Source organism: Spinacia oleracea, chromosome 3, assembly GCF_020520425.1.
Source record: "Spinacia oleracea cultivar Varoflay chromosome 3, BTI_SOV_V1, whole genome shotgun sequence".
In the NCBI taxonomy this organism is placed as follows: Eukaryota; Viridiplantae; Streptophyta; class Magnoliopsida; order Caryophyllales; family Amaranthaceae; genus Spinacia; species Spinacia oleracea.
Window position 1 is genome coordinate 68,350,966 of NC_079489.1, and position 72,089 is coordinate 68,423,054.

Sequence of the window (72,089 nt, forward strand, 5' to 3'; positions counted from 1 at the left end):
ACCAAGCCGGCGCAAATACTACCCATAGAAGCCTATCATAAACTACGTGCCATATTATTATTTTGCCTCATGATGTAATGTTAGTTATGTGTAGCGAATTATGTGATTGTGTGTGACAAATAATGCTAGAAAACCTACGACCTTAAAAGTTGCCCAAACATTCATAAACCAATTGGCCGAAGAGTTATACCAAAATACGTGTTCCGTAAACCCGGACGATCGCCTCAAAAATAAGCGACGCTCGGGGTGGCCCGTAACGAATCCCACAACGCTGCACAACGCGTAAAGGACGTTATTAGGCAAGCACGCAAAATTAAGTCGCATATACAAAAAAATATACGCGAACAGAATACGAGTACCAGTCAGGGACGCATTTTCAGCGCCCCTGGTTGGGCGCCAAACATTCTCACGCCCACCGCTGGGCGCTGAAGTTGCTGCCTGGCCTTTTGGTCATGCACAGCAGCCTCGGTGCCCGTGCATAAAAAAAATACGTAGCAGTAAAAGAAAATTCGTGAAAATTGCTGCAAGGGCGTACGAAAAGGCACTCAATTCCAAGAACGACTTATAAAATAAACAAATCTTTGTGTCGTCATTAGGCCTCCTATGACGACAATGTTCGGCACCAAAACCGAGCATGCTAATTAAATGATCTTGAATGTCACATGGGCGAAGTATTCAAAAAATAATGTTCAAATAGAGTCTTCAAAGAAAAATAATGTTCGAATAAAAAATAAATCCGAGTCTAGACTAGGCTATGCCAAAGTATAATCTAAATCCTAAGTCTTAGTTGTCTTATCCATAGAATCGGTCCTAATGCTTGGTGTCGTTCTGCAAGTTAAAAGGTTAAACCATATTGAGTCTCCCTTCCTAACATTTAAATCAATAAGCACCCATATGTAATTGTCATCCCTTGCTAAGAATCTACGGCCTCAATACTCTCTCTCACCAATAAAAAGAATATATTATGGTATTTGCAAAATGGAAACAGTCACATTCTGAAAATCATTCATCCATAGTCGCACAACCCCCAAAGTGAGCCTAAGGTGTCAATACCATTGGCAACAAAAAAATTAATGGCCTCAAGGCTTAGGATCACATTGGGTCACGACTATCATAGTCCTCTCGAGTCACTCGCTCCTTGAAATACTACTAAGTACGGACTAAAAGATTTTCCATGAATGCAACATAACCAACCATGAAAATACCCAAGTCGGCATGCCGTAAGGCTAGCATTGGGGTAAAGCAATACACACTAAGAGGGAAGCCGCACTAATGATTCTAGTCTTGCAAAAATGAAAATTCGATCTCCCCAACCAACTACCTTGCCAACATTAAGCAGAATGGTGCATGACAAATGAACATCCAAGGGTTAAAATCTAAAGTGTCAACCAACGAAAGTTATGGTCCAATTAGCCTAAGTCTGAGAGTCGCTTGGTCAAGTATTATAGGCTTACGCCACGTCATTATTTTGAGTCTAGGCCACCTCTTTGTATTCATACACGGGTTATAATCAGAAAGATTAATGAAAGTTCGAGTCTAAATCACAACTTCCAATTAAATCCCAGAAACTGGAGTCTGAAAAGAAACAAAAAATTATTTTCGATGTAATTCTTTCGTTAAATTTCAATAAAGTAAAAACAACATTTTGAATCTACGCTATTTGCACATTTTTTAAAAAAAACGACTAAATACGCTTGCAAAGTAAGACAATTTAAAGGTCCACCCTAGGCCTACTAAAGCTAAAGGTCCACCCTAGACCTACTAAAGTTAAAGGTCCACTATAGGCCTACCAAACGAGGCTCACTCAGTCTCGCCTCGTGACTCAAAGACCACAACCATCTACCTTTTAGCCCAAATAAAAAAAAAATTGAAGGATTTATGTTGGGGAGATATCCCATGCAAAAAGAAAAAATAGAAAGAGAAAAGGGAGAGCGAAAAGAGCGAGCCATGAAATACTTAGCCCGTACCTCCCAAAGTGCGAAATTTACCCAAGTAAACGAAGGAAAAGAATTGAGTCAACCAATCCAAATCATGCCACAAAAACTACATAAAGTTCTACGATGTCTACCCTTTCCAATCCTTAAGTTATTAGACGCCTTCGCTCTGGGGCCCCTGTTCAACTCATTTAACCCATCCATGTTCTCATTGCCATAACCCAAGAAACCATTAGCTCGACTCTTGTTCTTGAGCTTGTTATCAACTGCAAACCACGTACGGCCATTGACACGTGCGTCATACCCATTATTTCCAAAGCCCAAACCTGCTCTTACATCACCATTAGCATAATGACCATATAACTTGTTTGCATACATCTTGTTGATATACCCTTGAGTCGTCCCCATGCTACTCATTGGCCTTGGTTGATGTAAACTCATGACACTAGCTTGAGGCTGCAAATTATGAGTCATAGCAGATGTAATCCTCATGCTTGACTAATACTTATACAAATTATCCTATCTCATTCAATCCATCTTTCAAACCGTCTTGAGTCACGAATAAAAAAAAAAAGACAAATGAAAAGTACAAAAAAAAATAATAAATAATAAAAAAGCAAACTTTGCAAAGCTCCTTTAAAAGTTCATCTAAAAAGAAAAAGAAGCATTTAGCGCACCAAAAAAGATTCGCCTAGAAATCATTATCAGCGTCCACAGCTGGGCGCCGAAATCTTTAACGCCCCAGCCTGGGCGCTGAATCTCTCTGCTTGCCAAATTTTGTCTAGAAGTGCTCGTCATTTTATCCGCACATACACGGAACAATAACGAACACTTGGAGGGGTACAACACGTATTCAGATATACGTACCAAAAAACACATGAAAAGATTTTTGTGCAAATACATGTACTTAAAAAAATAAAACAAAATTTTGGCTTACGGCAAAGCAGCAGATTAAAGTAATAATGAACTTCACTTATCTCATCCTATTTCAAACATTACGATTCCACCTCAGAACGTACTTGTTTAAAATCGGCATTCTAAGAAACCATTTTCTAGGCTAAGAACTACGCAAGACCTGATTCCAAATTAAATCTATTAAAGGCGGGTACGTAGGCAATCCATGATTCGGTCCAACCAATTTGCAAAAATGTTAGAGCCTATAAAATAACAAGAATAAGAAATAGAGTCCCTTATCGAAATTTAATTACTTGCAACCCAAGTCGAAAGAAAAATTTAAGTCAAAGGAAGAATCCAAGTCATCAAGATGCCAAAACGAGCACACATCGAAAAATAATAAGGGCACGTACCCTTGCCAGAAGGAGCACTCACACTCCTAGGCACTTAGCCAAGACTCAAAAGATCGCTTTGCCTCAATTGAATGGGGGCTAGCGCAAGCGTCCATGACCTCTAAAGTACTCGACTTGACCCTCCCTAAAGCGAACTAACTCACTTAAAAACCTTCTTTCACCACTAGACATAGTCGTTCACTTAAAGACCTTCTTTCACCACTAGACACAGTCATGATCGCCAACAAGTAGTAAAGGCAGTAAGCTTGCAATAAAGAGGATTGTTCTACGGCATCGCCCCATCGTTCCTTCGAACTCAGGGCACCCGTTCATGGTAATTCAAATGCTTGCGAATCCCCTTTGGAAAAAATTAGACATTGTCAATAGGACTTGGCACTTAACCAAGGCTCACCCTACTCAGACATATGACACGGGCATCTAAAATCGAAATCTAAAAGCATCATTAATGGGAAGACATAATAGCAACTGGGGGCTAAAAATTGAAATGAAAGAGCTAGGGAAAGAACTAAGTATACCTTGACCTTTTGTGCAGACATACACCAAGTAAATCTAAGTCAATTTGAAAATGGTTTATATTCCCGCAATTCTGGAAAAGATGGCCCTAAAAGCCTAAAGCATATGCCAAACGGGCACAAGTATATCTTGACGCCTGCACCCTGGCTTCCAGCAAATCCTTAGACAGCATTCCAAAAATCGTAACAGTATTTTGATTCACTCATGTAATCCTGTACGAACCCTTCTATAAGTCAACTTACTTAGGACACCTCGGATTGTACACAGTAGGACTCGGATCTCAAATAATTTTCAAAAAAAAAACTTCTTCGAACATAATAAAGTGTCGTTGGTTTAAGCTAAGTATGCGTTTATCTCGATGTTGCAAGTGAGTCAAAAAAATTTCTAAATATGATTATGGGTAAAGAAAGGCACCTAGCTTTTGGTCAAGGCACACTTCAACATGTGACTACCTTGACCATGGCAATGTCGCACAATACGACATTTACAAGAGAAGTAGCAAATCACTACTCGAACATACCTCGCACTAAACGAGTATGGTTGATCAAACTATTCATGATCCATGTCACCATGAACGCATAAAAACGTATGCCAAGCATTATAGCACCAAGCCAATCCCGTAGCTACAATTGGGGGCTTGAGAAAAACACTCTAAAAATGCTCGAAATGACGATTTTATCGCAAATTCTCTACGCTAATGCTATACACACGTCATAGGGGCACAATCCTAAGGTTTGATCGTGTAAAACGAACCTTAGAATGGCTACAACCCCTCCCAAATTCTAAGCACTACTTAGAACATATAAAGTCACCCCACTAACAAAGGTAACTGAGAATCGCGAGTCACCAAAACTCCGATCAAACTACTGCACATAACGCTCGCCCTACAAGCGGTCGTTACACAGTCTACGTCGTTCCAAAGCAAAAGCGAAAGAAAAATCAAGGATATATAAGAAAATAAAAAGAAAGAAACATCTATGAATCCTCGCATCGAACGAAGTAATAAGCCCTGCACACCCACGCAGAAGGTGCTACACTTGTTCGAGCACCTGAACGAGGCGTGATGAAGTACTCCAATGCAAAAAATAATAATGATATCCCAACACCTGGAGAAATGTTCTAATACATGCGGTTAGGCCACACAAGCCTACGTCGCACCATAAGTTCAACCATCCCACGGTACAAGTCTAAAAAAAAAGAGCAAGGCATATTGCACTAATGCGGGCACGACCAAGAGCATGTGTAAAAGAGGCAAAGACTACTTATCGCCCAAATTCAAAATACAAGCCACACGACTTCTACAATTTAAGGTAGCAAAAGGGATAGCTCGCACCTACACGAGCGGAACCCTAAGGAATCTTTCTCGAAAGAACCTACAAAAATCGTACGCCAAAAGGAAGCATCCCAACATGCATACTTGGGGGCTCCAAGCTACAAAACGATCATAGCAAAATAATAAAATATAAAAAAAAAAAAAAAAAAAGGTCTTAAAGCAAATGTTTGAACAATCAAAAAGGGCACGATGCTTGAGCCCACTTCATGAATGGGCCTGAACCCTATCAAGCCTCTAAGCAAATTATTCAAAATCAGTCATTGCTCAAAAAAAATGATTCAAGTGAACTGATTAATGGACCGCACGCAACGGCCATCCTATGAACGCTCGTTCGCACATACATGTTGTTCTAAATATCGAACATTCACGAACGCGTCCAAAAGAAAAAATATATACAAGAGCGATCAAAATCTTACGCCTCAAGGTATGTTCCTCGGGCCATATAGACTCGCCCAACTATTGCAATAACTGCACGCCTTAAGAGTGACAGTCCCTTTAAATAATCGCCCAAAAACGACAAACACCGTAGTCCACCAATCGGCTACGATTTCTCGAGAAATAATTGTTATTTACCAATCAACGGTGATCTCAAATGAACGGTTCGTTCCAAAAATAGAATCTCTAGACGAAAAGAAAAAAAAGAAAACGAACGAACAAGAAACCACGCCAGAAATCATTTTCAGCGCCCAGCGCTGGGCGCCGAAATCTTTAACGCCCAGGCATGGGCGCCGAAAATGATCCCAGACACAAAAAGGCCCCTGACTTCTATAGGGCCCTGCCGTATCCATTCGACTCAAAAATCGCCGATTTCTTTACTGAAAGTCGCACCTCACGGCTTTGTTAGGAGTAGCACACCACTATAAAGGTCGCTCGCACATACGAGCACGATCCCAAACATGATTAAAGGGCGTTATAAAATACGTACCTCTCTTGGCAAGAAATGACCATCAAGCACGAATGCTTGGGGGCTCGGAAGAAGATATAAACTTCAGTGGAGAGTATGCGAAGTTAAAATCATATCCCCGGACTATGATATACACAGTCCCATGTTTGGATAATCTCAAAGGAAAAAACGGATTTCGACCTCAGAGTAAAGGTCACCGTACATGGTCCTCTGATCAAAGACCAAGTGGTGGCAAAATCGAGCCGTAAAGACTAGCTCAAAACCACAAAAGAAGATGACCACAAGACAAGGGTCCGTCTAAACCCGTTGTCAACCCACATTCAGGTTGCAACTAAATCCGAGCATCCCTCGAAAGAATTCGCTCCTGCAAGAATGATTAAGAAAAGAAATTCTCAAAAGAAATCACGATGAACAACAGAAATAGGAACTTGCCCATCTTCAGCGGGCAAGATCACGCCACGAACCACGCGAGTCCCAAATCGAAAAAAACAAATTCAGGGACGTCCACCCTCAGCGGACAGGGCTCGCCCACCTTCAGCGGGCGGGGTCTGCGTCACTAGCCGCGCAGGTCCTCAGATTTCGAAAAAAAATCTTCAAAACAAAAAAACAGGCTCGCCATCTTCAGCCGGCGGGGTCTACGTCACAAACCACGTAGGTCCTTATTTTCGAAAAAAACAACAAACAAATTTCAAAATAGATTCGTCCACTTCTATCGGACGGGGTGTCCACCCTCAACGGACAGGCTCGCCATCTTTAGCCGGCGGGGTCTACGTCACAAACCTCGTAGGTCCTTATTTTCAAAAGAAAACAAACGAACTTCAAAACAGACTCGTCCACTTCTATCGGACGGGGTGTCCACCCTTAGCGGACAGGCTCTCCATCTTTAGCCGGCGGGGTCTACGTCACAAACCGCGTAGGTCCTTATTTTCAAAAAAAACAAACAAACTTCAAAACAGATTCGTCCACTTCTATCGGACAGGGCATCCACCCTTAGCGGACAGGCTCGCCATCTTTAGCCGGCGGGGTCTGCGCCACTAAACGCGCAGGTCCTTAGTCACTGCAGCGATAACTTTTTCTGGTTTTCCCTTTTCCAAAAATTAAAGGATTGGTTTTCCGTTTTTTCCAAAAAAGAGCGATGTGCTGGATTTTCCTTCGTTTTACGCCCTATGAAAACAAGGGGGTTTTCTCGTTTAGCTAACCCTGAAAATGAGAATCTTTAAAAATATTTTACCTCGTGATTGGGCTTGGCCGGGCCCAATTACACTTTATAGCTTTGATTTCGAAAACATCTGTAGCTACTTCCAATGACAAAGTGAGGGAGTTTCTACGCATCTTTAGATACTTCCAATGACAAAGTGAGGGAGTTTCTATACTATCCGTTGACAAATCCCAATGACACGTGAAGGATATGTCGACACTTCAAGTGATGACCCTTAAGTCAAATGTTATCACTAGGGGGCTCGTGAGACCCTCGCAAAACGAGTCACATACACTGTGGCTTGTGTGACGCACTCCGTCCAGTACTTTGACCATCGTCTCGTCCCGAAACTCAGTCAAAGTGGGGGCTAACTGTAGACACCTACTTTTGTCCCCATTCCCGAAAGGAAAGGTTCGATGATGAGAACATAAATCTCCACTTGGAAACGCATCTCCTATAAAATAACGAATCTCGATCACCCTTTTCATTTCACCCGAACCTGCTATTTATAGAAACCTGCTAAAAATAGTAACTACCATAATAGGTAGTTGTTAAAAGTGGCAAGTCATAAAAGATAGAAACCTGTCAGAATTAGGTGTTGCACTCCAACATAAATCCTAAAAGCGATAGAATTTGCAAGAGGAATCCTATTCCTAGTATAATTCAAAAATAAGAGTTACGTATTGATTAAAATCCAAATGAACCTAGAGTTTGTAACGGGCCCAGACACATTCCGTCATAAAGTTAATACGCACTAAAAGACTCGGATAAGTCTCAAACACTCCGGATTCTAAGAGTCCAAATCTGAAAAAGAACTCGGCCAAACCATCATTTTCAACGCCCAGCCCTGGGCGCTGAAATTGCCTGGATCCCATTTTCAACGGCCAGAGCTGGGCGCCGAAATCTTCGGCGCCCAGCCCTGGGCGCTGAAATTACCTGGATAACGTATTCTCTCCTAATTCTTCTTGGATTAGAGCTCTAAAATTCTATCTTTCCACGAACTCTTCCCTATAAATACAGCCCCAAATTCGACGTGAAAAGGACACACAACACACAATTCATATTCAAAGTATTGACTCCAACCCCTAAGCCTAAGCCTCACGCTGCGAAATTGATCCCGCGTTCTGTCGCAATCGATCCAAAAGTCGAACAGAACGTATCCTGTCCCTTGTAGCTGAAGAATTAAGCCCGGAAACTTGAGATTCGTTAAATAAAAGGAGAAATAGCAAAGACAAAGTGGTTAGTTTTCTGAGAACCGTGACGCACCTCTCAAGGGTGCGTCGTAATGTGTCCCTTTGCATGATTTAATCGCTTTCCTCGCCCTTTTATAAAACTGTTAAACTATTAAATCTGATTGTTCTATCACGCCTAATAAAGATAATATCTTGGGAAATTGAACTATCATGCTAGGTCCCTTAAATCAATCTAAACAAGATAATCACGTTCGATCTAGTACTATGTGTTGCATATTGTTAAAATCAATTCAGATTAGTTTAATAGTTAACGCATGTCCCTTCAATTATTTATGCTGAGCTAGTAAGGATATCCTGCCTCTGGAGTTATCGAAGAGCGAGTACTCCTCTCGGTAGTTACAGTCCCCCGAACCCTCAATCTCTACCTTGCGGGTGTACGTTGAGAGATCCCCACACCAGGGATCACAAGGGAATCTGCCGTCGTGGTCAAACATAATTGCACTCCCTTTATGTCACGATAACCGGGTTTTGTCAGTTTTTCTCGTTGTCGTTAAAAACTGAATGGCGACTCCTATATTAATAGTCAATTGGGTGTAAACTCACAGGAAATCCAATTACACTTGATTTGACAAAAAGAAACGTCACGCCCACGAGGGACGAGGTCACGCATTAGCCTCGTGCTTTTTCGACCCCCTCACAATTTAGTTGAAATTATTAAAATTAAAATCGAAAATTAAGAAGTAAATAATCGAATAATTAATTAATTAATTTGAGTAAATGAAGAATTTTCTGAAAATTATTAAATAAATAATTAAATCTGGATAATTAAATAAAAAACAAATTTGAAATTTCCACGAAAATTCAGAAGAAAAAAAAAAAGAAATTCGAAAATTAATTCGAATTAAATTCGAATTTAATACTATTTTGGAAGAATTTTATACCGAATAAATAAAAATTTGTATTTTCAACTTAATTCCAAATAAACTTAAATAGTTGGTATTTGACTTTTCAAAATATTGAGTACTCTAATAATAATTTAACTTTAGGAAAACAAATTTCAAAACGGCCTAAAGTTCCGCAAAACCACTAAAATAGTATGAATGAATATTAAGTAGCTTTTAAATCGTGGCTTAAGGAATTGCCACCTTGCATTATTATTTAATGCAAAGCAACTCTTAAACTAGAGCTCTGATACCACTTTGTAACACCCTAATAATTCTTTGCCTTTATAAAACCATTTTCCAACTTAAATAAAGGAATTACTAATGTATTACCGCCACCGTGATAACAGTTAAGGCTATTACCAGAATCACAGAGCGGAAATAACTAACTTTCAAAACATTAAATAGTAGTTAATGGCCTCCATACAAATTGGAACCATAACGGCCCAAAACCAAAATATTTAAGTAAACAAAATCCATTAACTAGCAGTTCAAATAGTTTAAGTAGTCTAGACTAATAAAATTATAGAGTTTAACAATTCAGGAGAAAAACAACGCTCATTCAACATCCCTATTATAGATAACTTTTCCAGCAGTTATCTCTACAAACATGTTATTTAAAATCTACTCCTCAACAATGCAAATGCAATGGTGGATCATCATAGGGTCATTAAGGCAAAGGCCATGACCAAAAGATATGAAGCACGAAGTCAGCAAAAGCTGAGTATGAACAAGCTAGAATGAAATCCTAGTCTAACATGCTTCACTCACAATAAATGATGCACATGAAAAATCCATATAAATAAACAATTAATCATGGAGACAAGACTCGACTCTTGACACATAGATTAATTAAGAATAAGCTTCGAAGGGGCCCAAAAGAAATATCCATAAAAGGAAGGGTGTTGGGAGCCCACCAAACACCAAAATATAAAAAGTAAACCACTTGTCGGACCATACCGACGGAATTCAAGAGCACAAAAGGAATGAAACAACGTCTTGTATCATTAATAGGAATACAAGTTTTCCGGCAAGACTCCCCCCATTGTTCATACTCAAGGTATATACGTTCCAATAGTTCTGAAACTTGTTCTGGTTGTACTTTACGTTTATTAATATTTCTAACCAAGTGAACTCAAGACACAACGCAAGGCATATAACAATAAGCAACCAAACAACACTCCCTTTTTAATCCATTACCACATGTGATCAAACATGCAAGACTCAAGTGATATTTCTCCCATTGTTCCTTCTCAATATACTATTGAGATAACCCGACATGCCCATTAACATGCGGGTGGTGCACTAGGCACGAAAAATCCTTAGTTCACTTCACATAGAATTCCCAAACATACCCTACAAACGGGGTAGAATATATGGTGCAATGAGGCACGAATACTTGGCTAAAAGTAGGCTAGACATTACGTACAATAGCAACAAAAAATCCATTGCATGTGAAACAACCCATACATGCATGTAATACTTGAACAACATGCTTGATATTAAATTCAACGATCATAATTAATCACAACATGCTTGTTCAACAAAACCATAGTTCCACAATAATCTAAACATGGTTGTTCACCACATCAAACATGAAACAATAATATTTGTTTTTTTGGTGTTAGCACCCGGTTCACCCTTAGGGCTAATCCGGATTCGGGGCGAGTTCTGGGTGGCTAGGTTCCAGTCCATAATAAAACATGTTCGTTCATAACATCAAACATTGATCCATAATAATCTAAGTCACATGAATTACAATACTATAATATCACATGAATCCTCATGAAAATGTTGGTCACCCTAGACATGTACGTACCTTGAATACCTAAGTACGGGGGCCACTTGGTGAATCCAGGCTTTAGATTAGAAATCACCTCCTATCATTAAAATAATGAAATTTAATTATTATTCATGTTCATTAAATTTCCAGAAACTTTATTCACTTTTAAAAACACTTGAATTGATCATTCGTTTATTAATAAAGTAATAGTCTCAATCGATCAATTAAAACCCTAGCATGAAATTAATTTATTTTCGTGCATAAAACCATTAAAAATCGAGTTTTTAAGTCTTTATAATATTCTGAAAAATATAATTGATTATCATAATTAAAATAGTCTCTAATTATGCTAATCAATTAGTCATTAGGCTTAAATTAAAACCCTAACCCTAAATCCCCATTAAAATCACTTTAAAACATCAAACATCAACACTTTATTTAATATTTCAAATCTGAAAATTACAATACTCCGATTCAAAACATCCTTCCAAAATCCGTATAAATCCTCAAAATTCGATGTTCATAATCGATCCCAGCAATTTAATCAATCAAAAATCAATATTAATAATAAAAATCCATAATTTTAAAATACGTAATTGAAATAGAATAGATTAGGAAGAAGTGAATTATACTAACCCGGCCTTTAGCTTGGTACGATCACGAATTGAATGTGACCGGGCGTAAAAAGGATCAAAATACGGAACACGGTGCGCGACACACAAACACGAGCGCTTGCATGTGTGCGGGTGTGCGACGCGAGCAACAACGAGGCAGCAGGGGTTGTGCGTTGCGTCGAGAGAGACAGGGAGTGCACGAGTGTGCTACTGTGTGAGGGAGCAACAACGAGCACGGGCTCGTGGGCACTGGACGTCGAGGGCACGAACGAAGGCAGCAGCGAGCAAGGCTCGGTTGTGTTGTGGGAGGATGAGGGCGACGAAAGGGAGAGGAGTGGGCGTGTGTGCGAGGGGCGCAGCACGCGGGGCGAGGCACGAGTGTGCAGCGACGAGACCAGCAGCTAGCAGGCCAAGGGTGCTGGCCTGGGGCGTAGGGCGTCGAGAGGGACGGACAAGGAGAGAAAGAGGGAGCCGAGTATGAGAAAGAGAGAGAGAGAGAGAAAAAAAAATAATGAGGGTTCTTAATGAGGGATCAATTGAATTAAGAGGTGTATTTATAGGCTTCCCCAAATCCCTAGTGGGCTAGGCTTATGAGTTTGGGTATTGGGCTTTCCTTTAATGACCGGGTTTGAATTAGGAATTGCAATTAGAAATTCTAGTTGGGCTCAACTATTGAAACAAGTTGGGTTTAGAATTAATTCAAACCATTTAAAAATCAAAACCCAAGTAAATTTCCCGACTTCAAATAATAAATTCATTTCATAGTTAATTAAATAATAAATATTCTAATTAATAAAAATACATTTAAATAATATTTAAATGCGATTTAAATTCTAAAAATCATAAAAATTCTTTATAAATATAATAAATGTTATTTATAAATACAGAAAAATACGAGGTATTACAGTGGGGATGAGTGAGAGGGACAAGAGGGACTTTTCCTTAAATAGAGGAAGGCGTTTTGCGTAAAAGTGGACGTCGAATAGTAATGCCCTTCTAGAAAAACCACGATAGCCTACTGTGTACTTACGCGACCCTAATAGACGTTATTGTATGATACAATCTTACTTAATAGTTAATCGTAGATGTATAATTAATTAACATCTGTCGCTATAAGTACTGCATTACTAATTGGTAACAAATCAATTTGTACTCCCTTCGTCCATTTTTTTCTTTATGTTTAGTATCATGCACACAATTTAACGTATAATTAACGAGGTTTTCTTGTCTTTTTTTATAATAAAATGCAAATTACGCCATTCATTAATCATGTGTTTACTTCATCCAAAATTCATATACTTCCTCCGTTCCATAAATATCGCACCATGATTGACTTTTACTCCTCTAACACATTATTGTGACTCTTAATATCTCAAACTGTGTGTAAGTAAAAATTATAAAAAATTGATATTTACAATATATATATATATATATATATATATATATATATATATATATATATATATATATATATATATATATATATATATATATATATATATATATCAATACGAATCTAAATTAACCCCACATGACTACAATATTCATATGAAAGAATCACAAAAACGACCAAAGTCGTGGTGTGAATAGTATAAAAAACAAAATGGTACGATATTTACGAAATGGAGGAAGAATTGTCTTTTTTGGATAAAGATAAAATTATTCTTTATTAAAAAAAAATTAAAAAAATAGACTTCAATCCACTAATTAATCTAACAGCAAATAACAGTGTTTATTTATTTTTCAAACCAATCAAAGCAAAGTAAACATATTACTACTACCTCTGTTCCTTAAATTTTTTTACGCTTAAATCCTCTGCCTTCTCTCTTCAAACCTAAAAACCAAACCCTAGCCACCCTTGCTTGTCTGCGACCTGAGTTCATCGTTCGACTCGGGTCGCCGGCGAGGTAAGTTTCTTGGCTTTCGTATCTAGGTATTCGTAGGTGTCGATCTGTAGAGGTTCTTTTTCACCAGATCTCAAAACTAGGGTTTTGAGTTTTGAGCGGTGGAACTAAGTTCGCCTCTGGTTAGTAGGGTTAGATTTTAGAGAGAGAAGTGGGAGAGGGAGCCAAGCTAGTGGTAGTTTCAATCTCCTCTTAGTGCGCCCTTCTCATCGGGAATCACCGGTTTTGAGTTTTATTTGTTTAGTTCACCAAACAAGTTTAACTCTGTTTTGTTCGTTCGTGGAGGTGTTCGGACCAGGTTCACAACTTCATCTATTCCGAATCTCCCCTAATCGCCGCCGGTATTAATCGTTGGTAAAGGTAAAGTGCCTCCACCTTAATTCGCCGGTAAAGGTTAAGTTTAGGGTGTAGTGTTTTAATTTTGGGATAGTGTTGGTGGGGTTTGGTTGTGTTTTACGTAAGGGGGTTTTTGGCTACAGTATTTCCGAAGGTTTTTCTGACCGTCGTTGCCTCGTAGTGTCGGATAAACCCCTATCTTGACGGTAAAGGTAAAGATTAGATAGGGTTTCAGTTTGGGGCCAATTTCGTTCCTCTTTGTGTCTATAGCCTCTTTGATTACGGTCAATTTTGTTGGATTGTTTGGTTGTTTTAATATTTTTGGTGTGGTCATATATGTTGTTGTGGGTAGTTGAGGTAGTTTTTCTTTTCAATCTTCATGATATGGTTCACTTGTGATTGTTGTAAGAAGTGGTAATCAATTGTGGTTTCAAGCCTTGTTGTTGATGTTGTTTTTGTTTGGTTGTAATGTGTAGGGGAATACAGTTAAACATAATAACATGTGCGGAAACAATCCCCAAAGCCAAGAAACATGTATAAAGCACAGATTAAGCAAACTTACATTCGAAGCGTATTTTCCCTAGTAATCTGTCAACGAACACGAACTTAGAACTCCACTTGTCGTTCCTCTACTTGGTTCACTGACACGATAAGATCCGTCTTGATAACCGTAGCTTAGACAATCAATAAAGAGTTTTTAGCTTTTTGGGAAGAACAGTTTTCACAGAGAGAAAACTGAAGAACGTAATATTCTAAATTAGGTTTAGGGTTGGAAAACTGTGTGTACTGTGTTGTGTGGAAAAATACAATAACCTAATTGTATTAAATGATGTAACCGGCGAAGACCAAGAGGCCTGGACCGGCCACACCACACACGGACACCCGCACAGCCCAACGCCCAGCCACACGCTGCAGGCCGAAGCCCACAGCGCGCAGCCGAGCAGCTGGGCCATGGGCCTGCTCGCTCGTCGCTGCTATGCTGTTGCGCTGTTGTTGCGTGCTCGTGCCACACGCGGGCTGGCTTGCTCGCCTTTGCTCGCAAGCTCGCTGGCTCGTTGGGCCTTGCACGCTTGCGTGCTTGGCTCGACGAGCCGGCAGCTCCGATGCCCTTCGTATTCGCGACTAATACCTTACGGATATTATTTATCGTTTCGTATACGACGAATCACCGTCGTACGATACGATTTATTCGTTTCGCCCAGCTTACGAATATTCGTGATACGATATACGATTCCGATGCAAGGTCATATCGTATAATACGTTTTCCAAAACTAATTCCCGAAAAGCTATTAAATGAATTTCTGATTCATTTAATCCGGTGATCTGTTACATGCCATTGGTGTGACCTTGTAGGTTCAGTCAAGAATAAGTTGTGAGCTTAATATTCATTAGAACTCACTGATCAGAAGCATTGCTCCAGCTAGCTTTTCCGATCACTTGATCTCACCGAATTGATTGTTCGCAATTAATCTGAACCTTGGTATTAGACTAAATGCACCTTGGGTGAAGGACATATTTCCTTCATAATGTGTGCGTATGTATGTTGTGGAGGGTTGAAGTAGCATTAAGTTTGGTTATTAGATGGTGGGAGGTTAAGAAAGGTCAAGTTCTCCTCACCTCAGTAGTAAGGTATTATTCTGTTGGAGTAGTGTGTAATGGAGGGAGACTTCATTTCCCAGGAGGGGCTTGGAGGTGGGTGTTTAATTGATTCGACGAGGGAAGAAGCAGTGAGTTTTAGGGAGGGTCATGGTATTGGGAATATGGTCATTTATTCTAGGAGGTTAACTATTGTTAATTCTCTTTACAGGTTAGTATCAAGATTTGTCGTTGACGCTTTCAAAACCCTTTATTTGAGCGCTGCTCCCCATTTTTGGGGGTTTCATAGCATGCTACCCAAGTCATGTTCAGTGACTCTAAACGCTTGTGTGTTATTCACAAGGTTTGACCAAATTATCTGTCGCTTTGTTTCTTTTCCGCTTCTTTCTTTGTCTCCCAAGTTCAACATGTTATTAAGGGAGCCTATTAGCATTAACCAATTCAGCTACTGTTCAATCTCCTACACAAAAATCATAGCCACAAATGACTTTGGCACGATATCACCTTGTTGGTGGTGTAAACAAGGTCTCAACAATCAAGGGGTGCCACGAAAAGAACCGATAACCCTTTTGGTGTTTAAGCATATGTATTTGGTTTGATTTATAGTTTGTGTAATGGTCTATAAAGACCTCCTTACTTTGTTTATGTTGTAGACTCTTTTCATTTATGCAAAATTAATCGAATGTCAAAAAAAAAAGTTCTTTACTCATACTATTTGCACAAACTCCAATGCAATATTTAACTACTAATATATCAATTTCGTGTATGAAAAAATTATAAAAAGTTGATATTCTAAAAATACATACCGAAATTAATATAATAAGATCTTATGTGATACTCCCTCTGTATTTATTTAAGAGATACACTTGTTTTTTCCGGTCGTATTTATTTAAGAGATACACTTGACATTTTTAGTAACTTATCAACCCCACCATCTAATTAAATAATCTGTCTAATATATCTTATGTCCCACCACCCTATTAAACAAATAATTTTAGAACTACACCCCCACCCCCCACCCCCTAAAATGACATGGCTTCCACTTGTTTTACTTATTAAAATATCTACCCAACCCCACTTGTTTTATTACTTTATTTCATTCAATTCTTTTTCTTAATACCCGGTCCGTGTCCGGCCAAGTGTATCCCTTAAATAAATACGAAGGGAGTAACGTTTTGATGTACACATTTACAGTCAAAGTTTTCAAACTTTGAACGCATATTTCAAGGCTTGAAACTTTTCAGGAACGGAGATAGTATATAAAAAAATCTCAATGTAAAGATTAAAATGAACCATCCTAAATAAAATACGTAAAGAACAAACAAGGACAGAGTCGGGAATAGAAAACGAAATAAAACATAACCAGACTCTCACAGGAAATGATGTTAACAATTTTCACTTCCTATATAGGGAAAGAGAATTCCTTGGTAAACACTTTTTGTTTTCTACCAGCCTAGTAAGCAGTAACATTAATAATTTGACTCGTTTGGGAATAGAAATGACAGAATTTTTTAGGTATAAGTTCATTTGACAAGATCGTCACGTATATATTATTGAATAACTAAATCTGAAGTGTATTAATCGATTTAAATATTAAAATATTCTTATTACTTTAAAAAGAGATACACTTTTCTTAAACGACTATATTTTAAAAAGAGACATCCTTTCCTTTTTTACATGTTTTGGTCTCCACTTTCATTATATTAATATTTTTCTCTTTCTTGTAGTGTTCACATTTACTCACATCATATTTTTACTATAATAAATAATTTACCCACTACCTCCACTTTCTTCTTATTTTAATAAATTCAACTCACTCTCCTAAAACTATGTGCAGAACAAAGTGTATCTCTTTTTAAAATACGAAGGGAGTATAAAAGACTATTTAAATTAAAGTGTTAGACGATCTTATAAGAAACCAACTGAATAAAATAATATACTTCGTAAAACAATAGATATTATAACGAGGCCCAAGGCATAACAACCCTACTAACAAAGCTACTCCATATGCGACTAGACCCAGAAATATAATTATTTAATTATGATACTAATGTGACAACAGCAACACTACAAAACTACATGAAACTGCATATTTTGTAGAATGTTAAGATTTGTATTTTTATAATAATTCTACTAATTAATTATGTAATACAACTTGTAGGGTAGTCCATGTTATGAAGTAATATAGTTTATTTTTTGGTCAGTCTTAAGTTAAATAATTACTCCGTACTATTTATGCATTTTTTTATAGAATTTTTTTTTTCAGAAAATGAGACTTTTCCTGGATATTTCCAATTAAAATTATGAAAAATGGTGGATTATTAATTTTATTAGAGCCAAATGATCCAAAATGTTTGACATATAACGTTGGTGTTTGACCCAAGGATTGTTTTAGTGATAGTGTAATTAAGTAGCTAGGTAGTGAAAACCAGAAGTAGGTTTATTAACCTAGCTAGCTATGAGAATTTTTTTTGTTTGTTTTGTGATATACGTAGTAAGAGCTAACTATGCGATTCTTGAGAATCAAGTTAGCTGCAAACCCATCTACTTAATTAAGGGTGTGTTGTAATCACTTAACTTTTAGGCTGCGTTCTATTCACCTGATTTTCACTTATTTTTCCTGAACTTATCTTATCTGAATTTATCTGAACTTAACTGAACTTATCTAAACTTATCTGAACTTATTAGAACTTATCAAAACTTATTTTAGTTATAAATTGTACTTGGTCAACCCTTATTTTTCCTGAATTTATCTTATCTGAACTTATCTGAACTTAACTGAACTTATCTGAACTTATCTGAACTTATTTTTCCTGAAATAAGTGGAAATAAGGTGAACAGAACAGTTAATTAATCATTATCTTAATTTAATTATATTACCGATGACCTTTATAATTAATAATTTGTTGGACTTGTTAAATTAAATATGTGTTAAAATTTACTTTGTTTGATCTCAACATACTGTATTACTCCGTGGACTAGTGAATCGAAGTATATAATAATGTATTCATGTGTAGTGAAATTAGTTAAAAACATGCTTGTGTCATAACATGTAATGAATCGATCGCTCCACATATCACACTATATATTCTCATTTTGTTCATCATTTAATTTAAGTTATAATCACGCGTTGAGAAATACAATTATAAAGTATTACTCCGTATTATTTAGCTAGAAACTTTTAAATATTTTTTTTTAGAACATCCCCATATACAACAAACATGACTGTTAATTTCGGGAAAAACACTCAAACACTCAAGGGAGCGGTTGTACGTACTTGAAAGTGATTCAACATTTGCATGCATAGACATTTTCTCTTGGATGACAAATCTCCTTCCATTAATTAATTCTTAAGTTGGTCGGGTCGGGTCGGATATTAGAATAATTAATGTCACTGTCATTCCCTTTAAAATATCCATCTAATCACAAAAAGGTGGAATATCTTGGACCCACCAAAGACCTCATCCAACCACTTGAGATAAACAAATCATTCTCAAATTATAAACAATCCTTTTTTTAATTCTTCCAACTTTTTGTCTCACGGAAATATGTGTTGTTTTCCTTTTTTAAGATGGGGCTTTTTTTATCCTTTTTTCTAAAGACATTTTTTTTTTTTACATTCAGGAAAAGTAGAAGAAAAAACCATTACTCCTCCGTTCCCGTCTCTAATTACTTTCCTCATTTATTTCAAGATGTCTTAAAATAACCTTCTCTTTTAATTTCTTTTCCTTTTAATATTTCATTTAAAATTATTTGCATTTATGACCTTATAATTTTATTGGTTTATCAATAAAATACCTATAATTTTATTGGTTGGTCTAAATTTGGATAGATTAATTAGATTGCACCTTTACTCCTTAAATTTTGGCCCTGTTTGGTTAGGAGCTGTTAGCTGTTAGCTGATAGCTGGTTTGACTAGCTGTTAGCCGTTAGCTATTTGCATTAGCTGATTTGACTAGCTAGTTGCATTAGCTGTTTGTGTAAAAGTGTTTGGTAAATTAGCTGATAGATGTTAGCTGTTTAATATGTAAAATGACCTTTAAGGACATTGACATACTTTGTTTCTTATTAATATTAGACAAATATTTTTATTGTGTTAATTTTTTCTCTCTATATTTTTCTAATAAACATTGACTAAATAAAGTAATTTTAAAAAAAAATTATGCTTTATTTAATTTTTTTAATAATATATATTTTTCAAATAGATAAATATTACTAATAAAATTTTAAGCATGATTGCAATATACTTCCATTGCTTGAAAGTACTAATATAAAATTTTATTACAACAAAAAACAAATCTAATAAATATGGTGAAATGAAAAAGAAAGTGTGAGTAATGTTTTTAGGAGAAAAATATGTAAGGTAACAAGGTTGATAGTGGTTGTAATAATAGGCAATAGTAGGACAAAATAGTCATTTTCATCCACTTTCTCAAACCTCTAATTGCAAAAAGCTCTTATATTGAGCTTTTTCAAAATTAGCTTTTTCACCCCAAAACTCTCTTCCAATCCTCTCCTAACCAAACACTCCCAATTAGCTTTTTTTAAGGGTCAAACCTCTTATTCACCCCCAAAAAGCTCTTTTTCCTTCAAACCTCTCCCAACCAAACATTTATTGGCTCACAACCCTTACAACTATTTAGTTTTCTTGTGAAAAAAAAAATCAAAAAACAACAATTCCACATAAAAGTACAACAAATGATTATTAATCTTGTAATGTTCCTTTGCCTCTAATAACCGCGTAAAATGACAAATGAGAAAAACATTTAGAGATGAAGGGAGTAATATTTATATGGTCCGTATTGATATTTTGAATTAAATTTTTTAAATTAATAAAATGTTACGAAGTACGACTATATATAACTTTTAGGATTGCATAAATTTATATATTGATTGACACGCTTTTTTTTTTTTGAATGTAAAATCAATTCATTAATAAAAAGTCATACGACATCTACAACAGAAATCGAATTTAACAAATACATAACAAATTGAATCAAAAATAGGTATTCCTTCATCAAAACTATCATCGTTGGGAAGATCTTGCACTGTGGGACATCTCTCGCACATATCGCTGGAACATACAGCCTTTTTGGAGAGACGGTCTAACGATTTGTTGTAGTCGCGAGGACGGTTTCCATCCGATTCATCTAAGTCAATTTGAAATTTTGATAACTGATTCAATCTCGTATTTCTTCATCAACGAACCGAATTTACGACGATACTCTACAAAAACTATACTAATACTAACACCCAAATACTCAACTAATCCCACCATAGCGGAACTTACTACACTCACTAATCCCACCATAGGGGAACTTACTACACTCAAACGATGTAGTTTTATTGAATCTGAAGACAAACACATGAATAATTAAACCAAAAGGGCCGAAAATAGCCAAATTTCCGAAGAAATTTGACTATTTCCGACCTAAAAACTCTTTGAAATTTGTAAACCCTAGAGAGAAAAAAAAAGGGAGGAGAACGGCTAGGTTTTAAATAAAAAAAACAATTAGTTGTGATTGACACGCAATTTCAGCATAAAATATATAGTCTCAAAAATTATACTGTATTATATTATTAAGGTTAAAATTAATCTGATCACCTTTTCTATTTGTTAAAGGTACTTTATTTTTAAAGTCGTTAAATGATGTAAGCTAGTTCTTGAATTTTCGGATCAACTGCATTACTCAACACAAATCAAAATTTGTCAAGTTCAATTCCATATTTATTTTTTGCTCTCTTAAAAAACTAAAAAAAGAAGGAAATTAAATGAAGGCCAGATTCAATAATTTCCCTCAAATCTGCCCGGGAACACATATTGCCCCTGGACTCCAGCTAACCAAAAGCACACAGAAATCTAGACAAACTTTTTAAATGAACTCAGCTTTTAATAAGTCAGTTAGGGCAGTTACTATTGAACCAGAAGTAGAGAACAAATTAAATAGTGTTACTACTCCATGATAGGACTAGCTTTATATTCTCTCCCTCCTTAATTGGTTTTTCCATATATTTCCTCCGTCCCGGAAATATTACACCATGTTGACTTCAGATTTTACATACATCACTTTGACTCGTTATCCCTCGAATTATGTATAAGTAAAAATTATAAAAAATTGATATTTAGAAAGCATATATCGAAACGAATCTAATATGATCCTACATGATTACACTTCTTTTACGTATATTTTATAAAAGATGGTCAAAGGCACAATGTGAATAGTGTAAAAGTCAACATGGTGCGATATTTGTGGAACGGAGGAATTATATATTAAAATTGTTTTACTAAGAGCGATGAGTGAAATTGATGGATACGATGAATGAAATTGAAAAGGGACAAAAATCGTAGGATCAAATGTATCTTATGTGATAGAGAAGTTATAGTTTCATGAGAATTTACACTAATAGAGAAATATTTTGATCATAAACTAAAATGACAAATGAGGTAAAAGGGACAAGGGAGTAACAACACGAGATACCAAAAATTACTACGCCATTTATCTCAGATCATTATTCTCACTGACTCAGCTCAGTTGGTTTTCATTGTCTCTCGTCGCCTCTTTCCTCCAGTGGTGGTTTTGTGGCTCTTTCAGGATATCCTTTTGGTAATTCGAAACTCTTGTTTAATCTCGAAGGTTTCCCGTTTTGAGGTTTTCGCTGCTCACTCTTTGGCTCATACTGCGAGGAATCGACAGTGCCTTTTATCTTAGATTTTAATTTTAGGTTTTTTTTTCTTTGGGTTTTCCTCTGTTTGTAGTTCTATTTGTCAAAAAATAAAAATCACTACACCATGAAGTAATTTCTTATGTAGTGTTTTTTTTTTGGGAGGAGTTACTTTATTAGATCATAGTGTTTTCAACATTGTTGTGCACATATTCACCCACTTCATGTGGCAAAATATGAGAGTCATCATGCATGGCACCATCATCAAGCAACAGAAAATTATCATCACTAAAACAAAATTAAATTGTTTCTTGATATAAAGACATAAAGGGGTCATTGGGGGTTGACATACACTATAGGGTGAAGCAGACTCAATCTTTAATTGGCTACCTTCACCATCAGCAGATCCGCTTCTTGCCTTCTTGCACCATTCTCCTGTTAGGTTATGACAAATATAAAGCATATATATTTCATGCAGAAAAACCATAAAGTCAGGAATCCAAATTAATTGCCACATAACAATTAGCATAATTTAGGATACATACTTATGTAGCGTACGTGCCCTCCCTAGCTGCTCCCGAACCGAACAAGAACAAGTTTAGGACTCCAAGTGTCGTCCCTCCGTAGATAGTCCACAGCACGTTCGGATCCGCCTTAGATTTAATTAACTAGAATTCAACCTAAGGTTTTAAGTTATTCGAATATAATTTGTGGCAAATTATTAACTTTAGTTTTAACCTTAAAACTATATGCTTGAATTGACGTGTTTTAAATTGTGAATGCCATCACCTATTTATAAGGTAGGATTTATCGAAACTAGAAACCTACTAGGATTCAATTAACCTAATTTTATTAGAATTAGATACTAATTGAATCTATTAAGTTAATGTTTAAATTCAACAACTAACTCTAGTAGTTTTAGGAAATTAATCTTTAATCGAATTAATCCTAATTGCTTAAGGATTCGATGCATGCACGAACTCAACGCACACACGCACGCACAGCCCACGAAGGGCATTGGGCACGCGCGCGCGCGGAGAGCTCGGCCCAGCAACTGCTCGCAGCCCACGAAGGGTGCGCCAGGTTTGCTGGCCTTGCCACACGCTGGGCCTGGCCTTGCGTGCTGCTTGGCTGGGCCTTGCGTGCCTTGGCGGGCTGTGGCTTTGTGCTCGCTTCTGCGCGGGCTTCGCTAGGCGCGGGCCTAGCTTCGTGCTGGGCCTTGCGTCTAGCAAGCTCGTCCGATGTTTATTTCGTACGACGCGCTTCCGATTAATTTTCCGATTCCGGAATTCATTTCCGATTCGAACAATATTTAATATTTTCGATTCCGGAATTAATTTCCGTTTCGAACAAATATTTAATATTTCCGATTTCGGAATTATTTTTCGATTCCGATAATATTTCCGATTCCGACAATATTTCCGTTTCCGACAATATTTCCGATTCCGGCAATATTTCCATTTCCGATAATATTTTCCAATACGTACCATGTTTCCGTTTCCGGCAACATCTACGACTTGGATAATATTTATATTTCCGATACGATCCATATTTCCGTTTCCGGTAATATTTCCGATTCCGGAGTATTCATAATTTGCCTTTTGATGATTTCAGCTCCCACTGGAACCGAGATCCGTCGATTCCGAATATCCATAAATGGAGTATTTAATTCACTTAAATACTTGATCCGTTCACGTACTATTTGTGTGACCATACGGGTTCAGTCAAGAGTAAGCTGTGGATTAATATTATTAATTCCACTTGAACTGAAGCGGCCTCTAGCTAGGCATACAGTTCACTTGATCTCACTGAATTATTAACTTGTATAATTTAATTAATACTGAACCGCATTTATTAGACTTGGCATTGAATGCATACTTGGACCAAGGGCATTATTTCCTTCAGTCTCCTACTTGTTCTTAGGGACAATTGTGCATTGCCTAATTCCTTTGTCGCTTGATGCTTGCTCATGAACATAAGGTAAGAGTTGTCATCCATATTACCCATTACTCCTTCCCTAATGGCACACTATGTTCACAACCATTACCATCTGGGGAGTGGTTAATAGACCTTATGAATTGCTCACAACCGTCTAAACAAGACTTGTTTAGCACACTATGTTCCCCCAAAAGCTGAGGAGTAACGTTCAAATAAAGGTTTTTGAAAGAGTTAAAAACAACTTCTAACGCTAACCTAAAAGGAGGGATAACAAGTTACCCTCCGCGCCCAAAGGACGACCCAACCCCAATAACACCGAACCCTCCCATTACCCATTACTCCTTCCCTAATGGAACATCTAAGACAACAAACCCAAGTCCACACTCAAACCCGAAGGAGTCACACTCCATTCTTTCAACATCAGCTCCGTTGATGGGGAACATCTGACTATTTAACTCCCCACATACAACAACAAACCCCCATTTTTGAAATAACACTAAGGGATAAAATCACCTCCAAACTAAATATATCCTTAACATATATCCAATTAAAACCAGAAAACCCAATTGAACACCACAACCAACAACCTCACACGAGCAACAACTTGCAAAATCAAGAAGAAACCAAATTACTACCCAAACCAAAGAAGAAAAAACATACTACAATTACCCAAGATACCAACCCACGACAAAGCACAAGAGGTATAAGGGCAACACAATCAGCCAAATCATGAAGGAAATGTGTCCTTCACCCTATGTGCATTAGTTTAATATCAAAGGTTCAGATTAATTACGAACAATTAATTCAGTGAGATCAAGTGATAGGAACAGCTGGCTGGAGCAATGCTTCCGATCAGTGAGTTCTAATCCTAATTAGGCTCACATCTTACTCTTGACTGAACCTATAAGGTCACACCATTGGCATTGGCATGTAACAGATCATTGGATTAAATGAATCGGAAATTCATTTAATAGCTTTTCGGGAAATTAGTTCGGAAAAAATAATTATACGATTTAACATTGGATCGTGAAATCGGATATCGTGTTGCGTATATTCGTAAGTTAGGCAAAACGAATAATCGTATCGTACGACATTGGATCATCCAAGTACGAAATGATAAATAAATTGTCGAAGGATAATTTAATAGCAAACACGAAAGCAAACCCACGAGCCAAGCACACAAGGTGCAAGGCCCATAGGCACAGCCTGGCCCATGGCCTTGGCGTGCCCGCAAGGAAGAACAACAGCAGAACCAACAACTATGTCCCACGGCCCAACTGCTCGTTGCGCTGTGTGTGCGTGTGGTCGTGGGCCAGCTGGCCGGTCGAAGCCTATTGCGTTGGCCGGTTGGCTTTATTGCTCAATAGGTTATTTTAATAATCTATTCTACATGTTTCCAACGTAACCTAATTTGATATTCTAACCTAAGGCAATAGAGAGCCCTAATTCTCTCTGTGCCTCCATTAGAGTGTTCATCCCAAAAGCTAAACTATCTTGAAGGAGATCTAAGCCATCAATTTCAAGACGATCTGAACGTGTCGGTGAACCAAGTAGAGGAACGACATTTGGAGTTCTTGTTCGTGTTCATGTTCGTTGAACTAAGGGAAAACACGCTACAAACGTAAGTTATGCTTAACCTGTACTTTATACATGCTTCCTGACTTTTGGGTTAATCCGCTATCATGTTATGTATTTAACTGTAAATCCCTACAATGGTATCATGAGCTTCTTGTATTTAAATTATTTATTAGCATGTTTACATGTTTGTATTATTATCGAATTTTTTCTGAATTTTTCGTGAATTTTCGAATTGTTTCTGGATTATTGGATAAGTCGTAAAAAGTGATTCTGAATTGGTTAAGTGTCGCAAATTCAATTTTTCTGACCCTAATCTGATTGAAAATGGCGTTTTAAAATCAACTCATGAGAACAGAATCTCCAAAACAGTCCCTGAAGTATGAGTTTTTGGGAGTTTTTGTTAATTAATGAATTAAAACATTAATTTTGGTATGTTTTTCAATTAATTATTCGACCAAATCAACTCGTAATTAATTTAAATTTTATCCTACTATCATTAATAATATTATAAACATATGGTAAATTTTTTGGTTCATGAATATTAATTAAAAATCCTAATCTTAATTTAACCTAAATTAATGGATTTTAGATCGAAAATTAATTTTATTAATTGGTTAGATCTGAAAATTTATTTAGGTGAGAAGGGGATTGTGATTTCATGTTTAAATGGCATATTTAAACATTCATGGATTAAAATTTTGATTGAATTCGTTAATTTTAATTGTTCACCTAAACCAAATTTGATAAAATTCTGAAATTTAAATGTTTAGAACGATTTAAATGTTTAGATTCGATTATCAAAGTTATTCAAATTTTTGTTGATATTGATCGTTCGTTAAATTTAAATATTTATTAGCCTAGATTTATAATTTTCATGAATTAAATTGTTTGAAATTTAATTAAATCACCCACGCGTATATTCTGATACATGAAACTACTATTGGTTTTAAAGATGGTTACTACTTTAATTAAACCGATTTTTATCGATTATATTAGCTTTCTACATCGACTTTCATGATTTTCCATTGTACAACTCTAATTACCTCGTATTACGAAGTACTCCTATTTTTTCTGAGTGCGAAGTACGTACTATAGTTAATTGCTAGATATTTTTTTTGGAAAAATATTTTTGGCGAGAAAATTTTGTAGCAGGAAGTGACACGTGTCACTCTTGGTGTATGTTCTAATATAATGTACTTTCTCCACATTTATATAAAAAATACAGTTTTACCGTCACGTGGTAGTAGGAGGGTGAGTTAAATTTATTAAAATGAGATGAAAGTGGGGTATTGAATTATTATTGATTGTAAGACATTGATAGTTGGTGAATTATTTATTGTAGTAAAAACAATATGTAGGTAAGTGTGGAGACCAAGAGAGGGAGAGAAAGATAATATAATTGGAAGTGGTGACCATGATATTTCAAGTAAAAACAAAAAAGTGTATCTTTTAATAAAATAGGGCCGAAGAAGAAAAGTATATATCTTTTAAATAAATACGGAGGGAGCGATAGATTATAAGTAAAAAGTCTAAAAGTTGAATTTTGAAAATTAATTGATACAAATCCAAATTGATTCTTTTACAAAAAATCTCAATTTTTAATTTTTTTTTAAAATATGGTGCATCTAATTAAAAATTAATACAAATACAAAATTAACAACCGGATGATTGAGTACTTATCTATGCTACTCCCTTTGTCCTATATTAGTTTTTACACCTTTTTTTTTTCATCCGTCTTAAATTAGTTTTTACACTTATATTTTGGAAAACACCCCATACTTATTTTAATGAATCTTCCTTTCCACTACCAAAAATTTAGGAGCCCACACTCTCACACCCAGTTAACTTTACTATCTTATATCACATTTACCTTTTAATAAAATAATACCCCAATATCTTCTTTCACGTCTACTTTCTAATAAAATAATACTCCCTCCGTCCCAAAAAGTTCTTTACATTTGCTATTTTGCACGCCTTTTAACGTATAATCAAGATTTTTTTTTAAATGCACATTATTCCATCATTAATCTTGTTTTCATTTTTTTAAATATGATATTTATTGTCTTTTTGGATATAGTGAAAACAACTTTTATTTTTACTAAAAAAAGAAAATTTAAACACAGATAAAGCTTCAATCCACTAACCATTCCAACAACCAATAAAATTGTTTTATTTAACTTTTGATCTAATTATGGAAAAGCACACATATTGCAGAAATGGTAAATTATGAACATAACTAATGCATAAAAAGTTTGACCAAGTTAAAATAAGAATTGGCACAAAAAACAGCAGAATAATAATGGTATAATTATCGATTTATATCAATTTATAAAAGGAATAATTCTCTAATGTAAAAAACGTTTTGGGACAAAAAAAAAACGTAAAGAGCATATTTTGAGACGGGGAGAGTATTTCTTATTTGATAATCAAACAATAACTTACTAATCTCATAAAATTGTGTACCCTAAAAAACTGATATTGAGGGAGTAATACCATGATACCACGTGTCTTTATCCCCTTATATTTCCATTATTTATTAAATTATGATGATATATTGTTCAATATTTTTTTCACATAGTATTAGTTTCACGAGATATGCTACACCGCTGTCCACTAGTGGGTTTTTGCCCCATACTCAGGGGTAAAATAGTATATTTACTTAATGCGTTAAAAAGTCAAACAAAGTACTAAGTATCGGAAACAATGACAGTAATTAATACAACAATGACAGTATTTATGCAAAAGATGACGTACAATACTTATATAACACTTTGTATACATACTTTTACCCTTTCATTTAATATGCAACACTTATACCCATTCATTTAAGTGGTACTTTTACTTTTTCTATTTTTTTTTTTTTGGGTGATTGTGACAGTATTTTAATACAATATTGACAGTATATATATAACAATGGCAATACTTATATTACCGTTGACAATATATAACAAGTTAACAACATTTTTACACATTTATTTAAGGGTGGGGCATCTTTTCCAATTTCTTTTCTTTTACTTTTCTTTTTGGGGTGGGTATAGGGAAAAGACCTGCTAGTGAATAGCGATGTAGCCTACCTCTTAATTTCACATTCCAATTCCAATTCCAATTTAACAATTTGCATCAAACTCCATACTCATCCTTTAATGTTGTTTCAACATTTTTCGTTCTTCAAACGTCCTACATATATGTCCTTATTTATATACAGAAATATGACAAAAAAAAAATTAAGAAAAAACCTGCACATAACCCAGGCTAAAAGCTATTCCCTCCGCCCCATTTTATATTTACATTAAGTATTATGCACACGATTTAGCAAATAATTAATGTGAATAAAGATTTTATTTTTTTACATAATGCAAATTACATTTATTAATAAATGTTTTCACTTTTATAAAAAAAAATATGATATTGAAAAAGTGAGAGAGATTTAATATCTCAATGGAAAAGTGTGAGAGTAAATGCCCAAACGAATTTGATTGCTTAAAGGAATCACTTGAAACGATTTTTGACAGAATTAAAGGCCTTTATGTTACAAAATAAAAGAAAATATTCCAAATATAAAGATTATAAAGGAACGCCAAAAAGAAAACCAATTGAGGTTGGCGTGTGGGGAAAGTCTCTTACTCCTTAACCAATGTATTAGGTTCGAGCATTGAGTATGGAGGAATGCTGCCCATCGAATTACCCATACAAACTTTGGTCGGAGATTAGTCCACTCGCCGAAGGCGATGAGAACTCCTCGTAGTAGAACCGAAAAAGGAACCCCAAAAGAGAATACATAATAGAATAAAAAAAGGGACTAAAGTAGTAGTTAACAGTTATGGGGCACTTTGGTCGGGGGTTTTCGGGAAAGGGAAAGGGGATGATGGGATTTCATTACATTTGTTGTTGTTTGTTAGATGGTTTTGTCATTCCCTTTACCTTCTTTTCTTTTTTCACTTACCGCCAAATCCCTCTACAATGATACCTTCCACCCCCCCCCCCCCCCCCCCCCCCCCACAAGGTTTTCCATTCTTTTTCCCTTGACCACTCTCTTTTCATAAAAAATAATAATTAATAATTAATATAATAAGAATAAATCATAAATAATTTATTATTATTATTTTAATTATTTATTGGTTTATTATTTATTACTTCTAGTTTTTATTTATTGGTCATTATTTATTTGTTATTATTTATTGATTATTATTTATTATTTATTGTTTAATATTTATTATTTATTATATATACTTCATTATTTTACTTAGGGGGGAAGAATGGACAAATCAAACACCATTATTAAACAAATGATTTTCATTCCATTCTCCTTGATTCTCATTCTCATTCTCTTTTCCTTTCCCCTTCGCCAACCAAATGGCCCTTTAACTTAGACAGTGGAATACGAGTAGTGGAGTACTCCGTCTATCTTTAGGGTCAACAAAATTGACTGGCCGTCCAAAATAAAATGAAACCAAAAAACTGAAAAACTGGGTGACAATCCAAACAATAAGTCAATCAACCCTTTCATTTACGTGATTTAATTAATGATCACATCAACCGTCTCTTTCCAAGAATGACACGTACGTTTAGTTATTTGTTTTTGAAAAATATTTTGTTTTAAAATAAATTTGCATTCCCATTTTCTTCTAATTTCTTCTTCAAGAGATTGAAGTTCGAAACTGGTAAAAAAATAACAGACTAATGACTCATATCTATGAAATGACAACAAAGTTGCAACTATAGGATACTTGAGCTCACCATGTAAATAAGCACATACTTGTACTTCTTATAATTAATTGTGAAAACGACTGTGCAACAATACTCATAATTTCTCTTGACTTAGACCCATAATTTAATTACATTAATTGTGATTAATATGAAAAATTATAGTACATACGTACTGTTTAGCCTCATAACATTGAGGTCTTGATCTAATAGTTAAAATTGAAAATTTGTATATAATAGAATTAATTATCAAGTTCAAAACATCAAATTTCCTTTTACCTTTGTGACTCATCCGCAAAAAAAAAAAAAAAAAAAAAAAAAGGTTAGACTCGTAAACAAGACAAGAACATGTGACTTTCCTCACTAGTCAACTTAAGGTAGCGCCTTATTGTCATTATACTACGTATAAGGATAACTTCATAACTAATTGTTTCTTTGCTTGTATAGAGGGTCATTGGAGTTGATTGTAGACGAGATTTACAAACGAAGGTCCACTTCTGTAATGACAAAACAGGAATTAACGGCTTAAGTAAAACTTCATTATCATTAACCACTTACCCTACAAACCAACAAGATATTCAGTGTAGGGGTTGCCGGATGGGGATGGGGGCCGATAGGGATGGGTGCCTGCTGCTTGGTGGGGGGCCAAATGTAGCGTGAGCCAATGGTGTTCTAACCAAGCTAGTTTAGTGGGGGGAGCACCAGCGGTCATGCTCATGGCTGCGTGGTAGTTGGTACTCATGGCGGAACCAAATTTCATTTGAACATATTCTGCATTCATCAAGACAGTGTAGACAATGATGCATCTGCAACAGTCAACGGTGTTAGAGAGGAAAATACAACCAGCCCTTACCCCTGCGCCTCTCCTCCTTGATTATTTATGGATATATACTTACACCCTTTCTATTAACGCGGGGTAATACAAATATTAGAATACCCTTCTCACAAGGGTAACATATGCTTTTACAACTAGTGTAAATGAACTTCACTGAATTAGCCGTTTTATACAACAACAGTACATTTACAGATTCAAAAACACTTTTAACAATAACATTAACTGCTGATTCTACCCAAGGCCATACCCATACATATACCAATTACCCAGGACCGGCATTTTAAAAATCTAAAAAGGAATGGAATATAATTTAACCTTCCAACAATGCTGACAATATCTCGCCCATAGTCTTCTCAGGCATACCATTATCCACCATCACTTTCCCAGATTCCAAAACAGCAGCATCCAAAACTAACTTCCGTTTTGCAATCTTATAAACATCCTCATCTACAGTACCTTTTGTCACCAATCTGCAGAGCCGGCAACAGGATCTAATCAGTTTTTTTCTTTTCTTTTTCGAGGGATCTAATTTATATTCTCAACAAGATAGTTGTTAATATCAAACTAATAGAAATACGATAATAACCTGTAAATGGTAACGGGTTTTGTCTGGCCAATACGATGACAGCGATCCTCCGCTTGTCTGTCAATTTGAGGATTGAAATCCATATCGTGTATGATAACAGTATCTGCTCCAGTGAGGTTCAAACCTTGACCTCCAGCTCTTGTGGAGAGCAAGCATGCAAATATTGAAGTATTATTATTAAAAGTATCCACTATGGTTTGTCTCTCTGTCACCTGCGTACTGCAAATACAAACTAGCTATTAGGGATATGAGATATTAAACAATAAAGAACCAACTTCAATAATACTAGTTTTAGCATACACAAAACATCATGCCACTTGGAATAAAACTGATGACAGAAAGGATACAGAAAAAAGAGAGCAGTTGTTCCATGATATCAAGCTGCAATAACTCACAAGTTTAACATACAGAACAGAGAAACTAGCATTTTACCTTCCGTCAAGACGTCTGTATGTTACCCCGATCACATCCAACGCCCACTCTAAGATATCAAGCATTGACGTCCACTGGCTAAATATGAGTACACGGTGACCATCTCGTTTTAGGGAAGGAAGAAGTTTAGCCAATGCCTGTGTCACCAAATATAATTTCTTTCATATACAGGAGCATTATGTCCTTCCCAATTATCAGACTAACTTTACATGTAGCTTCTATTTAATAGTAAAATACGAAGTAGCAAATTGTAAGGCATTATGATTGAAGACTCCAAATTAGATAGCCCTCATAGTTGTTTTCAGTAACTTGATATCCGGTTAATTATTACATCCACTCCTGTGTAATATCCTTTCATATAGGTTTCTCACAATTTATCGTCCATAACTACTACGTAATATAGCAAGGATTTCTCGATTTACCTGGCATTTCGCAGACTTTATAACCTGTTTGTCTGGAAGGACTCCCTTCACATCCTCAATACCATAGTTATCTAGAAGCTGCAGTACAAAATTTGATGCACTTCAATGACAGGAAGTGATTAATAATTTTCTAAGTCCCATCAAATATGCAGATTTATTTCATTTACAGCAGGTAATGAAGTCCAGAGCATAACTTGTTCATACAATGTTTACAAGCAAAACATAAAGCAAAGCTAGTTTCTAAGGGTTAAGAAAGACAAGTTTTGTAGTAATTACCCAGGTGCTGCTGCAGCCTGCACATTGCCATGCCGAATTAATGTTATAACTATCATTAAATACCCTAATCGCGACTCATCATGGCTAACCAAACAAAAAATTACAAACACACAACTTTCCTACCATTCTAAAACCGCCCTAATTATGAAAAAGTAACCTCTATCGGTTTCTTTCTCATACAGAATGACAAGAAAAACTCACCCCCCACCCTCCCCCGGACAAAATAAAAAACTGAGAGATATTACTATTACCCGATGAATGACAAGAAAAACTCACCCCCCACCCTCCCCTGGACAAAATAAAAAACTGAGATATTACTATTACCCGATGAATAGAGAAGTCACTGTAAGTCTTCATTTCATCTATCACTCTGTCCAGTGTACATTCATGACCGAACACGCCCTTTGGATACAACTTCTTGGCAAACCGAACAATATCCTCATTGTTGTAGATACGCCTCACTAGCAAAGGATGATTTGCAATCTGTAAACCAGATAAAGAGTATAAAAATTCAATTAAAACTAAAGGCTCATCTGATATGTGCGAATCATCTTGTGGGGGAATATGCATGAGGGAGTAGGAAGAGATTTTTGGGAGCTAGAATGAAGTTTGTCCCTTGCACTGTGCACATGTTTGAATACAACTATACGTCTATACATACAAGTAATAGAAATTAAATTGGACGGGAAGTAATGAAATCCCCATTCCAAAATCCTAACTCTGCATGCTTACCCAGACTCCCGGGAAAAACAAATGTAATAGTCAAAAGCCCTTTCCCTTGCAACAAACATGGTTCACATAGGAATTAACCCCTCATATCCACACGCATCTTCTTTATTCCAAGACGCTGTAAGGAAAACATAGTATACAAGACCAGACTGACCAGTATGCAGCAAGCACTAACAAAAACGGTAGTAGTAATAAAGGAGTGATCAGTTCACCTTGCGAAACTGCACAAAGTAATTTGAAATCTGACGGCGAGGAAGAACTTGTACAACATTATTAGAATTAAGGCCAGAGCTCTTAGGCATACGAGCTTGAGACACTGTACGATACTCTTGAACGGCTTCTTTATAAGCATCATCATGTTCTCTATCCATGCATACGAATTCAACCTGCATTACCATAAATTAAAAATCCCCGACTAAATAAACAACTAAAGATAACTAAACTGGGTTAGTAGGTGATCCCTGCATTTCATATTAAAAATGTACTTTTATAATTTTTGTTTAAATTTTATCATATTGAGAGATATTGTAGTCAAAGTTCGACCTCAAACAATGTGGATGCTTTATGCTAGGAATGAAGGGAGTAACCTTCAGAAAAATCACAACTAAAAACCTAAATGTCACTATAAAGCCGTGAAGAGAATTTCCTCATAACTTACACGTTGTTCTTTAGGTACAAGCTGCTGCATTACGTCGGATTTCAAGCGCCTCAAGATAAATGGACCTAATATAGACTTCATTCGAGCAATCAGATCATAATCATCAGCACTTAGTAGCTTTTTCAAATCAACGTTTTCTGTAGCAAACAAATCCGGCAGCATGAACTCCAATAGCGACCACAACTCCTGCAGCAGCAGACAAAAGAGAGCTATTGTCAGAGAGAATAGAATGAGATTTTCCAGCAATTTTTTGAATTTTCAAATGATACAAATTCTTCTGTTTCATATTAACTGCATGTCACTTTTTGAGATTAAAATTTGACTGTGATTTCTCTCAAAAAATATGTTGATAAAAAGTATAAAATTAAATGTTATGGAAGTATTTAATTATACGAATCTACCGATATATAAGTACCCCCTCCGTTCTTAAATATTAGTCCCCTTTTGACTTTTTTACCCGTTTCAACTCAATTTTTAAATGTAAATATCTCCAAATAAGTACGTTAAAGAAATATAAAAATTTGATATTGTTAAACTACATATTGAGACGAACAAAGCAAGATCTCACATGAATATATTTTGAAATACGTATTGGAAGAAATTAGAAGATTCTCTTCAATAGTGACAAGATTCCAAGAGAGACTAATATTCGAGAACGGAGGGAATAGTTTTTTTTGTAAGTACTCCATATTTTATTATACGAATCTACCATCAGCATTTAGTTAAAAGTTCATCCTCAAAAGGGAAAGGCAACACTTAGGCTCCATTTGATTTGACGGTAAACACTTTCAAGGAAAACAAATTTATATTCCGTTGTTTGTTTTGTTAAGAGGTGGAAAATAACTTTCCGGCTGAAAAACGTTTTCCTTTTGTAAGGAAAGAATGCAAGTTATGCCACATTTTTCTCTCTACTCCCTTACATTCTTTTTTGTCTCCTCCCATCTATCCTCTCCACTTCTATTTCCTTTTTCTCTATAACTTTTCTTGTAATGAAATAAAGGACAACTATATTCTTCAATTATGTTGTCCCTTGAAAATTTTCATGAAAATATTTTCCGTTCAAACAAATGAAGCCTTATTATGGAACAAAGAGGGAGTCCTGAGTATTAGAAATAAAGTTGAATAGAATAATATTAGCTTATTACAGCAGCATAAGCCATCCTAGTTATAGATTACTGACAAAATAAAAAACAGAAAATCCTGCAGAGAAGGTTCAATTATCCACAGGTGCATTGTGCATGAGGTTGAGGCGCACCATTGAAGGTCCTTGCGGTTTCTTTAGGCTTAAAATTACAACATCCCAAAAAATTGAATTCAAGTGCGAAATATCCTCAAACTGCACTTCAACTGTCAGGACATAAACCATCAGGTCCCAACTTCGAAGTACGTACATATGCTAAGCAGATGCACCAGATAATCACCCACAAAATATTGTGCCAAAGAATCTGCTCCTATGTCTACAACTATAAAACCTACAGGTCACCTGAGTAAGTTATTTACATTAGAAACAAAGCCTAGTCAAAGGCTGACCATTACTACAAAGAACCCCCTCCAATGCAGTTGAGCAACAAAACAGAGAAGAAACAATTACCTACTAACTTCATTACTTCAAAAGTATGGTGTATACATACTCCATAATACCCACTTTATCCCTAACTTTTTGGACATATCACTCCCTCCGTTCCCTGAATACTTGAAAGTTGAAACTCTTGTGTTTGCGCGTAGCTTTAAGAAGTTTTGTGGGTAATACGTGAAAATGAATAAACTAATATGCAAGTGAAGTTGATGGGGATATCAAAATTGTTTGTGGGAGAGAAAAATAACAAAGAATCGGTGCAGGTAGGAGAGGGATACAATAAAGAATAGTTAAAAGGAGTGAGAGACAATAAAGAAATAGCAGTCCCATGCTAAAATATGAATTGTTGCAAGTATTCAGAAACGGCCGAAGGAGGCAAGTGTTGCGAGTATTCCGGAACATAGGGAGTAATATTTATTAAGCTTTAAGATGTGTATCTAGTGAATACCCCAGGGCATAGGATGTTATGCCTCGTAATCTTTTTCTACAACGACAACCAAGCCTTAGTCCCAAAATGATTGGGGTCGGCTAACATAAACTGTTTGAACCGTCTGCGGAACGTGAAGTAAGAGAAATAAAATACATAAAAGAAACATAAAAGGTTAAATTAAAGAAAGTAGACACGAGGCACGAAAAAGTGGGAACCCGAAAGCAAGATGGACGGTGTAAACACAGGCAAAATATGTTATGAAAAAATAATAAAAATAGAAAAACGAGAGTAGTTAAAAGAATAGAAAAAAGAGAAAGAGATGGAAAAGAAGTCATGTTTCCCTCCACTCCGTCCTATCTAACGCCACGTAATCTTTTGTGTCTTTTTTTTATGTTTTGGCAGAATGTAATCTTGTCTATCGAATTGATGCAATAAGAAATTGAATAAGATTTGGAAAAAAAATCTTAAAAGCACTATTCAAGAAAAAAGGCTAAAGAGAAAAGGCCTAGAAAAGGGAGAACTCAGGTTGTTAAGAAAACAACCTGTTGCTAATTAAAAGGTGAACTCTAGTGAATGGAACAAAGATGAGAACAGAAATCGATTATCCAGGAATGTAGAATGCTAGATATAGTAATAAATTATGTAGTAGTATCAGGCGGTTATGGAGAACCATCATTCTTTTATCTAACTTACCCATAAGGGTAATGACTATATTAAATTATTCATAAATTACTAAAGGGTAGGTTCATTATGAAGGTATTCTTAAAGTATTAAGGTGGTTAAAAAACAATGGACTTTGTCGAAATCGTTCTAAATCCAGTTCTGGACTAGTTGTAATCCCATCACTCTGGTCTATGACCTTAATTTACTCACTCATAAATGTATTCTGACCACCCTGGATAGTCACAATTCTTATCATATTTGTTCACTACATCTGTTTCCTGGCGGATGACTTTTTTAATGCAGACACTTCATTGCCTAAGATAACCTAACATGGAAATAATAGCAGAAACCTATCCGCATAAAGCTTGTTGACCTTAATGCTAAAAATTTATGTGTTTGTTTGGTTGAGCATCACAATTAATATTTCTTAGGAAGTAATTCCTCCTTTTCTTTTTACTTGCAACACTTCCCTAAAATGGAAACACTACAATTGACTTGCAAGTTGCAACACACTATAGTTGGAAACTATTTTGTAGGCAATGACATTTATACCCTTACTTTATCCTCTTTATTAACTCCTAATCTCTCACTCACCAAATAAATAATGGAACTTTCCATTTATTCCCTCACAATAAAGAAGTTTGAATCCTTTTTCTTATAGTGTGTGACAAAGTGTGTCTTTTTTTTTTCTCATATAGTTTCATTTACTAGGTGCTGAAAATGTTGTATGGTTTTCCATTGAAAGTTTCACTTAATAAATAGTTAGCTACCAAGGGGGACCTAGGCAAGCAACTTATTTTTTGGAAGTAACCTAGGGGGGTATGTTTTGTGATGTCAACCATACGAGCACTAAAGGTCGGAAATGTACGCAGATAAATAACAGGAATCACCAGCAGCATACATGTAAATCATTTTGTAGTGGAGTTCCAGTAAGCATCAAGCGTTGGTTTGCATTTTTTGCAACTGACATCAAATTCTTCCATCTGTAGCTGTTTTTATCTTTTAACGCATGGGCCTCATCCATCAACACACAGCTCCATCTCCACCGCTTCAGAATTTTACGATCATCTTTCTGTTGTGCGCTAGTGCCACGACAAGCATCATACTCAGAATACGTACATGCAATAGAAAGATGAAACATTGCACAAAAGATCATTCACAAAACCTGTGTCGTTCGAAAAGTGAGTAACAGACAAGGATCACATTAAATGGAGGTCGTGATCCATCCTTGGCCAATGAGCTTAGCTCTTTAGCATATGCCGCTCTACCAGCTCCATGGAATTGTAACACAGAAAACGATGGACACCACTTTGCAAGCTCTCTTTCCCAATTCTCCAAGACAGAAGCCGGACAAACAACTAAATGAGGGCCCGGATCGTTTTGCAAGTGGTTCAACAGCATCAAATATGTTATTGCCTGAAAGATAGGCGAACAGGTTACAGATAAATTATGCTCAAGCATACGATGGGATGTTTAAAAATAATAATTGATGGTTGTACCTGAACAGTCTTTCCCAAGCCCATCTCATCAGCCAATATAGCTGCACATCATAACAAGCAATTTAAGGTAATGATAGATTCTATTAAAATCAGGATGACAAGATTTTGACACCGTTAAAATTTACAGGATTCTAAGTCACAACTTGCACAGGTTGTGGTACAAGTGTATGTAAATGTGTGTTCGTGTGTGTTCTGTTGTGTGTTAGTGGGTGATCGACACATTCTTTTTAATAAGAACCAATTCCAAACCCATAGGCTACTGGTCGGGGAAATGAGGATACTTAGGATCAAATTTACTACTTCTCCCATTTTATGCACCCAATTAATGTATACTCTTATTTCTAGAAGAAGTGAGTGGGTGGGTGTAAGAAAATTTTGGAAAAAAAAGAGAGATGGTAAAATAATGGGTGGGTGTAAGGAAAAGGTGAGTAAAGTGGGAGAGAGATAATAGAAAGGTGTAATTATGGTGGGAAAATGGGGTAAGCTTGTAAAATATATTTGCCAAAATAATAGGTAGAAGTGGGTAGAACAGAAAAACACCCCTTTAGGAAAGTGGGCACATAAAATTAAAATAAAATAACTAAAAAAAAGAACTGAGTAAAGAGATGAGCAAAATAAAAGTAGGACTGTGAAAAAAAACCAAAATGAGGGTGTTAAGACTTGAGGTAAGATGCTAAACGATGAACTATTCTAGAATTTCTCTAATCCCAGTTCAAGAATTGAGGGTTTCTCTAATTGAATAGAGGGTAAATTGCAAGCGTGGTACTTCTCACCTCCAGCTATCTTCTTCCGATGCAGCAACAAAAGAAAGTTGACCCCAACAAGCTGGTATGGTTTGAGAAGTGGCTGAAAATCTGAATTCTCTGCTCCACACGCTGCATTGATAATTTCCTGGCATAACAAGCAGTGAATAAGATTGAAGGAAGCAGAGTGAGAAAAAGATTAAGTAAAAACTACCCCGCATATCAATAAAAATGGAAAAGGTGAACTTAATATTGCCACCATATGTGAAAAAGCTACAGATTCTTTAAAAATCAGTAGAAGTACTTCTCAAATGCCCCGACTTGTATGTACTCAAGAAAATGTTAGACGAACAATCTCATAAAGAGAAAGTTTTCTTCTTCACACTAATGCCTTATATAGCAGGAAGCCAGGAAACAGATGGTTCCTCTTAAGCCTTTTATGCTTTGAAACAAAATAGTTTCCCCTTTTACCGTTCTCAAACCCAACATCCACACGAATACACAACACATGCATATGTAAAGCAGAAGCTAATAGATGCAGCCCCACTTGGCCACTTCCCCTAACCCTGTAGAAGCATATGCAAAGGCATAATAGTAATGACGCTCAGCTGGAAACTGGTAGTGCTGGACACATTCCGATTCGCCATAATCAAGTAGTTGCAAGCTTTGAATGGCGCCCAGGAAATCCAATATAGTTGTTGTTCCCCAAGGCACAGGATAAATCATTTACAACTGGTCTTAGGGTATGTTTTGCTCGACTTATTTTGACTTATTCCAGACCAAATAAGTTAAGATAAGTTCAGACAAAATAAGTCGAATAGAACGGAGCCTAAAGGTTCCACATTCAACTTGAACATAAAGTACAAAAGGTATAAAGGATATTATACAAGATTTAACTATATAAAGGAAATTATACAAGTTTAACAACCCTTTACGTTCCTCATCTTGGTAGGAATTTTTCCCAATTATCCATGGTTAGATAATAAGTGAAGCTTCTTCTAGAGACTTGCCTTAGTGTAATTAGTTTTAAAACTTTGGCGAGGAAATCTTTGAAAATTGGAACCACGAGATAAGCTCAGATAAGTTAAGATAAGATAAGTTTAGAAAAAATAAGGTTTTTCAAACATTTTCACACACAAATAAGTTTATTTTAGACAAAATAACTTTTTTTCATATAAAATAAGTTCAAAGAATTTTAGATAATATAAGTTCGGACAAAATAAGTCGCCTAAAACGGAGCCTAAAAGTTCCACATTCAACTTGAAGATAAAGTACAAAAAGTATATAGAGGATATTATACAAGATTTAACTATACAGAAGAAACTATACAAGATTTCACAACCCTTATGTTCCTTGTCTTGGTAGGAATTTTCCCAATTATCCATGGTTAGATAATAGGTGAAGCTTCTTTTAGAAACTTACCTCAGTGCAATAGTTTTCAAACTTTGAGTCTTTGACAAGGAAATCTTTGAAAATTGGATCCACGAGAGATTCTTGGCAGAATAGAAGTGTTCTAGCTGAGTTTAATCTTTTGCTCTTATTTCCAATATTCTCATTTCCCTTAGGGTTCGTAGTTGTAATTGAAAGGGAAGAGAAAACACCTTCATATAACATTGAAAGACATGTGCAATTCAAGTATTTAACCTCAAGTTAATTCATTTATTTCCTATCTGATTTTTTTAACTTTGTCCTTTGTGCCTATACTTATCAATGTTTCCTGTATAGCTTAGTGTCCTAAGGAATGATTTGAAAAATGGTTTCATATATCCTTCACCATTAAAAATAACTAAGCAATTAAAGCCAAACACTTCCTTTATAGCAATCACTTTTAATACAACACAGTAACCATAGTATACACGGAAAAAGAGTGCCACTGAGTGTGCATCACCTCTCCTTCGACACAAACACACATTCCCAAACAAAAACAACAAAATAAAAAACGTCTCATCACCCTAAAAATTGAACAGTAGCTGAACAAATATTCCGTAACGATCAATTCCATAGCTTCAAAGTGTCATATAACATTAATAGATTCCCAATTTCCCAACAAGGAACGGAAGAACCGGTACGGAACAAAAAGAAAAATGGAAAAGGTGAAGGACACATTTGCAATTACTCCCTCCGTCCCAATTTAATCGTTGTAATAAGGTTTTCACGGAGTTTTATTCGATAAGTTGTTGTAGACTTATCTAATACTTCGTACTTCCTCCATTTCTTATTAGATGACACAACTGGATTTTGGACACTATTCACACAAGCTCTTTTGACTTCCATTTGTGATTAATACTTGAGGAAAAATATAGTCTTATGGAGTCTTATTAGATCTGTCTCAATAAATATTTTTAAATATCAACTTTTTATAATTTTTTCAAATCCATATATGAAGATATTAATGTTTGAAATCGTGCATTAGCAAACGCGCCTAAATAATTGTGTCATCTAAAAAGGAAGTATATTTTAATAAAAAAAAGTAGATGTGATGAAATTAGTGGATGAATTTTTCAATTGAACGAGATAGCAATGTAGGGCCATAACTTTTGATAATGGAAGAGAGAGGTAATAAAATATTAGTGGGTCCATGCTATAAAAGGAAATGTGGCAATTAAAATCGAATGGACATAAATGGAAAGTGTGACAATTTAATAGGGACGGAGGGAGTACAAGCAATGCAGCAAAGAATTCTCTCAAGGCCATAAAAGTAAGGGAAATTCAAGCCCCACTTAATCTTAAGGAGCTTGGTTTAAATTTGGTAATACTAGAGGACAATTTATAACATGACTATCACAATAAAAGATCCTTTTCATTGAAACATAAGAGGTACAATAGCAAAGAACATTTTTGAAAATTATATGTGCACAATATTAGACTTTTCCATCATAAAATGTCAACCAAACCCTAGGAATTCCTAAGAACAAACCTCAAAAGTAACACCATATCCAATACGAAAATTAGAACAGATAACAATATCAATTTGTTTTCACTCTCATCAACAAGACACCAGACTATCCTAATTTATGCTTACTTCTCCTTAAAACAAAAAACAAAAAAAAAAAAAACAAGACACGAGACACAAATTACCAGCAGTCAGGTGACAATAACCATACAACTAAAATGAGTGAACTTTCAAGTGTAACGAAATTGTAATCCCAGTGGTTCATCTAGTTAATTAAAGCTAACGCTAAGAATGTGCAAAAACAGCATTCACCAGAGGTCCACTATCCTACTTATTGTGCTGCATATATTCACTCATATTGGAGCAATCCTTCCATCTATATCTATAATGTCTTTCATAAACCCTATACTCCGAATGAAATAATCAAGCCGAACAAAATCACAAAATTGTCCAAAACAAAACAAACCTGATTGACTATCTTGGCAGCAGAAGGATCAACTACATCATAACTTTCACATTCAACCTTGGAAGAACCATACAACTCTTTCCGGAGGTCAGCAGAAATCTTAGCACACTTCTGCAACGCTTTCCCCACCACGTCCTCCTCTTCCTTCTCCCAATTTTCCTCTTCATCTTCGTCGTCGTCCGTATCAGACAACAACGCCATTTCTTCCTCTTCTTCATCGTCGGATTTCACTTCCACCACTTCCTGCAAATCAGCATCGTTACCTTCTTCCTCTTCGTCATCTTCGTCGTCGTCAACCACAAACCTCCGTCCACGGCTGAAACCGCGGCTGGTGCCAATGTCGGCGTCGTGGTCCTCCAAATCGTCATCAAGGTCCTCCAAATCGTCATCAATGTCCTCCAAATTGGCGTCATCTTCCGGCGGAGGCTGGTAATCTTCGTCTCCATCGTCGGTGAGGTCGATCGGAGTTGATCGAGTGCTGAAAGCGAAGGATTCAATTGGAGGTTTGGAAGAACTGAGTACTTTCGAGGGTTTGAAGTCGTGGTTTTCCCATTCTTCGTCAGAAATTTCGTCGAATATTCGTTTCATGACTTGCAAATTCAGGAGAGAGTCGGAATTTGGAGGAGTGGGAGGAAGAAGACGAAGAAGAAGAAGAAGCGCCAAATTGAGGGCGGAAATTTTGGGCAAAGGGGGGAGCTGTAGAGTCAGTGGAGTGGGGGCTGTGGGAGGAGGGAGAAAATTGGTGTTGCTGGATTCTCTAGTTCTATAGTTTTGGGCCCGTTTTCCCGTGTTTAGAGCCCGTGTATGTAGATGAGATCATCTACTAATAAAGTTAGCAGTTACTGTACGAATTTTGGTAATTTGCTAAAGAAAATGTTCGAATCAGTTTTAAAACTCATAGTGAGTAGTGACATAGTTATGATCATATCACGTCTATTTGTCTATATACATTGCTGTTCATTGCCAATTTCAGATTGTCGATCAACGCCAGAAACAAAAAAGAGGTAAATCTAATCAGATTTTAGTTTGTTTACAGCAGCAGATTGGACTATATTATTAACTGCTACTTAATTGAAGGAAACATTAGGTACATATATTCAAGTAAATTCATCAATTAATCCTCTTCTACTACTCATACATTCAGAATGAATAGTACTAAGAGCATGTTTATCAAACACCAGCTTTTAGTGTTCAAGAGAGAAAATTGAATAAAAATAATAAAATAGGTAGAGAGATAGTAAAACCATTCAAAATTTGGTGTTCATGAACACCAAATGGAAAACCAATTGCATGCATAGAGGGCTTGACATGTGGCATGTGAGGGGACCAAATAATATTGTTAATTTTTTTTAATTGCAAAATGACTTTTAGAGATGGGGGACCAAAAGTTTATAAAATTATGAAGTGCATTAGAATAATGACAAGTGTTACCTTGTTTGATGATATTTTTGGTGTGTGATAAATGTTGTTAGATGTTATTGGTGTTGAGAAAAATAAAATAAATATATTATTAAGTTGAAAGCCAAACTTTTGGTGTTTGATAAACATGCTCGAACGAAAGTAGTGGTTGCCGTTGCTGATACTGACTACACCTCAATGTAAAGGACTTCTGTATTAAAAAGAAGTAAAGCAAGACCACGACCTGTTTCCAGTTTCACAGATATCATTCTGTGATCTTGGTGGTATTAACTATATACATATTGACTAAAATAACAATAATAAGCTAATTCCTTCACTGTCATATTTGATCTACAAACAAAATGCGACCACCCAAAAGGTGGAGCAAACAGCAAGAGAACTAATTTGGTTATAAGTCTGCATGAGCTCTCAGCCATATACTTGACTAAAATGAGACAGCAACATATTCAGCTTTACTCCCAAGTAACAGAGATCATGGAGTTAGATAGCCCTGATTCTTCAAATGTTAAATTGCTATCATATTCCAGAGACTCTGCTGCTCCAGGGACTCCGTGTGTCAACCGTAATGGCCTTGTCTCATCCTCTCCAAAATGGGAGCTGCAGAACGACCATAATAACTGCAGACCAAGGGAAGTAAGCAAATCTTTTCAGATGAGGTTTAATTGGATGCAGAAGCATCAAGGTTAAAGACAAGGTCTGCAGCATTGCTTTTAAGGAGACAATTTGCTCTATTTGGCTACAGATAAACTCTTAAGGTGTTTAACAACAAACTAGACTCCGGTAATCGAGTACTCCGGTAATCAACCCTTCCTACAAGGTTGGGGGAAGTTATTTAGGCCTAGGTGTTTAGTCGTTGGTGTGTGTTTGTATTCTTATACTTGGTAATAAACCTAACCTGTATTGGATCAGAACGCAGAAACTTCCGCTGAACCCTTCGTCCGTCAGGGAGACGAAATCCAACACGACATTCTAGGCTTCTATCTCCAGTTGGTTCTTCGGGAAGAGGGGGATAGACAGGCTTCTTTGTAGGGCATGTTTCTTCCTCCTTGGTGACAGTAACTGCATCTTTGTCTTCAGAAACAACTTTATCTGGATTCATGCTCTCCATTGATGCAGCAAGAGCTCGTTGCAATTCGTCATCTTCTTCACTGGTCTCGACTGCAGGATATAAAACCTCTTGATTTCACGACTCCACAAAAAAATTATTTACCAAGGTATATAGCAGATTACAAAGGGATAGTTGTGATAAACCCAATAATGGGAATTTGAAAGAATTGTCCGCATAATCAGATGAAATATAAAAGTAGAAAACAACAAACTCCTGTTTGGTTCAACGCCAAAAACTGCATTGTAACATTTAAAAAATCAGCATTAGGTACTTGGGTTTGTCCACCCAATCAAGATAGTCCAAGCATAGCATAGCCTTCATCTACAATTCTAGATAGGTCTCAACAAGATTACAAGAAGGATGTTTACATCGGCAAATATCCTACACTTTAATGTGAACTTACTTCCTCTGTTCCTATTTATTCTTCCCATTTCCATATGACACGTTTGCCTATACACATGTTCTATCATTAATATCTTTAGTCCGCATGACTGTTTTTTCTTATATGTTGGAAAGAATTTAGAAGATTATCTATAATTCTAAATAGTGTCAAGATTCCAAATGTCGAATTAGGTGCTAAACTGGGGAGGGGGGGAGCAACCATAAACATAAGCAATTCCAAGCAGGTCCCGAAACATAAGCAATTCCAAGCAAAGAACACACTTGAAGACAAGTTCCTAACAAAAGAGCAATTGGAAGACAGAATATCATCGACAAAAACAAAAGGCATCCTAAGCGAAACAGGATCCTGGAAATTTGTGATGGATGAATCCCAACCTCACAATATTCATGATATACCAAATATTTTAAGTAATAACTACATCTTCTTTCAAACTATACCAGGTAGGGGAGGGGGGGGGATATAGAAAGTATATGATACCCTGGACTTTCGGAGCAGCAACATCAGAACTTTCTCTTGGCCGCTTATGAGGGAGTGAGGAATTATAATTCTGTGGTCCGCTTTCCATGAAAGGAATTAGATCCTGCAAATTGATAATAGATTTGCAATCAAGAAATACAAAAGGAGACCGAATTATGCTATCAAGTGATGCCAAGCGCTAATTTATCATTAGTTATCAGTATGATAATCAAATAGCAAAATGTCAAGCCCATACCTCCAGTAACCGATCAGGATGTACCATACCAGACCATGAACGCATTTTTTGTCCTGTTACGGGGTCAATGATAAGGATAGCCGGGACAGATTCAATTTTGTAGTAAGTGCACACCTTCTTACCCTCACTAGTATCATCATAAAACTGCAGTAAGATAAAACAATTTAATTTTAAGCACGCATTAGAACAGAACATACCTTAGGGACGGCGTGTAGTTTAAAAGTAATGAAATCTGAATTCGAGATTGCAATAATAAAAACACACAGTCGGAAGCTATCAAGTATTTCCAGCATACAGAACATTCGAGAGGACAAAGACAAGGGAAAAGATGCAGGATAGTCACCTGCCAAAAGATAAAATTGGTTTTGATAGTTTGAGCCACAGCTTCATTTGCCCAGGTGTCTCTGTTGAGCTATTAAATGCATTACAACCAGTTAGATAGCTCAAATATGTCACAAAACAGAAATATGCTTATGTTGAATACATAAAAGATTATACAAGAAAGGCCATGTGTGTGCTAGCATGAGAAGGTGTGTGGGGTGGGGGGTGGGGGAGCAGCAGAAACACACCCTCATGACAAATATATGAGAGCAAAAAGAGGTCTTGAAAGGAGGGGTAGAAAGAGATAAGGGCACCAACCATATGTGAGGTGAATTCAGTAGAAGATTGTATATTCGCCACAAGCCACCTGGATGCAGCAGAGGCAGTAAGTTTTGCCTGCAATTTTTCATTAAATTCAACTTTACATCATGTGGTGGAAATGAATCATTCAAAAGAGACACTTGGTGCTGACTGTATGCTACAGCACACAACTTTAATTGAGGATCAAGAGACATAAAAAAAAAGACGCGTGAGGGGTGGGGTGTGGAGATTGTGTGCTCGCAGCCGTCCATTACTTTCTTAACATTAACTCTTCTCTATCCACCACATCAATCTTTTTTCTCTTTTCCTTCCAAGTTCCAACTCTCTCTTTCTCTCTATCTATCTCTCTCTACTTTCATCACCGTCCTTTAAATCTCCTTATGAACCCCGCGGATGAAGAAATTTAAGGGATGAAAAGAGTGGTAAATTTGAACCATCACTTTGACATATTAATTAAATATTTAGCTTAGTACATGTCAAGCTTATCAAGCTTCATACTACAAGGGTTCACGGTTGAACCTCTGTTATTGAGGCTTTGTTCTGTTTGACTTATTTTGACATATATAAGTTTAAGTTCAGAAAAATTAAGGATTTTCATGCATTTTCACACACAAATAAGTTTATTTAAGAAAAAATAAGTTTTTTTCCCGATGAAATAAGTTCAGATAAGCTAAGTTAAGTTCAAATAAGTTCAGATAATGTAAGTTCAGACAAAATAAGTCGAATAGAACAGAGTAGGTTGCCTGCCTGCATTCAACTTAATCAACTTAGTCATTATGATGATGAATATAGAATAAGGGAGTAGGTTGCCTACCTGCATTCAATTTCACACTAGAAACATTCAATTACCTCCAAGTCCAACAGTTAAAAGCTCATACTAAATCCATGGATGGCAGACACAAAGAATCAGGGTAGCATCCAGGGTCACCAGAAGAATTACAAAGCCCTCAGTCTCTCAAGTTTTTGGTTTGTTCATAAAATAAAGCCAACTTCAATCGTGCATTGCAAAAGAAGAGCTCATACTAAAAGAAACATTATAGGAAGTATAAGGTCCCTGAAAGATGTCAGAATTTAGCTGAAATAAACTGTGGACAGTGGCTATTTTGAGGTCAGAAGAAAAGAAGTCCAAAGGAACAATGTGACACAGCCCACACAGGTGAAGAACTATTTCTTTCCCTTAAACAATACACCAAAGGAGGAAATGAAAGTACTTTAAAACCATAAAATTATAAAGGTAACCGACCTTTTCAAAAGGACCCTGGACCATCAAAGCAAAAGGAGGACGAAACATAGCAGCAAGATTATCTCGAGACCTCTCTGTTGTAGAACTTCCACCTTGTTCGGGTTCCCATACAGCAGGTTGCTTCATTTCCTCCTCAAAGTTGCGGAACGCAATCAGAGAACTCGGAGCATGTGATGGGTACCCTATTCTTGAGGCTCTGATTCAAGCCATATGACAAACAACATTTAGGAAACCACAAAGAGCAAAGAAACGTATGCATCATTTTTTTCCAAAGCAACAAAAACCGAATTAGGGGTACATGCGACATAATAGAATGAGCAATTTGATGAGAGCGACCAATAATTGTTATAATGATGGAACATTCTCAGCTGATTAAGCTCATTGTCATGACCCTTGGACCACCATTACTCACCAAAGAACATACTCCTAGAATCCTAGCAAGCCCATAAAAGATTCTCGGAGGCTTTACTATCAATTCGTGAAGTTAGTACTACTCTACAGCACGGGTACATTTTCCCACCGCTAGAAGAGTAGAAGGCATGTTCTTTTGTTTGGATAGAAAAAGAGACTAGTTTAACAGTATGAAAAAAAAAACACGGAGGACAAGCAGTCCTCTTATCTGAAATCTGAATTACAGATTGCCCCAATTCCTTTGTACTTCACCAACCAAGTAATTCTTGAAGGCCCCACCGGCCTTAGCCATAAAGATGCTAAATATGTGACCTTGTCCCACAATAACTCAGAAGGAACCGAAACTCTTGAAAAGACCCTCGAGTTTCTCTCCAACCCACACCATATAACAATTTGTTCTCCTTGCCCCTCCCAAACCCCCTAAAACAAATCACGCCATGAAGGAATGTTTTAGTTACACATAGTAGCTTTACTTCTACAAGAACAATCACCAAAATAACTAAACAAATTAACAAAAAAAAATCAGACCATTTTCTACGGATAAAGGATAGTTGCGTGATCTAACAACTTCAAAGCCTTAAGTGCGGTTAAAATATTAGTTTAGGATACATTCTGATAAGATAAACACTCTTTTGCCAACCTAAATCCGACGAAATTTTGGCCCAAGTGTTTCCTCATCGACTCTTTATACCATAAGCTGACCAGAGCTTTTTTATGCCAATTTGGCAAGGACAGACGATATGACACTACACTAGTCCAATTGGTCTTCATTCTTATCTTTCATGGTTCCCATACACTTTTTACCTTATCCAATTGAAGAACTGAACCCAAAAAAAGCCCAAACAAAGATGGATTCAAATGCCACATGGAGAGTTTTTTTTCTTACTGAGGGCTTCCTCGTTTTTGGCAAACTTCAAAAGCTTCTTCATCATAATTGCCTTACAACAAGATCCGGCCTTTTACAGACAGCAAACCCCATCCAAGTTCACGTAATGGAAGCCGTTGTCAGAATATTGACCCAAACATTTTCCTTCGCTTATCTCTCCAACAGAATAGCAACTAGCAAGACCATTTGGGATGGTGAAGACAAACATAAAGCAAACAAGGAGAACTGACAAGGTTCTCATCTAAGGTAAACCTTTCTCCTTTAAGTTGGAGTATGGATACCCACCATGAAACCAACTTTTAAATCACAAGCATACTTACTAAAATCCATTTAAGGTTTCCCTTACAAGTGAGAAATGGACCAATGGAGGACCCTCACATTCCTTGAAAAGGTTGTAATATTATTTTCCCTTTACCCAAAATTCGCATCCTCCTCGATCTCGCTAGTATACTATATACAGTTATACACCTTCAGGCAGACTATAATATCTCCTATTTTTCGATTCCAAAGTCTTCAAAAATATCAAGCAGCTTAAATTTTCCAAAACAGTCAAGAGTATGATCCATCACCCACCCAAGCAGTCTGTCTGTCAAACTTGTCAATCATTGATGGGTGTACAAACCACTGTTCCTCAATTAATTATCATTTCTTGTTCCTGGGTATTATTCCGACTTCATCATCGGTGATGGCGTAATAGGTCGCTGACTTATTCCTTCAAGAATACGCTATACCAATGCAATCAACAAGCAAGAGTTCCGAACTCGGTCCATGGAAGGAGTATCGAGGACACCGGAGAAAAAGTCACAGCTATGTTTTTATCCTGACATACCAAAACTTTGTCAACCTTTCTTAAAAAGAACACATCTTAGTTATGTTCGAGCTCCAAAGAACTCTTAAATGAGAGGAGTAATAAATTGATGACTTTTGCAGAAATCTTCATATTGTTCAAATGAGAATGCTCGCCAGTGTGTCCTAGGGTGCTACCCATCTAATATGATGCACCTTGTAAAGTACAAACAGTAGCACGGCCATTCTTTGGAAGGATGCAAAAAATAGGAATTGGAGAGAAGAATAAAATTAATTTAAATGTATGGTCATGAGTTCCCAAAACATGGAAAACCCCCTCCCCGAAAAGGGAGGGCACTAGGTGAACACTACAAAAGAATATCAGGGTTCACTACTTCACTCAATAATGCAGTCAACACAGATAAACAAAAAAACTAGAAACATAATATGGGCCTTTATCTCTTTTAAGCATAAATACAGAAAAGAAGGGAGAATCAGGAAATCTGTTAAGCAACAAAGCTAACTGAATTGAAAAGTACCCATATAACACAGCATCATCATAGAGAGCCTCTCTTATCACAGGTAAAGGTGCACGCACATCATCATCACCACCATTGAGTCCGCTTATTTCCTTTACTTCACCCTCGTCAGATCCACTGTACCAAATAATGTGAAAGAAGATATTAAAAGCCCAAGGGATTTCAAACTATAAATCAATCAATTCAAAAATATATATCTCGACTATCCCATTATACCTAGAGCTCTTGTCAACTAATGGAGTAGCATTTTCTTCTGGGGGGAAATACGATGAAGATGCCACAGCCCCACCTTCATTCCCCACGTAAAATAGCTGAATAGCATCTTCAAGATTCCAGCTGGTTGCCTGAGTCAACAAATTATGATTCCAATGTAAGATAAAAAGAGAACATAAGGAACTTAAAAGTTGGAAGACTTCCCAACGCAGTGTTAAAGCCTAAAGGTTATGGAAAGTACCACATAATGCTTAAAAAGACAAGCCTTAAGGATACACAATAAGTTGAATCAGATTTCATATTAAATGATTGGAGTTTCATTTACTCTATAAAGTGAATAGTTGTTCAATTTAACTAGAAAAAAATATACAAGACTTAAGATCAATAGAAGAATGTAAATATAATGGGATTCCAATTTCAGCAGCAATTTCTTGCCGTCAGTCATACCCATCTAGGCATAGACATAGGGACCAGATGGCAGGATTTTCAACTATGAATGAAATTGGGGCTTTGAAAGCCCAGAGCACCTCTATCACACAGAATACTAAACTTATTTCTACTTCCCATCACAATACTCATACTACTAAACTGTGAAAAATCCCATCAACCTACTCACACTTCCATCTAAACTATAAACCTTGTTTTTCACTTAGGATAACACAATTTCCTTTGCAAGACAATGTACTTTGTTCAGAGTTTTACAAAACAATGACACCTAACAGGTTAGCATGTATCAGTGGATAGGGCTTTAAAGAAATATTTCTAGGAAGCCCTAAATTTGTGATGCCTAAACATTTCTTCCGCTAATTCCTTATTGAATGCAAATCTTCACTGGTCATCCAAAACTAAGATGAAAAAGTACAGCGAGTGCATATATTAAACCAAGATATAAGAACATCTTTTTTACGGACAAACCATATTAGTTTCAATTTAATACACTTGACGCCCATCAGCAACAGCAAGTCAGAGAAGTTAAGAGCTCTTTCTTACATGTCACTCTACAGATCTACACACAACATCCAAGTCGCAACTTCTCGGATTTCGAAATAACATAACAAAATCCCGTTGAGATCACAAAGATGTTCAAAAGGTATTTATCACCCTCTCAACTAAATAACCTTCAATTACCAGCATATAATCAAAAGATATTGTCAAATTTTTAACAAAAAAAACCTCAACGCATCGCATTAACATAACCAGCACAAATGCCAGTTTCTGAGCTAAAGTCACTCTAATCATTTTTTACAATTTGCACATAATTTCTCTAATTACACCCTTAAATGTGTTGCGATCACTAAATCCAGCATGTAATTGAATAAACCCTAACATAATATAGTGAAAAAAGATGTAGAAATTGGGGGCAATACCTGTAAGAATTGGTGGGCAGTATCAGCGGTCTGGCCAACGGCGATCTCAAGGAAAGAAGAGACCATGATCTGCTTGTCGGAAGGAGAGAGATTATCCTCCATTGTTGTCGAGCTTCGTTCGTCAATGGCGATTGAATTTCCTAAGGGAAATGTGTGTGATAAAGAAAGATAATTTGAAGTTAGAATTCTGAAACAAAAATATGATGGGGGTATTTAATTAGGGCTTTCTATATACGGGGTACGAAACTGAAGGTTTTTCGAGTGAACAAATTTTATTTTACAAATTTATCTATATATCTATTGCATCATATCAGGGCGTCTGGTTGGGGGTCTTCAGGAAATGGAGAGTTAATTAAGTATCTTCATTCCTTTTCTTGTTGTTTGTTAGAGCAATTCAATTATTCCCTTTACCCCCTTGATTCACCAACATCCCTCTACTACGATTCCCCACCCCTAAGGAATCACCCTAACCCCCAAACTTCTCTTCCCCCAACCAACTTAACTACCACTTTGACCATCCTTGACCACCACACCACCACCTGTTCCGCCACCACCGAAACCCCAAGACCCAAAACCTCCTTACTATCACCGAACCACCACCCAACACCACTCAACAACCACCGTACAACCACCATACCACCATCCAACAACCCTCTACCGCCACCAAAACCACCATACCACAACCAAAATAACCCTAATAACCACCGAAACCATCTTACCCAGCACAAAAACCAAGTATCCAACCCCCGAAATTGACCCCAACTACCCAAAACAAACCCTAATCTCGCCGGAAAACTAGATCTAAAACTAGACCAAATCGATTTACATGTTTGGATTGGTTATCATAATGATTCAATTTTTTTTAATGTTCATCGTTCGTTAAATTTGAATATACGTTAGCCTAGATTTGTTAATTTCATTAATTGGATTGTATGAAATTATTTAAATCGCCCATTTTAATTATTGTTCGTTATCTAAAACGATTGGAATTGTTGAAATTATGAAAATTTAATCGTGCAAATTTTGTTTTGTAACATTGAATTGGATTTTGATGTTCGTTGGACAAGCGAGCCACTCGATGGCTGTTGTCCATGTGCGGTGTGTGCGTGTGGTTTGGCTTCGTGCCTCGCTGTGAGCACACGCAAGGCAACGAGACGAGGGGCAGGGCAACAAGCTAGCGTTAGCACGCGCATGGGGTTGGCTTGCTGCCTGTTGTGTGTGGCAGTGTTCAAAGGCCTGGGCGAAGCTTACGGGCGAGCCTCGTGCACGCAGCACGCAAGGCACAGCGACGCGGCACCAGCAAGAGAGATAGCGTGCCATCGCGCGTTGGCCAAGCGTATCGAAGCAGGCGAGGGAAGCATCAACAGCGACGAGCAGTGCTCGTGCACGGGTGCGTGCAACGTGCTTGTGCGCTGCTGTACAGGGTGTGGGTTTGTGGTATGCGCCTTGCGCGGCAGGGCTGATGCATAGGCCAGTGTCTGGGCTGGGCGCTTGCCTAGCCCACGTTGCATCAAATTGTGCATTTTTGCTTCGTTTTATTCAAAGGCCCAAATTTTGGGCTTTGGGCTTATTTTGCACGAAGGGGCTAACAATAGACTTTTTCATTATTTTATTTTATTTGACTTGGGCCGGGTCGCGAGTTTAAATATTTAAAATTAAAAGGTCCAAATTCAATATTGGTTTAACTGGGAGCCGTTTTAATGAAATTATTTAAATTAATTATGTTTAATTAATTTTTTGTAGGACATTTTTATTTTAATTAAATTAATCTTTGATTCAATAATTCTGAGGATTAAGAATTTGGAATTGATTAATCTTTTAGAACGTGTTTACATGAACGTGATTTTAATTAATCATGTAAATTTGTGTAAAGCTTACTTGTGGCCATTCTTTTTAGGATACGAATGGGTGAATGCATATATTATTATTATTATTATGCATTGTAGGTGATGCAGGTGACTAGTATGGACCAACTAGAATAGTTAAATACGGTATGCGTCGTTTAATCTTTGAATGTAAAGTTTTAAATATGGTCTGCGTGCCATGAAGTTTTGATGTAATAATTAGACTATTAACTTCAAGTTCTTCTAGTTTATTTAAAAATTTCAAGTTAGCAATTTGAATGGAATTCAAGACGCAGTCAAGCTAACAAGGTGAAGATTGAAGATTTGATGTTTCAGGACCAAGTTTTTGGGGCCATACTAGTTCACCAAAATATTATTTATGCTTTTATATATTGGTATATGTATATTATGCATGAATGCGTTGTTTATATGTTTGATTAAGGATTTAGTTCACTAAATAATCAAACCAACATAGAAACAACTAGGTCCAAGGAATATTGAGTTTAATGAATTGCCTTCCAAATCAACACTTACAAAAATCTCCGAACCTAAGATAGTAGGTTTCCGCCAAAACGAGGTGCTACTTTAGTATTCCTAGATGGTAAGGTATCTCAAAGGAACACGTTGATTGTGGTTACAACTCAAGCAATATTGGTATATATTGTGGCAATGGAATAAATTATGACAATAATTTATTAACCAAGACTTAGTTGGATATTACTAGCATTGGTTTTTTCTTACCTAAAATCTTAAAAGACTTAAGACAAGCCAAAACATGCTTAAGACTTAGAGACTTTTGGGGTCTTGGATTCGTTTCATTCATTATGGACCATATTTTTATTGCATGAATGAAATGTTTAATAGCTTTAATGATTGCGTGAATGCTTTTATTTCAAGTTATTAAAGTATGATAAATGTTTATTCTTTGCTACTTCATTTGCAGAATATGAATTATAGTCCGTATAATTAACCGTCTTCAATTTTATTGCGTTCGGATAACAGAACTGCAATATTTCCTCGGTAGATTGGTAACTAATTTTGAGAGAAATTCTCAAATAAAAGGAGACTAAGAGAGTATATTGCACTCCACATTTTATTATAGTGATTTTCATGGTTGTTTTCAACTAAAAGTTGAATGGAAGACCAATGGGACCTCATATATTCAAAATATTGGGTAGTTTTGGAAAAATGAAATATTGAGTTAAAGACTCATTGATGCAATGATGAACTAGACTCATTGTATGTGGTCATTCAAATTGAATAAAAGGAAAGGGACTTTGTTAGCATAACAAAGTAAGAAGATCAAGCAAAGAGTTAAATCTTTTGGGACTATAAGAAAAGATGCTAGAAAGGATAGGAAATGGGAACAAAAGAAATGAATTCACAATTCTATTTCTACCTTGAAATTTGTGTTAAAGAGAAACGGATTAGCAAATAAACTCCTATGGTACTGGATTACCGCTTGGGGTTCTAAATTTTGTCAAGAACTAAAATTTTGGAAGTTAAGTCTGGGTATTGACCTACAAGTGGGAAATGAAGCAAAGTTGTGCTACATTAGCTGTAGGGTCATCTGTTTGTTTTAATGTCCTTCAAAAGGCTAGAACCTAATGGAATTTTGTTCCATTAATCATCATAAACAATTTTCTGTTTGGACACAGAAAGACTCACATTCAAAGTAAACAAAAACAATAGTTAAGTGTTTATTTGAATGAAATGGTCATTTATGGGTTGAGTCGTATGATTGATAAATAAACAAGCAAATCTCTTGACATTCAAACTTCACAAGGTTCAAATAAAATGTTTTGATTTGTGTTTCAAATATCTTTGGCAATGTCATACGACCATATCAACAAAACAACATTCTAAGATTCCATGGCATGGATTTTTGAGAGTTGACTAATTTAAGACACCTGGGTCTTACTTGTTGAACATTACATAGAAATGGACTATTGTTAGAAGGTTCTATACAATTAAGTTAATGGACCCAAAGATGGATTTTATGACTTATCTATTTCACAAGGACTTGAGAAGATATGGCTATATTTACTCAAAGTGAAATACATGAATACTTCAATGCGATTCACAAAGAACATAAAATCAACTTGGCAAGATATTTGGAACATCTAGACTGGATCAAGATGATGTTTGCATGAGCCAAGAATGCTTATGAAGATTGTTTATATGGAATTATAACAATCGAAGCTCCATAAGAATATGGTATATCCAAATGGAAAAATCGGAATCTATTCGATTAGTGATAATCACGACTATTTTCCTACATAGTTTCTGAATGATACTCTTAAGTGACTATCACACTAAATAAAGTTGTCAAAGCTAAAGATTAGATGTCATATGGATTGAACTTTGGTTCATTACATCTTTTCAGTATATATAAAGCCCAGTGGGAGTTAATATTTACATCAAACAAACTTAAGAATAGATATATGTTTCTTTATGAGCAATTCATAGAAACAGAAGGTATTGATTCTACCATAAATCTTAGACCATATAGTTGTTGCTCTAGATAGTGTATTTTAGGAAACCATCTTATTTCCAAAAAGGAAAGTGGGAGAAATATGACCTCGAAGTGACCTCAAAAGAACTCTGAGTCAAGCAACAAACATATGTAGGATACTTAGGATCCTTTGGAAGAGCTCCACACATGAAGTCTTTGGAAAAGCTTCAAGAAGACTTTGGAAGGGCTTCAAGAGAATCTTAATATTCAAAGGTCTTGAGTAATGTCTTTATAGACACTAACGTTTGATGGTCAATGCCTAGGTATAAGGAATATAATTCAACCAAGATAGATACATGAATATCTCGAGGAATGAAACCTATGAAAACTTTGGAAGAGCTTCAAAGAACATATGATTTACAGGTAAGCTACGACGAAATAATAATTCCCAAACATGGATTATGGTTTGAGGCCATTAAATCCGAAATATCTTCATCTTAAGAATCAAGTCTTTGATTTGGTTGTTTTGCATAAAGGGTTCACACCCATTGGTTGCAAACATGTTTTCAAGAACATACAAAGATGGTATTGTATATAAATACAAAAGAAGAGCTAGATTTGTGGTTAAAGATTACAAACTACTTCATGGCGTTAATAATGTTGAAATCTTTTTTACCAAGTCGGAATGCTTGAACTATTTTGGATAAATCTAGCAATAATTGCATATGAAATTATGGAAATCGGAAAACAAAACAACTTCCTCAATTGGACTTGCTGGAAGGAGTTGTGTACATTACACAATGTAAAAGTTTTTGATGCTAGACAAAGAAGCAAGCTTAAGAAATCTATTCGTACATTGATGCATGCAAGTGGGAATTCGAACATACTTTTCAACAAAGGCTATGGAGCAATCATAGCTTTGTGAAAATATGAATCATCTTATAGATGATGAGCTTAGTGGGAGCTACGTCAAATTTATTGGTTCTATATATGAGATACATATCTCTCTATTGAAAATGACATTCAAATTATAAATGGTTGGATTTGAAAGTATTTGTCAATATTAGAACCATGACAAAACTTAGATCATATTGGGTCAAAGATCTATTGGATTGGATCTAAAGCGTTGTTTGGATTCTGTAAAAGTAATTACTAAATAAAATACAAATGAGAGACTCAAAAAGAGACTCTCAACCCATATGAGTAAGTCTAAGTAATGAATGTTTTAACTAAGTGTAAAGCTAGCTAGGCTGTAATTACTAAAGTTAAACATGAAAGACCTTGAAGATGAACCTTCACATTAAATTGAAGGAAATAATGCCCTTGGTCCAAGTATTCATTTAATGCTAAGTCTAATAAATGCGGTTCAGTATTAATTAACAAGTTAATAATTCAGTGAGATCAAGTGAACCGAATGCCTAGCTAGAGGCCGCTTCAGTTCAAGTGGAATTAATAATATTAATCCACAACTTACTTTTGACTGAACCCGTAGGGTCACACAAATAGTACATGAACGGATCAAGTATTTAAGTGAATATATTATTCATTAAGTACTCCATTTATGATCATTCAGAAATGACGGATCTCGGTTCCAGTGGGAGCTGAAATCGTCAAAAGGCAAAGTAAAGAATACTCCGGAAATGAAGATATTGCCGGAAACGGAAATATGGTTCATGACGGAAATATAAATATTATCCAAGTCGTAGATGTTGCCGGAAACGGAAACATGGTTCGTATCGGAAAATATTATCGGAAATAGAAATATTTCCAGAATCGGAAATATTGCCGGAAACGAAAATATTACCGGAATCGAAAATATTGTCGGAAAAGGAAATTATTTATGGAATCGGAAATATTAACGGAAACGTAAATATTTGTTCGAAACGGAAATGGATTCCGGAATCGGAAAACGAATCGGAAGCTCGACGAGCGACAAGCCGGCAAACGAGCCGGCCCATCGCTCGACAAGCAAAAGGTCGAGCGCATAGCCCTGAGCACGAAGCCCACCGCCAGCGCCCAACCGATGGGTCTGGAAGCGCAGTGGGCCGCGAGCAGCAAATAAGGTAGCAGCAGCGAAGCAGTCCGCCAAGCCAGCAGCAGCCCGCCAAGGCAAGGCTGCAGCGCGCTGGGTCTTTGGCCAGTTGAGGCTACGGTTGGGCCTAGGCAGGCACGCGCACCAGCGTGGCCCATTGTGGCAACATTGGTTGCTTCGTCTTGGGCTCCAAGAAAAGTTTGATTACTTAGTTGCCAAGTAACTTTGGGATTAAGGATTAGTTTTCCTAGTCCTACTAGAATTGGTTTTATTAAGAGTTTAATTAATGTTACAATTCTAATTGGATAAGAATTTCAATCCTAGTAGGGTTGGTAATTCTTTTCCTAGTAAGACTCAAATTCCTTATTTCCTAACCTATAAATATGAGGCTAGACCCTCATAATTTTATATATAAAAATTCATAATTTTATATATGAGAAAATCATAGCCTAACCCGAATACATAGAACCTTAAGTAAAATCCTAGTTGGTTGAACCTAAGGCGGATCCGAATGTGCTGTGGACTTTATATGGAGGAGCAACGTTTTGGGCTCTAAAGACTTGTTCTTGTTCGGTTCCGGAGCAGCTAGGGAAGGCACGCATCACATTGTATGTAACCTAAATTATGCTAATTGACTATGTGGAAATTAATTTGGATTCTGGCTTTATGGTTTTTCCGCATGAATTATATTATTGTATTATTCATAACCTAACAGTGGTATCATGAGCCTCTAATTAATTCCATAATCAATTATAGTTAACATGGATTAAATTTTATAAATTTGCAATGAATTAAAGGGGTGATTAATTTCGTGGATGTAATTGATTGCAAATTCGTGTGATTATTTGATTATATGTTCGCAGGATTTTTCCGCAGTTTTGTCAATAACGGTCGAAATCTTATGTTTTTATAGTGAATTTCGCATGTAAACGACGTTTTAAAATTTTGATGAAAATCAAAGATTTGATGCCGAACCCAAAATTCCCAAATTCAAAGCCTAACTATTACTTTTCGGAGGTTTTAGTTTTTCGAATGCAAAATTTGTAATTTTTATGATGTTAAATTAAATATTTGCGAATCTTGTATGTAAATCTTGAATCTATGATTCTGTATATGTTTAACAATTTTAAGTTCTAATTTTGTTAATTATACAACCTAATTTGTAATTATAATTAATTTGTTGAATTTTAAATAATTTAGAATTTGTTTTGATTTTCATAATTAATTAATAATTTAATTAGGATCCTATGATTAAAAACCACCATAAAATTTGTTAAAATTGAAATATTTTAAAATTTTATGACCTAGATTTTAATCCCTAAGAATATATGTAATCGAAAATTAATTTGAATAATAAATTTTCGAATTTTCGCCTAAATTTAGTGAAATTAATATGAATTATTAATTTGTCGTTAAATTTAGATATAAATGTTTTGATTTTTATAAATCATTCACAAACTTGCACGCACGAAGCAATGGAAGCTAAGTGTTACCCTTAAGGGGTGTTGCATAGTGCGGGCATGCGACGACGAGCAAGGGAGCTCGTCGCCCATGCGGTACAAGGCAGCGAGCAATGCACGAGCCACGCGCGCGGGGACAACGCCTGTTGTGAGGGGGTCGAAAAAGCACGAGGCTAATGCGTGACCTCGTCCCTCGTGGGCGTGACGTTGTCAGATCAAGTGTAATTGGATTTCCTGTGAGTTTACACCCAATCGACTAGTAATATAGGAGTCGCCATTCAGTTTTTAACGACAATGAGAAAAACTGACAAAACCCGGTTATCGTGACATAAAGGGAGTGTAATTATGTTTGACCACGACGACCATAGGTTACCTTGTGATCCCTGGTGTGGGGATCGCTCAACGTACACTCGCAGGGCAGAGATTGAGAGTTCGGAGGACTGTAACTACCGAGAGGAGTGCTCATCGATAACTCCAGAGGCAGGTTATCCTTACTAGCTCAGCATAAATAATTGAACGGACATGCATTAAACTATTAAACTATTCTGAATTGATTTTAGCAATATGCAACACATAACACTAAATCGATCGTGATTATCTTATTTAGATTGATTTAAGGTACCTAGAATGATAATTCAATTGTCCAAGGTATTATCTTATTAGGCGTGGTAGATCAATCAAGTTAATAGTTTGACAATTTTATAAAAGGGTGATGAAAGCGATTAAATCATATGAGGGACACATTACAACGCACCCTTGAGAGGTGCGTTACGGTTCTCAGAAAACTAACCACTTGGCTTTGCTATTTCTCCTTTTATTTAACGAATCTCGAGTTTCCAAGCAATGTTCCAGTATTTAGGCTTAATTCATCAGCTACAAGGGGCAGGATGCGTTCTGTTCGACTTTTGGGTCGATTGCGACAGAACGCCGGATCAATTTCGCAGCGTGAGGCTAGGCTTAAGGCTAGAGTCAATACTCAGGTTATGGAATTGTGTGTCCCCTTCACGTCGGTTTTGAGGCTGTATTTATAGGGAAAGAGTTTGTGGAAAGATAGATTTTTAGAATACGAATCCAAAAAGAATTTGGAGACGACACGACCCTAGGCATTTTCAGCGCCCAGATCCGGGCGTTGAAAATGGGATCTGGGCCGAGTTTTTTGTCAGATTTGGACTCTTAGGACGCGGAGCTTTTGAGACTTATCCGAGTTTTTTAGTGCGTATTAACTTTATGACGGAATGCGTCTGGGCCCGTTACGAACTCTAGGTTCGTTAGGATTTTAATTAATACGTAACTCTTACTTTCGAATTATACCAGGAATAGAATTCCTTTTGCAAATTCTATCTCTTTTAGGATTTATGTTGGAGTGCAACACCTAATTCTGACAGGTTTCTATTATTTATGACTTTGCCACTTTTAACAACTACCTTTTACGGCAGTTACTATCTTTAGCAGGTTTCCATAAATAGCAGTTTTGGCTGAAATGAAAAGGGTGATTGAGATTCGTTATTTTATAGGAGATGCGTTGCCAAGTGGAGATTTGATTTCTCATCATCGAACCTTCCCTTTCGAGAATGGGGACACAAGTAGGTGTCTACAGTTAGCCCCCACTTTGACTGAGTCTCGAGATGAGACGATGGTCAAAGTACTGGACGGAGTGCGTCATACAAGCCATGGTGTATGTGACCTATTTTGCGAGGGTCTCACGAGCCCCCGAGTGATAACATTTGACTTAAGGGTCATCACTTGAAGTGTTAACACATGCCTCACGTGTCATTGGAATCTGTTAACCGATAGTATAGAAACTCCCTCACTTTGTCATTGGTAGTATCTAAAGATGTTTTCGAAATCAAAGCTATAAAGTGTAACTAGGCCTGGCCAAGCCCAATCACGAGGTAAGACGTTTTAAAAGATTCTCATTTTTTAAGGTTAGCTAAATGAGAAAACCCCCTTGTTTTTATAGGACGTAAAACGAAGGAAAATCCAGCACATCGCTTTTTTTTGGGAAAACGGAAAACCAATCCTTTGATTTTTGGAAAAGGAAAACCAGAAAAAGTTATCGCTGGAGCGACTAAGGACCTGCGCGGTTAGTGACGCAGACCCCGCCCGCTGAAGGTGGGCGAGCCTGTCCGCTGAGGGTGGACGCCCTGTCCGATAGAAGTGGACGAATCTGTTTTGATGTTTTGAAAATAAGGACCTACGCGGTTTGTGACGTAGACCCCGCCGGCTGAAGATGGCGAGCCTGTTTTTATCTTGCCTATATATTTATTTTATTTTTATTTTTTTAATAAAAGGCTTTTATAATTACAACCTGTTTGGTGGGTCGCAATATTTTCCAATTGGTTGTGTTCTGTAAGTGGGCCCACACTGTGTATGTCTCTCGTTAATAAATAACGAGATTTTTGGAATTCCGTTGTTTTTCCGCGGGAAAGGATTATTAAGACAACGGATAACCTTACAAAAGGAAACTCGCGCATGCCCCGACAGCGAATATTCGCTGTCAGGGGGAGTATTTTCAGCGCCCAGCTCTGGGCGCGAGAATTTCTAACGCCCAGAGTGGGGCATTGAAAACTCAAAGGGGAGACTGATCTTTAAAAGACGCGACCCGTCTCCCTCTTCCCCATTCTTTCGCCATTTTCGTTCGAGCTCTCTACTCAACTTACTCATTTTTCACTCGTTTCCTTCATTTTTCTTCACGAATTCCACTCCAAGTCACTTCCTAATACTCCCAATGTAAGTAATTTTCAGTAATTTTTAAGCTTTTGTCAAATTTGAGTATTTTTGTTGAGTGTTCTTGAACTTGAAATTGATTTGGGGGTTTTAGATTTCGTGCCCCTTCCTTTCAATTAGATAGTTGAAAATGTTCTACATGACATGTTAATCAGTTTGTGCATGTCAATTTTCGCAAGTATGTTGGTTTTTGTTGAATTTGGACATATTTATACTAGCCCCCAAGTGCACCTACGATTCTAGTATTTTTTGCAATGTAGGTGTTCTTGGTATACTGCTTGCGTTCTTCATAATTCATGAGTGACAAATTATGAAAGAATTTTGATTTTGTTGGCGTTAATTTTGTTTAGGGAGGTTTTTGCTCAATCCGAACTTAGTACCATATAATTTAGGGAACAAAATTGTATGACTCCATTTTATGAGCGGAATGCACTTTGTTAGATATGGTAAGTGCCATCTTGTTAAAGGTATAATGCCTTATTGTTGTGTCGTTGACCAGCATGTCTTGCGAGTCGTCGCCGTCCTCTGGCGACCACGCGGAGCGCGGCATGACACGTCAGTCTACCGGTGCGGGACCCTTGTGGGTGGGTCTTGTGTATTACGACGGTCGGGACTTGCATTACGACCTGGAGCACCACGTGACTACCCGTCATCACGCGAGGAGGGATACTACAGTCTGCGGTTACGGTGCGGCGACGAGCGAGACCGTTTTTGGCTACCTGAGTCTGGACGCCCAGGTTTTGGTGAGGGAGAGTTCGTTGTTCCCGGTAGTGGAGACTTTCTGGGAGATACTGCGAATCAACATCTCCCTATCTTTCTTGCGGTCATTTATGAGGTGGTGGTGGGACACTACCAACACCTTTCATTTTCCTTGGGGTGAGATGACGATTACTCCCGAGGACTACACCGCTTTGACGGGCTTGACCTTTACGGGGATTCCCGTTCGACTGAGGTCTGATGGCCCGCTGCCGACCGTTGTTGAGGGTACCAGGCTCATGGGCTCGTGGCTGGGTCGGAGATTGCCCTCGTACCAGGCCCCTGGGATACCCTATGCTGATTTGATGTGGGGCCTGGAGCATGGGGTGGAGGAGTCGCCTTTGAGACAGTGTAATACCTCGTATTTTTATAATATTTATAAGTATATTTTATTATATTTATAAAGCATTTTACGATTTATTAACATTTAAATGATATTTAAATGCATTTTATTTAATGTGTTTTAATTAATTAGAATATTTATTATTTTAATTAATTACGAAACGAATTTAATTCTTGAGTCGGGAAATTGAATGAGTTGCAAATGATTTTTAAAGCTTCGGGTTTTAAATAAAAAGTCCAATTCGTTTTATTAAACGAGCCCAATCAAAAGAGTTTAATTTAAATCCTAAGCTAGCCCAAATCATTTATTTCCTAAGCCCAACTCAAATATCCTAAGCCTAGCCCATCAAGGGATTAGGGAACTTATAAATAGGACTCCCCCATCATTAAATGAGCCCCTAAAATCCATAAACCCTATTTTTGCTTTGCTTGCACAACACTCCTCTTTCCCTCTCCTCTTTTTGCTCGGCTCGTCCGCACGCACGCAGCCCCGTGCTCGCGCTGTTGTGCTCTCCTGCTGCTCGGCCTCACGCCCAGCGCTACACCCCCTCGCTCTCTCGCTCGTGCCCTCGCGCACAGCGCCCACACCTCCTTCGCTCTCTCGCTCGTGCCCTCGCGCACAGCGCTGCACTCCCTCTCGCCCTCGCCCGCCTTCCCTCGCGCAACAGCGCCCAGCGCTCGCTCTCTGCCTCGCACAACAGCGCCCAGCCCTCGCTAGCCCCTCGCGTGCAGCGCCCAGCCGCGTGCCTTCGCCCCAGCCGCGTGCCTTCGCCCCTGCTGTTGCTTTTCGTGCTGCGCTGCACAGGCACACACGAGTGGTGTGTCGTGTGTTGTGTTGCTTCGTTGTTGTTCGTTTTCCAATCTCTTTTCGCCCAATCACATTAATTCGTGGTTGTTCCGTGCTATAGGCCGGATTGGTATAATTCTCTTCTTCCTTACCTATTCTATTTAAATTCCGTATTTTAAATTATTATATTAATATTGTTTTGAGTAATTAAAATGCTGGGAACCGGTTATGAATACCGTGGTTTGAGGATTTGCGTGTTGTGATTCATTAGGTTTGTTTTAATTATTAAAGGATGAATTTTCAGATTTGTTTATTGAATAAAGCATTGATTTTTATGATTCACTAGTGTTATTGGGATTTTCAAGTTAGGGTTTTAACCTAGACCTAATGAGTCAATTGATTAGCATAATTAGGTGATGATTTTAATTATGATAATCAATTATATTTTCAGATTTGAATAAAGGTTTAAAGTGTCGATTTTAATTGATTTTAAAGGCGGAAAAAGTATGTTTTTTGTACTAGGGATTGATTTTGCAAATTGAGACGATTTTATTATTGAAAAATGATTGAATTCTAAAGTTTAAAGGAGGTTTTAAATTTTATAAAGTTGCTGGAAATTTAATGAACATGGAAATAATTTAAGTTTCATTATTTTGATGATAGGAGGTGATTTCTAGTTGAGTGCTCGTTATTGCAAAGTGGCCCCTACGCTTAGGTATTCAAGGTACGTACAAGTCTAGGGCGACCACACCTTTTGTCAATGACATTACATGATTGTTGATGATGTGAATTACATTATGTGGAACCATGTTTATTTTGGTGAACGAGCATGTGATTTGTGATGTTGGATTTATTGGATTAATTGTTGAACAAGCATGTTGGAATTATTATGAGTATGGATTTCATTGTCAATCATGTTGTTCAATATTTATGCATGTATGGTTTATTTCACATGCAAGGGATGCATTATTTATTTGTATGCTATTGTACGGGATGTCTAGCATATTTCGTGCCAATTATTCGTACTTTGTTGTACTATTTATTTTACCACATGTGAAGGGTTAGCTCACGTAAGCCACCACACATGTAGGGTTCAGTTGAGAATATTATGTATGAAATGAATTAGGATTTTTCGTGCAAGGGCACAACCCTCATGTTAATGTGCATGATGTGGAGTCTCACCTTGGTGAGGAGGAACATGGTAGTAATATCACAAGTGTCTTGCCTTGTTGATCACAAGTCCTAAAGCATTTAAAATAAGATTGTTTTGGTTGTTGTTTATTAATTGTATGTGTGCATGTTGGTGAGTCTTGAGTTCGCCTTTTATAAAATATTAATAAACGTAAAGTGCAACCAGAACAAGCTTCAAAACTCCTGGAACGTATATACCTTGAGTATGAACAATGGGGGGGGGGGGGGTCTTGCCGGAAAGCTCGTACTCCTACTAATGATACAAGACGTTGTTTCATTTATATTATGCGCAGGAATTCCGTCGGTATTGCCCGACACTCTGTATGGCCCAATTTTATTATTATATATTTGGTGTATGGTTGGCTCCCATCACCTTTTCCCTTTGTGGATTATTCTTTTGGCCCGTTCGAAGCTTATTCTAATTAAATTGTGAGTCAAGAGTCGAGTCAAGTGTCGAGTCTTGTATTCATGATTGGTTGTTAATTATTATATGGCTTTTGCATGTTGATTAGTACTTAGTGAGTGATGCATGTTTTAGTTTCATTTCACTATATTCTTGTAAGTACTCAGCTTTTGCTGACTACGTGCTTTGTGTGTTTTGGTCATGGCCTTTGCCTTAATGACCCTATGATGATCTATCATTTGCACTTGCATTGATGGGGAGTAGAATAAAATAGCAGGTTGGTAGATCGGAATCATGTGGCTTGGGATGATCGAGAGAGTTGCATGTTTTCGTATTTTGAACTATTTAATAATACTTTAATTATGTTTGAAATGTTTTAACTATTTATGTTTTGGGTTTTGGGCCATTATGGTTCCAAATTGTAGGAGGCCTCAATATTTCATTAATTATGTTTTTAAAAGTTAGTTGACAGTTAATTCCGCTGCGTAATTCTGGTACTAGCCTTAACCGTTATCACGGTGGCGGTAATACTTTAGTAATTCCTTTATTTTAAGTTGGAAATGGTTTTATAAAAGCAAGGAATTATTAGGGTGTTACAAAGTGGTATTTGCAGAGCTCTAGTTTGAGAGCTGCTTTGCATTAACTAATAGTGCAAAGTGGTAAATCCTTAAACTACGATTGCTGAACTTTAGGATTTTCGAAAATTAATTTCCTAAAGTCAAAACGTATTATTTTGAGTACTCAATATTTTAAAGGTCAAATATCAATTATTTTGGGTCGTTTGAAATGAGTTGAAAAGTTGGATTATTACGTAAAATTAATTAATTTTTTTATTTTATTCGAAAATTTTGAAAATAATTCGAATTTAGTTTAATAATTTCGGAAATTATTTTATTTAAATATCCGAATTATTTTAATTATTTATTTATTCGAATTTTTTTCGAATTTTTTTTTTCGGATTTTTTTTCTTTTTTTCTTTTATTATCCGAAATTTATTTATTTATTGATTTAATTAATTAATAATTCTTATTAATTTTCGATTTTAATTTAAATAATTTCAACTAAGTTAGGAGTTATTTCTTAATTAAATTCGAAAATTAATATTATTTTCAAGTGAGGAATGGGTAGACTAAAAAGGGCATATTAGTCTAAGAATGCATATTATGTGACAATGTGATTTATTAAGTGCCATGAATATGTTCTAACCATGTTTTATCTTGCTTTATGTGATTATTTGCATCATATTTCGTGTTGAGCATATACTTGTGCATTGAAATTGTATGGCTCCACGAACTATTTATTGTATCCTTTTGGGGTTGGAATTTCTGTGGAAACGCGTTAGTAAGACTTTTGAGTTGTGAATTTTCAGGAATTAAGGATGCTACCTTCTAAGTTCACCAGTCTAGGATACTTAGATGGATAATGAGACTCCTCACATGTATGTTCAGAAGATCGTGTTTGCTTGTGACTATTTGGCTTCGACCAAAAATATGCCCCACCTTAGGCACAAAGATATGATGACTAGTATGGTTATACATTGTTTACCCCATAAGAACCCTTACATAGACCTCAAGAACAAGTTCAGTGACATGCATTTTGGTGATGGTACCCCTAATTGGTACAAATATGGGACTAGTGATGGTAGGTGGAAGTATGACTCTGAGGTTCTTGCTACTATCTTAGAGGTTGCAGAAAATAGCTATGAGGATCGGAAGTACTCTGCGGGTCTAGGTATGGGCTATGGAGGAATAGAAAGTGATGGTGAGGATGGCATGATCTATGATGAGCAAGCTAGTGAGGTTGAGGAGGATAGTGATGATGATGTGGTAGAGATTGAAAATCCTAACCCTATAGTTCTTGAACCCACCATTGAGATATCCAGTGGATCTGAAGATGAGTTTGAAGAGAATAATGTGGTTGATAGTGAGCCATAGCAAAATGATGATGCTATGGATGAAGACTCAGATCCGGAAGAAGACTTGGATGATCCTAATGATCAAGACTTTACTCCAGAGCAATACAAGGAAAGAAATGATCGTCGTGATGACGTTAGTCTCTAGAGAAATGTAATCCTTAGTTTTATTTTTCGTTGGTTAATAAAGTGGCAAAGCTACTATTTATGGTTTTAGTTTTATCATAGTTGGAGAATAAATGCTATGGCATTAGTGGATGTAAGACTTATTCATTGGAGTTTTAATAAAAGAATAGAATTTCCTTTTTCGTTATCCTTTAAGTTTAATTCTCAATTATAAGTCTTGTGGGTATCGCAAAGGGATTACTTGTTATTTCTTCAATGAAATTTTATGTGCAAGGTGGTTTAGTAGCAACCATCTAAATTTACTTGCATCGAATAGTGGGGTGAGAAGGCCCAAGAATGGCGCCAACTCTTCCCCTAGGTTGCGCCTAAATGTGTTCTTGTTGTGAGTAGGTTCGTTGTTGAACTAGTGCCTTAGTAATGTCATGTCCAACCAATATTAAAGTTAGCCTTTGTATTTATTCAGGAGAAGGGATATGGCTAACCAAGAGATTTATGAAGTGGTTAGACAACTAGCTGAGGTAGTTCGAGACCTAGCTCAAACCAGAGCCAACCCAGTGCATGATCCGGCTGGGGAAATGTTTAAGAAAATGGCTCAAAGCAAGCCTCCACTCTATAGCGGAGATATTGAACCCAGTGTGCTTGAGAACTGGTTGAGAGAGTTTGATAAGCTCATTGTAGCTGTGAATTGCCCCGAAAACCTTAGGGTGAATAGTGCTGTGTACTACCTGAGAGGTGAAGCTGATTTATGGTGGCAACGATGTGAAAATACCCTTAGAGCCACACCTAATTTTGGATGGGAAGCATTCAAAACTGCACTAAGGAACAAGTTTTACCCACCTTATCTGAAGAAGCAAAAGGCGCAGGAGTTCATTGAACTCAAAATGGGAGGTCTGTCTGTGACGGAATACTATTCTAAGTTTATAGAGCTGTCTAGGTTTGCACCTGAAGTGGTGGCAACGGAAGAGCTCAGGGCTCAAATATTTGAGAATGGTTTGACCATGGACTTACAACTGTTGTTGTCTGGAGAGACCTTTACCTCATTAGAGACCCTGTACGGAAAAGCTGCTCACCTGTATGGGTTACAGCAAAGGAAGAATGGTAGTGCTGAAAAGAGAAAGGATGGTGGAAGCTCGAATCAAGGGAATAACCATCAGAATCAGGGGAATTTTAAGAAGCACAAAGGAAATGGGATTTTCCAGTTTAGGGCTAACAATGGTGGTAATCGCAACAACCAAGGTGGTGGAAATCAGTCTGGAAGGAATGGAGTATGGACCTATGAATGTAGGCGCTGTAACATGAATCACCCTGGAAAGGATTGTGATGGAAATTTGGTGACTTGTAGATTCTGTCAAAAGTTAGGCCATAGGGAGTATGAATGCTATTCTAAGAATGGAAAGCCTAACCAAGGTAACCACCAAGGCAATAACCAGAACAATCAGAACCGGAATGGGGGAAATGGAGGTGGAAACCAAAGGAACTACCAAGGTGGTAACAAGGGCAATAGCAATGGCAATCACCAGAACCATGGAAAGCCTGGAGGGAACCAACAGCAGAATGGGAACCGAAACAACAATGGGAACACCAATGGAGGTGGCTATAACAAAGGAGTTGCCCAAGGAAAGTTGAATGTGATATCTAGGCAAGAAGCGGAGACTTCCTCTGACGTCATAGCGGGTACTTTTTCTATTAATTCCGTCTTAGTTAAAGTTCTATTTGATTCTGGTGCGACTTATTCTTTTATATCAGTAGATGCTTTGGGGAAACTAGGGTTGAAAGAGCCTGAACCAATTGAGGTACCTATAGTCATATCTACTGGTAGTATAGTGAAGTGTACCAAAATTCATAGAGATGTGCCTTTGACCATAGCCAAGACCGTGTTCTTATCTAACCTAATCAAATTTGAGTTAGGAGAGCTAGATGTAATTCTAGGAATGGATTGGTTGGCCAAGTTCAAAGCAAAATAGATTGTGAGAAGCAGAAGGTTCACTTGAGGTCTAGTCTAGGCAAAGTAGTGTCATATCGTCGTTTTGGTAAGCCTAAGAACATAGGAATCATCACGGCAATGGAACTCGTGAAGCTAGTCAGTAAAGGGAACCCAGCCTTCTTATGTAATGTGAGAAACCTAGAGCATGTGATCAAGGATCAGCCGGAGGATATTGCAGTAGTTAATGAATTCCTTGATGTATTTCCAGAAGAGATCCCGGGGATGCCTCCCAATCGACCTATTGACTTTACCATAGATTTAGTGCCTGGAACCGCCCCTATTTCAAAAGCACCCTATCGAATGGCTCTAGCAGAAATGAATGAGTTAAAAAGCCAACTAGAGGATCTATTGGAGAAAGGTTACATTAGGCCAAGTGCATCGCCTTGGGGAGCACCAGTGTTGTTTGTGAAGAAAAAGGATGGAAGTATGAGGCTCTGTATAGACTACAAGGAGCTCAATAAGGTCACGATCAAGAACAAGTATCCATTACCTAGGATAGAAGACCTATTTGCACTACTACATAAACGAGCAAATGCAACGGTTTAATGCAACGGTTAAAGCTAATGCAACGGTTCGTCGCAACGGTTTATGTTATTGCAACGACAAAGTGCAACGGTTGGGACTATTGCAACGATTAGGTGCAACGGTTGGGTATATTGCAACGGTTTGGTGCAACGTCAAATTAGAGACTGTTGCATTAGGCATTTAAATGCAACAACTCTTTTAGCTGTTGCAACGGAGGCTAGTTTAGTAAAAGTGCGAGAAAACCCTATCTTAGGCAAGCACCAAAAGCCTCCCTTTCGGCCTTTCCCACTCACTAAATCCCATTTCTCCCACTCTCCAGTCCCGTTGTTGAAGTTCCACCACCACGCCGCTCGCTGATAACTCTAGGTCCTTTCTTTTCTCTCCCCTCTACGATTTCAATTTCTCAGTTTTTATTTTTGATTTCCCTAGTGTAATTTTCTTTTCTCTAAGCTGCATGTAGATTAAATCTTCTTGTTTGAAGTTGAGTTGACGAAGGTCGATTGCAGCTAACCGTAGAAATTTCCAATGAATAAAATTAAATCTCAACCTTCGAATGTTACGAGGTAATTTCTTACAATTCTGCTCATCAATTTCTTAATTGTTAAAAAAATTGATTTGTTGATTAATTTTCTTGGTTTTAGGGGTAACAATTCGATTTGGGTTTGTGTTTAAAGAATTTCAGATTTTGTTCAAACAAGTTTTTGGGGATTTAGGTTTTAAGTTTAATTGTTTTTTCGAACTTGGTGAATTCAATCATCAATTTAATGAAATTTCGAATTTTGATTTGTACTATTTTTCTTTCTATCTTTTTCATGACTTTGCCTGATAGTTTTTATCAATTTCATTGTCTTTTAAGGGTGAATTAAGTGTTATCCCAGACTAGGAACAAAACAAAGCTAAAAACTCAAGTGCCCTGACCAGAAAATCAAGTCGATCAATTCAGACCTTCAGAACTTGCAAGGTATTTCTCCTTTTTTGGTCACTCTTTAGTCGGTTTAATGCTATTGTACACAAGCTACTGTAATTTCTTCTCTTTCTTTGCTCGTTCTTTTGGTTCTTAGACTACAGAGATTGTGTACTTCTTTGGCATGAAAATCATGTTTCCATGGGGTTAACTTTTTTTTGCAGATGTAAATGGAGGCATTGACTTTCCCTGACCAGAAAATCAA

The 72,089-nt window shown here is 36.7% G+C and overlaps 2 protein-coding genes across 2 annotated transcripts; both read right to left on the reverse strand.

The window, feature by feature from the left end:
• Window positions 1-31,313: 31,313 nt before the first annotated feature.
• On the reverse strand, window positions 31,314-43,425 carry LOC110795324 (protein CHROMATIN REMODELING 19). Its single transcript, XM_022000327.2, has 12 exons — window positions 42,648-43,425; window positions 39,319-39,436; window positions 38,546-38,586; window positions 38,212-38,462; window positions 37,948-38,128; window positions 34,378-34,563; window positions 33,932-34,105; window positions 33,315-33,473; window positions 32,715-32,792; window positions 32,293-32,429; window positions 31,861-32,079; window positions 31,314-31,744 (listed from the first exon to the last, which is right to left on the reverse strand). The coding sequence occupies exons 1-12, from the start codon at window positions 43,233-43,235 to the stop codon at window positions 31,585-31,587; spliced, it is 2,292 nt and encodes a 763-aa protein (XP_021856019.1). The 5' UTR covers window positions 43,236-43,425; the 3' UTR covers window positions 31,314-31,584.
• An 815-nt stretch (window positions 43,426-44,240) lies between these two features.
• LOC110795325 (plant UBX domain-containing protein 7) lies at window positions 44,241-52,638 on the reverse strand. Its single transcript, XM_022000328.2, has 10 exons — window positions 52,377-52,638; window positions 51,013-51,140; window positions 50,797-50,913; window positions 48,175-48,370; window positions 46,929-47,006; window positions 46,633-46,701; window positions 46,290-46,433; window positions 46,055-46,157; window positions 44,962-45,224; window positions 44,241-44,683 (listed from the first exon to the last, which is right to left on the reverse strand). Exons 1-10 carry the CDS (start codon window positions 52,476-52,478, stop codon window positions 44,519-44,521), a joined length of 1,365 nt encoding a protein of 454 aa, XP_021856020.2. The 5' UTR covers window positions 52,479-52,638; the 3' UTR covers window positions 44,241-44,518.
• Window positions 52,639-72,089: the final 19,451 nt, after the last annotated feature.

What these genes read in the sequence shown, in the direction of transcription:
- LOC110795325 (XM_022000328.2), bottom strand. Translation starts at nt 52,478, where the DNA reads ATGGAGGATAATCTCTCTCCTTCCGACAAGCAGATCATGGTCTCTTCT. An exon ending in TCCAGGGTCCTTTTGAAAAG is followed by an intron (nt 47,007 to 48,174) that starts GTCGGTTACCTT and finishes GAAAAATTGCAG; the next exon opens with GCAAAACTTACTGCCTCTGC. An exon ending in CCAATTTTATCTTTTGGCAG is followed by an intron (nt 46,434 to 46,632) that starts GTGACTATCCTG and finishes ATCTTACTGCAG; the next exon opens with TTTTATGATGATACTAGTGA.
- LOC110795324 (XM_022000327.2), bottom strand. Translation starts at nt 43,235, where the DNA reads ATGAAACGAATATTCGACGAAATTTCTGACGAAGAATGGGAAAACCAC. An exon ending in TCGGAAGAAGATAGCTGGAG is followed by an intron (nt 38,587 to 39,318) that starts GTGAGAAGTACC and finishes TATGATGTGCAG; the next exon opens with CTATATTGGCTGATGAGATG. An exon ending in TTGTACCTAAAGAACAACGT is followed by an intron (nt 34,106 to 34,377) that starts GTAAGTTATGAG and finishes ATGGTAATGCAG; the next exon opens with GTTGAATTCGTATGCATGGA.